The following is a 72,089-nucleotide window of genomic DNA, read 5'->3' on the forward strand; positions in this document are numbered from 1 at the left end:
CTTCAACATGTTTTTCAAGAATTTTGAATCTTTTTGCCAAAGTGACAAAATTATCTGGCTGATCTGGAATATCAAAAATGCTTCCTTTGACTTCTTTTTTGTTGCGGCCAATTCTATGAGCTTTATTCATTTCCCTGGTAAGAGCATCAGCAATATAGTTAGAATTTCCAGGAATCCATTCTACATCAAAATCATATTGCTGGAACCAGATTTGCCATGCTAATAGTCTTCCTCTTGCCATTTGTCTTGATAATTTTGCTGACAAGAAATATTTAAAATTCATTGAGTCAGTCCTAATCAAGAATTTTCTTGGCACAAGATACAATTCAAATTTTTGAATGCCATTAAAGATTGCAAGAGTTTCTTTTTCAGCAGCAAAATAATTTTTCTGATTGGAGAGAAATTCTCCTGATGCATAGGCGCATAGTTCTTCTTCTTTATCTTCCTCTTTCTTTTCAAAAAGAACCGCTGCCCAAAATTCATTAGAGGCATCTATTTGTAAGATTAGCAATCCGTCTCCTGGGGGCTGCAACTTTGGAAGGGATTTACATTCTTCTTTGAGATTTTTGACTGCTGCAGTTGCTTGACTAGACCATCCTGATTTCAAATGTTTTATGATATGAGCAGTTTTTTCGAATAGCTTGGGAATGTATTTATGGATGTAATTTAACACACCCAGAAATCTCTGAATCATTTTGGTGTCTTTAAGTTCATCAAGGAACTCAGCAAGCTTTGTCAGAACATGAGGTTGCATTTGTATATGTCCATCTATTACATGAATTCCAAGGAAATCAATATCATTTTGAAATAACACCATTTTCTTTTCTGAGAGGACAATACCGTGAGCTTGAACTTCTTGAAAGAATATTTCTAGATGAGCCAAATGTGTTTGTAAATCTGGACTGTGAATTAAAATATCATCAATGTAAGTTATGATAAAATCATACTTACCAAAGATAAAATCCATTCTCTTCTGGAAGAAAGCAGGAGCATTCTTTAATCCGAATGGAACAACTTTCCATTGATAAAATCCTGCAGGGCATGTGAATGTTGTCTTGTGCCTATCTACTTCTTCAATCTAAATCTGGTAATAACCAGATTTCATATCAAATTTACTGAAGATTTTACTCTTCTGAATCTTCTACATTATTACTTCTTGACGAGGTAATGGATAATGAAAACTTTGAGTGATTGCATTCAATGGTTTATAATTAATCACCATTCTTGCTTTACCTCGAACTATTTCGGAATGATTTCGAACCAAGAATGCAGAACATGAATAGTGAGAGACACTAGGTTCAATTAACCTCAACTTCAACAATTCTTCAATCTGTTTTTTAATCTCTTGTTCATCGGAGGGAGTGCAAGGAATTAACTTACCTTTTACTCCATTATCATGCATGGTTACAATTTTTTGCTTGGGGCTCTCTTTTTCCCAAAACTTCTGGGGGTCTTCTGAGCAGCTTTTGACTAATCGCTGATATATAGAAATTTGTTCTTGGGACCACTGGGGGTCTATGGTTGCTTTCTATTTTGTTTTGAGAGCTTCTTTATTCTCATAAATTTGCAATACTTCTTGCCAGTCTTTTGAATCAATTTTTGGCTTTCTTGTACTGGTCTTTTTCTGGCTTTCTCTTCGAACTTTTGAATCTGCAAATTTTAATCTCGGAACAGAGATTGCTTGCTTCTTAAAATTGAAGATAACTTTATCTTCACTAATTGTTACTGGTAATACTGAATTTATAAATGGCATGCCTAAAAATAAACTGGCTGATGGATCATAATGTTGGATAGCATATATCTTTACAATTTTCCCACCTACTTTTAAGGACACATTAACTACATAGTGGGTGAGATTAATTGTACCTCCGACCTTTTCAAAAATTAGGTTGTTTTGGAGAGGTTTCCATAATCCTTTGAATAACGACGGTCTGGCAAGATTGTTCGAGCCGCCAGTATCAATAAATGCATCAAGATCTATCCAACTATTTCTAACCTGCACAGAGACTGGTATATACAAGAGATTATGTGTTTTGACCATTTTCTTTAAAAAACTTTGTTCTGCTGCCGGGTCGAATTCAGGAACTGGCATTGAAGATGTCTGTCCAACATTTTTCCTATATAGGCAAAAAGAATTTAACTGAGGGAGAATAGGAATTATTTGCTTTCCTTTGTCTTTGTCTAACTGTAGAGACCAACATAAAGATTCAGTTTCACTTGCTTCAGAACTATCGGTCTTAGTCTCAAATTCTTCACTGTAGTGAAGTTCTTCTTCATTTTCAACTGAAGACTCATCAGTAGAACAATCATAGCAAATATTCATTTTTTGAACAAAACTGATTAATTCTTCTTCTTCTAAAAAAGAGGCATCAATCAACATATATACATCTGATGGTTCTTCTTCTGATTGCACAACAGACCAATCATCACAAAATTCTTCAATATCAACACAGGCTTTCAATTTACTTGATGTGGCCTTTGGACATGCACGAGCATAATGTCCTTCTTGTTTACATATGAAACAACAATTTGGTTCTTGGTTGTTTCCTCTTCTTGAGAAATCTGAAATTTTTAAAAGGTCGTTTTAGATTTCCAATTTTCTTGGTCTTGAATTTTCCATACCTTTTATGCTTTCTCTTTTTCTTAAATGGTGTCCAAGGAAAAGTGGCACGACAAACATTAGCACTGGGAGTTATATCATGTGCTTGTTTTTGCCAACAGAGATATTTAACCTTCTCTTGACACCGAAATAAAAGATCTACCCAATAAATTTGATCAATAGATTTGCTTTGAAGTTCAATATCTTTAGAGATCAAATCTCCTAGATTTCTTGGTAATTTTGATAGAAAAGAAATTTTCTGAACTGAATCATTTGAAAGATTTGCTTTGTAAACTTTGGCCATAAAATCTTGACCAAAGGATTCAAGATATTTTAAATCTTTCAGCTCCATTCTAGCAAGATCTGTAATGATTTGCTTTTTCTCATCAATTGGCTCGAGGACAAACTGTGTTTTCAGTAGTACTTCTACAGTAGATAGTCCTGCTGCAACGACGGCTTGTCATTCTGACTCAAGTGGTCCAATCCACCAGTCATAGACTATTCCGGCCATCCTCTTTACTGCTAGAAAAAATATGGATACATTATCAAGCTTTGTGGTTACTTGCATTTAGTATAAAGCTCCAATCCATATTCTAATTGATTTAGCTGGATTTGTTGATTTGTCCAAATCTAAAATATAGCCACTAGAATTAGAAGCAAACAAATCTTCTTCTAGCCTAGGATATTTTTGGACTTCTTTGACAAAATTTTCTTTTTGAATTGATGGCACAATGAAAGATGGGAACTTAGACGCTGCATTTCAAGAGTCATGGTTTCTGCTTTTTTTTTCCTTGGTTTCTCTGGATCAGACTCTATTTTCATTGGCCTGAAATATGTTTCAGAAGTGCTAGCTTCTGTTTCTTCATGATCCCAAAAATTTGGGGTCGACATATCTATAGTGAATTTTGAGCTCTGGGATGCTTTTGATCTTCTTCTTCTTTCTTTCTTCTGCATCCTAGCTTCTTTCTCAGTTCTTTCTTCTTCTTGTTCATCATGTAAGAGCTTGAGATTAGCTAGAATGAGTTCATTTTGTGCACCCAGATCATCTATGGCATTCTCAGCATAGGAACACCATGTAGTAATATAATTACCAATTTGATACAATTGATCCAGATCATTTGTATTTGAGGAACTATGTTCAACTAAGGGGGCACAATTAGCTCGGATTGGAGGTTGCTTTGAGGAAGAAGTAGTACAGAATTTAGTCTTTGGGGGCCATTTTCCTTCTTTGACAAAGCGACGACTGGCAAATTGTCATTCCTCAACTAGAGTAACTTGAGAACTAGAAATTCTAAAAAATTTATTTATAGCAAGAAAGGGCTTAACTTCAGGTATATACAATTCATTTGAAGATAGTACAGGCTGACTAGAATTGTTGGCTATTTGGGATGAGGATTCTGTAGAGTCAAAGACTGGTAATGCATATTTTATCGTATGAACAATAGGACACTGGATAAAAGGCTTTTCTTGAAGTATTCTAATTTTGCCATCTTGCAACGAGGCTCTTCTTGTTAGGCTTCCTGGTTTCTTTTCATCAGCTAAAGATTTGTATTGAAAATACCAGTCATTTGGTAGACCTATAAAATCATATGATACTCCTTCTACTTGTGCATTACTTAAACCGACACACAATCTCTGAGAACTCGTTGTTTTAATTTTGGATGTACTGTATTAGTCAATTGAAAGGATGTTTGAATCATTACAGATAGGAATTCACTACTATCAACCATCTGTAACCTTTGGACTCCTACCATAAGTTTCCAACAGTCTTTCAAATGAGGGTCTGTAAGACTAATAGAGTAATCTAGAAAGATTATTCCATATTGACAACCAATAGATAAGTTACTGATAATAGTACCTATTCTCGCATGATCATAGCTCTGGTGTCGAGTATCAAAGACTTTAGCAATGCACGGAGTATTTAAGCCATGTCTAAACAAAGGGGCCAAGCCTATCCTTATACCTCCAAAATGTAAATAGGAATATTTTTTGTCTTTTGCATATTGTCGAAATTTTTTGATTTCTTCATTGTTAAACAAAGACAGAGAAACAATCTGAAAAGAAGGACCAGAGACTTTGATTTTTACTTCCACTTCTTTTAAAAGCATATTTTTCTGAAAGATATTTGAGAGGGGTTTTTATCTACATCGGTTGCATGAAGAGTTGGAGGATTCCAACTTTCAGGATTTTATATTGTCTCTAATTCTTTTTCAGAATCGATCTCCCTTTCAAGAGATATAGAATCAACTTCAGTAACAACGCGTCATTCAAGAGTAGAAAAAGATCTAACCAAACCAGCCATTAGGAACGTTACAGGGCTCTGATACCATAAAGATAGAGTTTAAAAGAAGATCGAGAACCTCTTACTTTTCAGTAAAGTGGCTCCTTGAGACGGTATCTTCTAGCACTTGCTGCTCACGTCTACTACAACTTGGGCTCTCCTTGGTATGTCAATGTGTTTCTATTATACTCTTCCCCCTGTGAATCAAGTCCATATGTCATTAAATTGGAGTCGAGTCTCTGAACCAATGCATGGAGTTGGAAGGATACCCATCCATGAAATCTAGGAGGAAAGTGTTTTTTTTTCTAATGGATTGTATGAATACTCTAAAATTGTTTTAGTTTACTATGGAATCTCACTGTCTCGAATGGACATATACTTGAAGTTTATGTATTGGAATTAAACATGTATCTCTTGCATGGATTATTGTGTTTAGTTCCTTGTTTGTTCGATGAACTTACTGGTATTTAAGAGACAGGGTCTCTTGGCTATGGAATCACTCGAATTGACTCTGTGTTTTGGCTTAAGATGGCTTGGGTATCCCTAGGTTGATCATTGATGTTTTCGACATTTATTGGCAAACACATTTCAAACCCATGAGAAATTGTTTATTTTTTTTGCCTTATCGCTCATTAATGTATGGATTTTTGTTGTGGTATCCTTACAGGTTTAAGTTTACAATGTGTGTACTAGGACCTTAAGCTTGTCAATTGCTTCGAGCTCGAGGACTTGACTTTTTCTTTCAGGGTTTCATTTCTTTGTAGTGTTTGGTTGAAGCGCAACATGGTGTGTTCTTCCTCCGGCAGAGGATCCATGGCTCATTAGGGGATTTTTAGGTCTAAAATGGGCTTCCTAAGGAAATTATAAAATAATAATGGTAATAAAATAAGATTAGTTTACATCATCAAATTTTAGAGGGAAAAAGGAAAAAAACTATTTTTTCAACTCGTATTTTCAACTTATATCCTTATGAGTTTACTCAAATTTCAAGCGGCAACGCTCGTTGGATGCAAAATTTGATTCCTCATCCAAGGAGTACGCATGTTGCATACTTTCGATGTACCCTGCTACATGAAAAATGAGAAATACATGACAAATGTGATTGCAATAATATTTTTTCATGTATTTCTCATTTTTCGCGTAGCAAGGTCCATCGGAAATATGCAACATGGGTACTCCTTGAATGAGAAATTAAATTTTGCATCCAACGAGTACTCCCGCTCGAAAATTGTGTAAAACCTTAGGGAGATAAGTTTAAAATACGAGTTGAAAAGTAGTTTTATTATTTTATTTTTTTATATTTTTACTTTTTTACTCAAAAAAATGTGAATCATTCCCCATGGTTGACATCATCATCTTGAATCCTATTGGTTCTTATAAAGTTTATTTTGGTTGTACATTTTTCTTAGGAGGCCCATTTTAGACCTCAAAATTCCCTTAATGAGTGGTTGTCGCGGGCACAACAAAACTGTAGGGCAACGACATGGAAGTAGCCCACACCAGCCTCGCTAGGTCCGAGGTAGGAGACACAAATCCATTTCGAGACTCATTCGGAAATTAGCCAAGTCATACTGGACCAACACATCGGCTCAGGTTTGTTCGTTAATCTCGAGTTGGGAAGAAGAATTAAATCAACCAGCAGCTGATGCATAGCCTGATATGGAGGAATGGTGAGATTTGGTGTTAGATCCTAGGCATCCCAGAGGTTGGTCCTCTCAATACACACAAATTGTTTACTTGTATTGGTTGATGAAGAACATTGTGGCTAGAGATTTGATGAATCCTTCAGTTGCCCATCCAAAACTAATCCTAGTCTCTAGGAAATTCGTAAGGAATTTCAGCTTATTCAATTCCAGATTCAGCGATAAAATATCTGCCTCAACCGCAATTAGAAACATATTCCATGTCTCCTTCAGAAGAAACTACTTGGTTCAAGTACGAAAGACCCAGTGCCTATGGACTCTTCAAATTATAGCATGTTTTGCATAGTTTTTGGCTTTAATTACTGCTATGTATAGATGAAAACTTTGCAGACTTCGATATTATGTTTTGCTAACTTTAGGAGAGTTAAAGATACTCAAACATATATAGCTCTGACAGCCTTAAACTATTCTATTTTTTGATGGCTTATAATGCAGTTAGGTGACCAACAGATCTGGTCTCCCAATGGGAAGGTTGAGGCCACCTAACCATAAGAATATGGATGTAACCTGCTTTTTTGAAGAAAATGAATGAAAAGGTCCTGCCAAGCTTACAAAAAAAAATATTAATAATCTTGTCAATCTAAAGAGAAAGAGAATATTTCCTTAGGGCCACCTCTTTGATTATTTGGTTCTTGAACTCTTTGCCCTATGTGTAATTTTGCTCTGTTGATGTTCTATATAATTATTAACATATTAGATTCTAGTGAATTTATTGACATAGATTTGATACTCAATAGCGGTATGAACTTACAAAAGCACACACAACAAGAAGGGTTGTTTGTTCAAACCCCATCTAAGGAAAATATTGTGAAGCTTGAATTTCAGTGACACTTTTTACAAGTACAACAACTACAACATACTTCGTGGAATGCAATGGCTAGTGTTGGATGTGTCAAGGCACCAAATCGCAAAAGACAAAGGACCAAGGGAATTGGAAAAATCGTGGACAAAAGATCAAGGTTTCTAACGACACCAAGGAGAGAAGAAATTAGCACATTAGAATAACATGGAACCAAGGTGATATGTAAAGAAAGATACTCAAGTCTCAAAGAGGAAATGAATGATTCTAGATCTAATAGATGCATTGAGTGGCAAAGTTAAATGCATAAGAGAAGAGCAAGAAGGTGCATCATGATTAGGACTTATTTGAAGGTTGAACATAATGACCAACGAGAATGAAAACCCCAGATGCGGAGAATGGAAAACTAAGAGGCAAGTCTACCACCCAAGAAAACATGAACCTCACAAAGAGATAGATCTACTCGAGACATTTTTTATTGACACTACATTGGAGATGTTGAGCATAGAAGATCTATAGGGTATTATGTTTTAACCTCTTCGATGAAGTAGCGAGTTGGATGAGAAAGAGGTGGGTTGTAATTGCACTATCAACTATAAACATTGAGTATATGTCAACCAAGTGGGGAAGTAAAAAAAAGTTGCATGGTTGCAAAGATCGCGTTCAAACATTGATTTGGTTCAAAAAGCAAGGAAAATAGGTTGTGACAACTCAAATGCAATTTTTTTAACAATTAACCCTACTTATCATTCCAAAACAAGGCATATTGATATACAATGTCATTTTGTTGGAGACAATGATTGAACACAATAAAGTGTCATTGAAGAAAATTAACACCTTGAACAATGTTACAAATTCATTAACAAAGTGTATTCATATTGAGAAATTGGCTTGGTGAAGAGAATCGATGGACATTGCTGCCCTTAATATCTGAATATTTGAATGCCTTGTGGACAACCTCATTTCTACAAAGAATACAAGCGATGCAAAAAGGTTGACCCGTTGTAAACTATTTATTTTTTTGTTAGTCATTGGTGTTTTTCTAAGGTGGTTACGAGGAATGATTGTTACCATCGCACCCAAGTTCAACTTCACCCAAGTTCAACTTCTGCGAATGACATGATAAACTCTAATGAAATGGCTTCAAGCTTTGTCGAATGTGAGGAGTCCCTCAAGGGCAGACCTTCAACCAATCTGACATTATGTTTTAGATTATGTTAATAGTCTTTTTTTGGCGCAACTTTATTGAATTCTTCCCCAAAATACAATTAACTTATATATCTGCATCAAGTTTCTCGCCTAATAAAAGTCCTGCATTTTCTACCACATCCACATATATGGACCAATGAAAGCTTAATAACTATAAATTCATCATGGTTGGAAAATGTGATATCTATTATATATTTTAATATTGTATCACACAATTTGTTATTCAAGGCTTACAATGCTGCATAATCCAAAAGATATTATCATCTATGATGATAGCTACATATGAGGAAGTTGTCGGTTAAGTCTACATTATTAGGGAGTTATGAGGAAGTTATCAAACAAGTCTACATTATTAGGGAGTTTTTGGACAGGTCTACACGTCAATCTACATTATTAGAGAGTTTTTGGACAAATCTAAACATCACAATCCACCTGAGTATAAAATTCAAACAAATATGCTTAATCCCTGCACTCAAATTTAACTTTCGCAAATAATAACATGATGAACTTTAATGTAATGGTTTCAAGTTTTTTCACAAATAACAAAACAAAACAAAAACTACTACCTTATGTTAAAAATCAAAGTTGTAATATAATCTAAATTAATAGAATAAAATTATGAATGATAAAGTTAATACAATAAAATTGTATTAAATTCATTTCTCAAATAGCCAAATTAAAATTTCCAAAATAAATCTAGTGTATTTCATAAATAAATTTGGTATAATGAGATTGATTTTCCCGATTAATTAAATCTTGTGAAATGTGTTATTGTTAACAATATGTTGTATAATAAGATTGTTGGTTGGTTTTTCCGAGAGGATGAAAACGGATGAAGAAGACATGGCGTCCACTACATATGTTGTTGATTGCATCAATGTTCGCCGCTGCCCTGTGTCTTTGCCTTTCTCCCATGGTGCCAAGATCGGCTCGGCCCTGTGTGCAGTTTTGGCCAGACCACACCGGGCTTATAAGACCGCAACGCTGCCATCCAATGCAAAAAATGAATTGAATGAACAGGGGTTCGAGAGGGCCTATGCGGGCGCTAGGGTTTCGACTATAGAAGAAACAGAAGAGGGCGCGGCGACTCAGATCAGGCCCAAAAACAAAGAACGCATTGAAGTTCCCAAATCTGACATCCCATTTGCAGCCGGTTGCTCTGTGCCTCTGCGTTTCTTCCATGATGCCAAGCTTGGCTCGGCCCCGCGAATAGGACTGGCCAGATCACTTTGGGATTCCATAACTGCAACGCAGCCTCCCATTGCCAATCATGGAATGAACGAACCGGGGCACGAGAGGATATTTGCGGGGGTTTATAGCAGGAGAGGACGCGGTGGCTGACAACACCGGCATGGATATGGCGGAGCTGAACAGGCCCAGGGACAAAGGACAAGAGGGATGGCTGGATAAAGTGGCGAATGGGGTGTCCATGGGTTCTCCCCGACCTCCTTTCTAGTATCTGCCCAACAAAGCAACCGATGCACCTCAGCCAGAACCAGATCTCGCCCATTCTTGGCATCTTCAGTCCCAAAAGGAAAGCACCGGGAATACAAAGCTATGCAACAAATCTGAGGGGAGCGAGCAAATTTTCACTCAGTCAGAAACAAAATCTGAATCACTCGTACTTTCAAGTTTTCATTAAAACCCCATCTGGGAGGACACATCTGGCTTGGGTACAGGTTACCAAAACTGTACAGAACCTGAAGTACAGTATATTCCAGCATACTGGTTACCCTACTGGATCACAGGTTTTGATCCTTGGAGGCAGGGTACTACAAGACCACAAACCTCTTATGGTCTACAAAATTTTACCTGAGTCTACTATTACTCTCAATCTGAGACTGAGGGGAGGTGCGGAACACCACTGCAAAACAAATCCTCTAGGCAGTGGCATAGGATGCAGCACAGCAAAAACCCCAGAAACGCACCAACAAAAAAAAAGTGAAGATTTATCCTTCAAGAACATTCTGGAAGGAAAGAAAACAACAACAACATCAGCAAAGCAAGCCGGTACAGAACCTGCTCCATACATTGTGGATCAACTGAGTTACACCCCAGAATTAAACACAGATACTCCAGAAACAGATGAGTACTGTTCTTTAATTGAAAAACAAGCGATAATATGCAGATTCAACTGTTTTTGGCCCAAATCTTTGGACCTTTTTCATTGAATTTTCAGAACCTAGACTAATACATGCGACATTTTTCTCTGTGCCAAAGGTTTCTTCATTGTTAAATTTCGTACATCAAATGAAAGAGACATCATCATGAGGGAAGGACCATGGTTCATGGGATTCACAGGTCTCTTCATTACTCCATGGTTTCTGGATTTTGATCCTAATACAATGATTGTATCTCGGATGCCGGTTTGGGTTCACCTTCACAATCTTCCATTACATTTTTGAAGCCATCAAGTTCTGGCTGGTATAGACAACACCATTGGGCGTTTCATTAAGATGGACACAGAAAAAACAGACGAAAAAATATACACATTTGCACGCATTTGTGTGGAAGTAGACCTCAGTAAAGGATTGACGGACCAAATTCAACTCAAGTATAAACAGGGGTGTTGGACTCACATACTAGATTACGAAAATACTGCATTCAGATGCAAAATTTGCCGGCAAACAGGACATCTACAAAATACGTGCCCAGAAGCTAAAAAAGATATGCGTAGGAAGAAGAAGGTAGGCAAATAGCCCAAGGGATAGCAAGGTAGGCAAATAGCCCAAGGGATAGCAATTCCCTCCACCAGACCCTGAGGCGCCTGATGAGGAGGAAGAAGAGGAAAAGGAACACACCATTCCCAAAGAAAACAATCCGACATTCAAAGAACTAGAAATAGAGGAAACAGTATTACAAGATCTGATGGACACCTTACCGGAGAAGATCCCAGATACAATGGATACCAATGGTACCAAAAGACACCATACCTCAGATCACTCAGATTCAGATAAGGATAACCCCCACCCCGTGGAGGACTCATACAATGGATACCAATGGTACCAAAAGACACCATACCTCAGATCACTCAGATTCAGATAAGGATAACCCCCACCCCGTGGAGGACTCTTCTCTAGCACTTGTTCGTCCTCGCCCGACTCAAGGGGAGTGGTTAAAAGTAGAGAAGAAAAAGGGGGAAAAAGTTTAATTTCTCCCCATTTGTACATTATCTTCTTTCTATTTTTTTGTGTCTTTTGTCCAGCAGTCTTGCTTTTTGGATATGCGCTTCAGCGTCTACAAAATGTAATTTTGTTATCTTTTTAATAGAATTACGAATTTTCCTAGGAAAAAAAATAAAATTATTTGTTTATTTTTTTATTTTTTTTGTATTCAGGCTTTCTATGATCCATAATGAATTAAGAATAGCTTTCTAGTAGAAATCACATAAGAGGAGAAATTTTTGGGTGACCCTTCTTTCCGAACCAACAAATGTGATTTATCATCAAGACTAGATGAAGAGGCAGACCATGGCAAAGGCTTAAATAGAAAGCAATGCAGAGACCATAATCTCAAGTAAAGGGTATATTTGAACAATAATATTTAAATTATGATATTAATTTATTAATATATTAAAAACAAATATTATTAAATAATGTTTAGTTTTTGAAAAATAATATTAATTTATTAATTTATTAAAAACAAATATTAACAAGTGAGGAATAGTTTTTGAGAAATAATGTTTAAATTAATTTATTAAAAAATTCTCACTCAAAATAATTGGAAATACTAAAAAAAACAAAAACGAAAAAACCAAAGAATAAAAAAATCAAAATCAAACTCCAAACAAGAAAAGAAATCAAAAATTATAAAAAGAAGTCAAGCAAGATCATTTAATAAATAAAAATAATTAATAAAAATAAAATAAACTAAAGCAAAAAAGTAACGGAAAAAAAATAAAATAAACAAGAATATACACCAGTAAAAAGAAATATATCCATATATAAATAAATAAATAAAAATTATATATATATATATATATATATTCAAAGAAAATTAATAAATCAATAAATAAATAAAAAATAATGAAGCTCATTAGACAAATAACAAAAATACTGAAAAGAATTAAAAACGAATAATGTGATAAAATACTTAAGAAAACACAAAGGATTAAGAATATAAACTCTCACGAAAAATAAACCAACAACAAATACTATAAAAAAGTCACCAATACCTACACAAATAAATAAACCAATAACAAATACTATAAAAAAAAAGTCACCAATACCTACACAAATAAATAAACAAACAAAATAAATCCTAAAAAGAAACCTAAAAAACTAAGATAAATAAACAAACAAAATAAATCCCAAAAAGAAACCTAAAAAACTAGGAGGCCATGACAGAGACCCAATTTCTACTAATAATCCAACTATAGTTTCTTTTCAAATTATTAGGTCTTTTTTCGATTTCTAGGGTCTCCCTCAATTTACGATGATGGAAATGACTAACTCTAGCAACAACTTGGGCCTCCTCAATACAGATATGATTCTTAAGATTTATCTCATGCTCTGCCAAAGCAAAGGAGTGCGTCCTGCCATGTTTGATATCAGCAACATGCTCACGAATCCTTTGAATAATAGAGTTCCCAATTAAAAATTTCGAGAATAAATGTAGTGTATTTCCACAAAATAAATCGTCTAGAACATATTAATAGTGTTTTTCTGCACAACTTCAAATCTAACTTATATACGAAGAACTTCACCCAATCTTACTCGAGTTTCTCACCTCCTGAAAGTCCCACATTATCTACCACATCCACATATGGACCAACGAAAGCCTAATAACTGTAAATTCATCATGGTTGGAAAATGAGATATCTATTATATCTTTTAATATTGTACAACAAAATTTGTTCTTCAAAAGAATTACAAAACTGCATATTCCAAAGGATATCATCATCAATGATGATAACAACATATGAGGAAGTTGTTGGACAAGTCTACATCATTAGGGAGTTTCTGGACACGTCTAAACATCACAATCCGCCTGGAGTATAAAAGTTAAACAAAGATGCTTAATCACCTGCAGTTTTTTATTTGATATTGATGGTTCGAGCAACATATTTCGTTCTTTTTAATTTTACATTGATGGTGGGAGCACTGGACCAAGACAATGGCATTTAACATTAGAAATCATGTGCGTATTAATCTTATAGAATTGAGCATTAGATGACAACGTATTTTTATAGTTTCTTACTAATTTGTATTAAAAATAATAGTTGAAATTTCCAGCCATGCTAACTCGGCCCATCTTCAGGAAGAAAAAGTTAAAATAGTATGGCTGTCTTTGTGAACACATTTTGTGATAAATGTAGACCAGTATTCAAGTGAGATTTGATCCAGCATAGGAGGAACTTCTAACAACGCACTCACCGACAGTTCTCGCACTGAACTCATCACCTCCTGTCAACCAATAAGATCGATCTACAAGCAGCCTTAAGATAAACATTACCAAAGCACCTCAAGAGCTGACATCTCTATGCCCTTGGATGTCAAGAGTTGAATTTATTCAATGCTAACTTGGCTAGCTAAAACGTTCTAGTTCATCATATTAAATAACCCTTAAAATAACATAAAATACACAACACAGATAGAATAGCCACATTTATACATGAAGGGCAGCTGCATTTACGCATTTCAATCGCCTTGGAAAAACATCTCCAATAATATTTAGACAGGAACCAAATTGCACTCTTAGAAACTCACTGCTCAGGTAAGAAGAAGCTATAGAGAGGATAGGATGCCCCTGGCAGGCTCAACAAGGATAAGTTACCTGAAGATGCAACAACTGGACTTATTCATGCACCTCCTTATAGATGAAACTTGAAAGGTCATCCATATACAATGAATGCTTTGCCGACTCAAAAAAATGAAAGAATATTGAGAAACAATAGCATCTTCTGACTCAAAAGAACACTCGCTGTATTACTGAGAAAAAGACACATCCATTCACATTCCAACAATTGGATGCACGACTCTGTTGCAAGGGACATTTTTTAAAGGCAAACACTAGAGTACAAAAAGCCCTTCTTCCAGTGCGGACCTTAACAATTTGATTTACAAATATAGACAACAATGCGCACACTTATCCCGCAATCACTTGTTCGACCACTGGAATTCAATTTCTAGATTACGTGATTGGCCGGCCTTACTCTTGTTTGGTAGAAGAGTGTACTCGCCAGCAATTGCTCCCAACATGACAACACGGTCAATCTGAATGGTGACCTTACCAAATGAGCTCTGCCATAATTGCAAAAATGTAATCCATTTTATGAGATATCCAACGCTGCATATTATAAATCTACTACGGGCATAATCGAATTATTTCACATTATCAGTGAAGAAGAAATTCTACCACATACGATAAAGACGACAAAAAAACAAACTATACACAGAACAGATAGAAATAATACAGATTCATGACGCTAGAAACAGAAATGGTAGAAATACTATAGATTCTTGTTCTTTTGCTTTCAATAATTATACAGAAAGTTCCCCTTACCTTCCCAAAGCTACTCTTGTTCTTGCAAGATATGTGAAGCTTTTGACCTTTTGGTGGACTGTCAAAAGCCCAAGCAAAAGCTTCATCCCATTCTGGAGAGGGACCAGTTGACACAACCTACAATAGATCCATACACGTGTTAAGCCTCTAATAAATTGATATATACATTTTTTTACTGAAATTCTCTCTTGCAAATATAGTCATCTTTTAGAACCCTATAACAATAGATCAGTGATTCAATGCATATGTTTCTTTCCAATAGTAACTGTTAATGGAAAATTCATAAATCAAAACTTAAACTTCCAACATATCCGCATGTCTTTTATGCAACCTGCACTCCAACAAGTGAATACAGAAGATGAGATCAATTTTTTCCCAATATTTCATTGGGAAGAAAAAAGAATGCAGAAGAGCTCGCAAACATCGTTCACGCCAACTTCTTAGGATTCCATCTGGCTCTTTGTATAGAACATAACATGGGGGTCAGAAAAAGAACAATTAAATGATGGGACTCGGAAAAACAAAATGAAATTGCAATAACAGGTTATGTAAGAAGGGAATATTTCCCACTACAGACAAGCAAGAAACAATGTCCATTTACATAGCTCGCACAGAAAGGAAAGCCTTGTCTTTCATCTTAATGAGAACATTTGGCCCAACTAGCTTAGGCTTTCAATTGACTCCAGCATCATGGAAGATTGTGAGAGGCACTTCTCCCTAATCTCTCATACAAGTTTTATTCTGAGACAAGGAATGTCTAGTTTGCAGTTGAGGCTGTTACCAATAATAGGAGACGGAGACTAAGAAACAAGGTAACCAAATATCACCATAAGCATGAAAAGAAAGCAAGAAGAATCTATCTGGGCTCAATTAAGCAGAGGAATGCAAGTTGGCAGAAAAAACCCAAATAAAACATTGAATCAATAAACCACTCAGAACATGGTCAGAAATCTTTCCGATAACCAATTGGGCCATTGTACAGAGGTGTAGAAATGATCCACGATGCCCACCAAAGCAATGAGTGCTTTTGAGGATATCCAATAGCAAGAAGAGGCTGTGACTCCAAAAACCTTGGGAAATGGTAGTGTCACATGGACATGTAGCAACAGGACACTTGACAGACCAGCAAGCTTTTTTCTTCTATACAAAAGGATAGCTTTATGAATGGACTGTCAAAAATCAAACCATGGTAAGCAGATTCTGGACTCTGGAATCTAACCTAAAACCCTAGATAGCTAAAGCTGAAAGCACAAATCAAAATTACAGCTAGAGAGTACTCTAACCTACAAACACATACTGCTGATAATAAGAACCACAAACTCGTTAATCTGAACTCGAAACAGTGTCGCTGAATTTTGTATTAAATCTGAAAGCAGTATACTAAATGCTATAGCTCAAAACTTAAACCATTGGTGCAGAGAAGAGAAGGTACAATGAATCTGGACACATGCACAACAGCACCTCAACTGACAGTATCAAATCCGAACCCTAGTGCACCTAACTTGTATGGATAGATGAGCGAGTGCCTCTACTGGATATGGACTGAGCCATGCAAGTATGTATTCCCCTAGAGATGAGTGTTCTTAACTAAGACTCGAAATCTACATGCATGACTGCATCTACAAAGTAGGGAACTACACCCTTTAATTGTGCATGCAGATACTAAATAAAGCAAAAACTCAGAATTAGAATTTAACTGCTAAAGAAGGAAAAAACATCTAAACTGGAACTGAACCAATGATGGTGCATGCATGTTTTTGGCATGAATGTGCCCCCTATCTCTCTCTCTCTCTCTTCCATAAATGCCCAATGCACCTTCATTACTGTGGTACAGAACAACTGAAGGAGGGCCGTATGCTACCGCTGTATGCAACTGATGTCTACTCTGCTGGAATAAAAAAGGTGTCATAGCTGGAACATAGTCCAAGCTATACACAAGTAAAACGAACACTCTCTCTTGTTGTTTTAATGACATCCCCTTATAGAGCTGACATCTGATGAAAACCCAATCTCCTTCTTCGTATTCTCTTTCTGTGCGGTGCTGGTCAACTTGTTGCTTCATTCTATTGCGTATCATTGTTAAATTTTCTTTTAACAAGTTAATAATTCTTTGGTTTTTCTCTAAGTGATTCTTTACTGCTTGAACCTTAGAATCATGTAACACAAAATCTTTCCACTTGGGTGGTTCATAGCCATATAGGGCTTGGAAGAGAGTCATTTTAGTCGAAATATGATAGGTGGTATTATACCACCATTCTGCTAAGTGTCGCCACTGAGACCATTTGTTTTGTTTGTTGGTGACGAAACAGCGGAGATATGTTTCCAGAGTTTTATTTACAACTTCAATTTGCCCATCTATCTGGGGTGATATGCCAAACTCATGTTGAGAGATATTCTTGCTTGGGGAGAGAAATCTTTCCAAAAATTGCCTTTAAATTTTGTGTCTCTATCACTGACAATAACCTTGGGAAAATCATGTATTTTGTAAATATTTTTACAAAACACTTCCGCAATTTGCTTGGTTGTGTTAGTTTTTTTGATTGCCATGAAGTGGGCATATTTGGTGAGTCTATCTACTACGACAAATATCTTGTCCTTACCATCAGACATAGGTAGTCCTTCAATGAAATCCATCGAGATTTCCTCCCATTTTTTATTTGGAATATGTAATGGGTGTAGTAAACCAGGAGTTGGAATATTTTCACTCTTATTTCTCTGACAAACATCACATTCAGCGACATACTTTTGGATTTCCTTACTCATACCTTTCCAGTAGAACAATTGTCGAATGTTGTAGTAGGTTTTGAAGAATCCAACATGCCCAGCTGCAGGAGAACTATGAGATTCTTTTAGACATTTCATTCTAAATTTGGATGATGGAGTTAGATAAATTCTACTTTTGTACCATACTATGTCATTTTTCCATTCAAAGTTGGCATATTGACTAATATTTTCAATCATAGAACCACAGTCCAAATCCTTGGCATACTCAGCTCGTATTTCGTCTAACCAATCAAGAACAACTACCAAGGCGGCGCATGTTGTGTTGTCATCATCTTTTTGTGAGAGTGCATCAGCGACAACATTTTCTTTTGCCTTTTTGTGCAGTATTTCCAGGTCGAATGCCGAAAGTTTCTCCATCCATTTTTGTTGTTTTGTTGATAATGTTTTTTGTTGAAGTAGGAATTGAAGACTATTGTGATCGGTTCGAATTGAGAACTTACTTCCAAGCAAGTACTATCGCCATTTAGTTAATGCATGTATGATGGCAAGCATCTCTTTTTGGTAAGTCAACTTCAAGCTTTCTCATTTGTTAAGCTTCCTTCTTTCGAAGGTTATAGGATGGTTGTCTTGCATTAATACTGCTCCAATTCCAAATCCTGAAGCATCACATTCGACTATGAATGGTTTGGAGAAATCTAGAGTTGCCAGTACCGGTGTGGTTGACATTACTTTTTTTAGATTCTCAAAGCATTCGTCTGCCTAGTTATTCCATTGGAAGGCATTCTTTTTTAACAAGTTTGTCAGTGGTGCAGTCAAATGTGCATAGTTCTTTATGAACCTTCTATAATATCTAGTTAAACCTAGAAATCCTCTCAGTTTTGATATGTTCTTGGGTTTTGGCCATTCTTTAATCGCTTTAATTTTGCTGGGGTCCACTTTGACTCCTCTTAATATAATGTGTTCCCGGTATTCAACTTCCTTTTGCCCAAAGGTACATTTTGATAACTTTGCATAAAATTGATTCTTCTCCAATACGAAAAGTACTTCCTCTAGATGCTTGAGGTGCTCCTTCCACGTTTTGATGTAGACAAGGATATCGTCGAAGAAAACCAATACAAATTTTCACAAGTATGGGTGGAAAAGTTCGTTCATGGTTGCTTGGAAGGTGGTTGATGCATTTGTTAAACCAAATGGCATTTCCTTAAATTCACAGTGCCCTTCATGAGTTCTGAAGGCAGTCTTCTTGACGTCTTCTAATCTACTCGAATTTTATAGTAGCCTAATCTCAAATCTATTTGAGAAATATTCTGCGCCATGGAGTTCGTCTAGCATCTCATCAATAAATGGAAAGGAAAATTTGTGTTTAATAGTAATTTTGTTTAATCCTCTGTAATCTATACACAACCAGAAGGATCCATCCTTCTTCCTAATTAATACTACTGATGCAGCATATGGACTTTTGCTTTCCGTAATGACTCCACACTTTAACAGAGCTTGTATCAACCTTTTTGTTTATGTTTTATGATGATGGAGGTAGCGATATGGTTTTACATTTATCGGTGTTGAATCTGGTTTGACTTCAATGATATGTTCAATTTTCCTTTCAAGAGGTAATTTCATCGGCAATTCTTGAAATACCTCGTCATATTTCTGGATTAGGGATGTAAGTTTAGGTTGTTGGTGAATCCCTTCCATCGATAATAACTCTAATTGTTGGCATTGTGCGACAAATACCAAAGCTACCTTGCGAATAAGCTTCTTCATTTGTTGAGCAAAAATGATTTGGGTAGGTCAGGCTTGGATTCCGAACAGAATATACTTTCTCCCATCCATTTTGAACTTAATGAATTGTTTTTAGTAATTTGCAGAATACGTCCTTAGAGATTGCAACCATTTTACTCCTAAGACGGCATCTACACCTCCTAAGGGGACTATATAAAAACTGGACTACATTTCGTATTTGTTTAGTTGCAATTTAACTTTATGGCACTTTCCTACTCCATCTATTTGTTTCCCATCTGCCACCATAACTTTTAAATCTGCTACGAGATAGGCAAAAACATTTAGCCTTTTCGCGACATTGACATCTATAAAATTGTGTGTACTTCCTGAATCTATTAACACAATAACATTATGCTTCTTAATATGTCCTTTAAGCTTTAATGTTTGTGGTTGAGCTATCCCTGTGATAGTTGCCAAATAAATTCTTGGCATATTTTCCTCTTCTGGATCTGGATTAGGATTCTCATTTCCTTCGTTGGTTTCCCCATCGAAGTTACCATCTGAAGATTCCTCTTCTTGCTTTGCTACGCAGTTGTAAAGTTTTTGCATAGTGCATTTGTGTCCTGGAGAATATTTATGATTTATCTCCACATGTCCAACAATTGCCATCTTTTTTTCTTTCGAAATTTGACTATTGTTTTCCTCCTTTTCGCATCGGTGGTGAAACATACTTACCAGTGTTTTCTGGCGAAGACTTACTTGACTTTCCTTTTGAGTAGTTGCTTGATTTTTCATTACTGACATATGGTGTTTTATGTAATTTATACTTTCGTTCAATAATTATTGTTGCATGTCTAGCTTCTTCAATGGATTTAGGTTTATATACTTTTAATTCTTCTCGAACATACTCTTTAAGCCCACATCAATACATTTTTAGCAGTTCTTCATCGGAGAACCCTCATTGTCTAACTAATACTTCCCACTCGTGGGTGTATTCGCTTATAGATCCTTTTTGTTTGAGGTGAATGAATTTTTCGTAAGCACCGTCTTCTTCTTCGTCATGAAACCTTATAAGCATGACTTCCACATAAATTTTCCAATTGAATGAACGAGCCTCACATCTGTTGGACCACCACGAGAACCAATCATATGCTTCAGCTTCCAGGTTGTTGGATTCAATCATGACCTTCTCTTGTTTTCCTATCGGTGGGTTTGCCCTGAAAATGGCATCCATTTTATTTACCCATACAATGGCGCCTTTATGGTCCTTACCATCATACTTAGGTAATTCCCTTTTAATTTTTTGGTAATCTCTTTCAAGAAACTTTGCATAGTACTGACTTCCTCAAAACTATATATGCGGCATTTGTGGGATTTCGTGCATCAACAGAAATTCATGACTAATAAAAGTTTCGCCTTTTGGAGTCCTGGGACTTTGTGGCAATTCTTGAGCAATTAAGGGATTAAAAGATGGATTGGCTCCTCCCATTAACTGGCTCATCATGTTCTCTATTTTTTTTTGTGATTTGGTCTTGAGTACTAATTATCCTATCTTGGCCTTTTCCAAATTCATATTGCTTCTTTTCGACATTATCAAGGCGCTAGCGCATTCTATGGAGTTCCTCCTTAAATTTTCTTGAATTCGCATCGCCATTACTACTCCCCATTTGGTTCTTCCTTTTCTTAGTAAACCCAATTAACAATATATATATATATCTATATATATATATATATATATATATATATATATATATTATTGATTAGCTATATAATTAATTGTTATATTTTAATTAATTATATAATTAATCTATATGAAAACTTATATATAACCTTGCTTTTAATATAAGGTATGTTATATATGATTCAATAAGAAAAAAACAAATTGACACTAAAGTCAACTGAAGGGTTCAATCGGTAGCTCGACACGACTTTGGAAGGGGAACAGGGGATACCGGCTCACGGTCGAGTAGGATTGGTCGGGCAGCGGAAGTGGATGTCATGGGACGCGGAGACAGAGGAGCGGCTAGACAGGCCCAGTAAGTGGGTAGATGCAGTCGCAATGGAACATCGATTGGGACAGAGTTTGGCAACTACGCGAGGATGAATCGAGACAGAGGCTCGTGAGAAGCGGTGGGGTGGTGACTAGCATGTGACGGGGTGCTGGAACACGCGCAACAAGGGGGAAGAACAGTCAACATAACAAGTCAACGAGTGCGACAATGGCCCGATGCAGAGGAGAAAGTGGCAGGCAGGGTGTCAGCAAGGGAACAGCGTACATGGAACAACGAACGGGGAAACAGTGACGGTGGACAAAGGGTCGACAGGGACACGATGGTAGAGTCAGGACTGTGAAGGAAGTGTGGGATGGATGGGTGAAACCAGCACAGGCGAGTGGATTCGATGCTCTTATAACACTGAACAAAGAAGCCTTGTTCACTGGAATTTACTAATTGCAGACACATTTATGTCCATAAACAATATATATTTTATTATTCAATACTCAGATGATGGTTTACATGTCCTTGGGTGGTTCACCTTTATAGGAATTGACTGGCCACAAAGATTAAAGAACATGTCTTTTGACATAAGTGCCCTTTCATAATTAATGGGCAAATTAATTTAATTAATTTATTAATTATTAATATTTATTTTTTATTTTTTATTTAGTTAGTATATATATATATATATATATATATATATATTTTATTCATAACAACTTCCATCCAACCTCCTTTGCAAATGAAATGTTCCCTTGTTGGGGCTGAGTTTTTTAGCATGAAAAAGCAAAAAACGTGGGATCAAATCATCAACCCTAGGGATTTCCAATTAGGATCACATGTGATGCAACAGTTCAAATGACTGTCTAAGAATTGTGGATGGCAAATGACAATGATTCATCATCCCACCAATAAGGATTCATAAAAAACAACTCATATGACAGAAAACAATGCATGTCAGAGCCACGTTTGATCCAAGTCTTTGGCCATTGACATTTCATCAACTTTGTTGTTGTTGCAATTCAAGTGTTTTGCTACCCAAGCTTTTGGAGGTTCTCCATTAAAAGAAAAACCCAAAAAAAAAAATATTCTTCATTAAAAGAAAAGACTATTAAAAAATAATCTTATAAAAAAGATATTTATAGGGAAATATTAAATCAAATATATATATATATAAAAGCTTATAAAAATAAATCAAAATCAAAATTTAAGAGTTAAAAATAAATAAATAAATAAGGAAAATAAATAATAATAATAAATAAAAGAAGGTCAATATATATATAAGTCATATGATCAACCTGTTGTCTTCAGTCTGGTCGCCACTCTAGTCGCAGCCATCACCTATCTTCCATCGTGCATAGGATCCGCCTTTGTCAGTCTTTGTCTTACCTCAGACCACCACCAGGCCCCCTCTATACAGAAGTCGTCTATGCTGCCAATCCTTGTTATGTTCCATCCAACGTGTCACGGCTCAATTCACAGCTCAATCCTTGTTCCATTCCAGTCACCACTAGCCACAAGCTCACCCCGCAGCCAATCATAGCATTGATTCTACCCTTGCTTGAGTTTTCATCCGACCCGCAACAACCCTGAGCTCTCCCTGTCTATATAAATCTTATAGTTATTATGTAATCGTTGTCCCAGTCTGCTATCACTGTTTCCACCTACAATTCTGTTGTCAAACACTGTGATAATTAAAACAGTTCATCAAGCTCGGATTTCCAATTTGAGGATTGGTGTTATCTAGTGAACAAAGGGAATAAGGAGAATTCACACGCAAATTTTGTATTAGTGTGCCCCAGTCACAAAATAATAACCAACTTGGACTACTACTATATCTGTTTAACTAATCTAGGTGGATGTTGGTGGCCACCCACCTATCCCACTTGGACCCCCACAACTGTCTCTTTCAGTTTTTCAGTTTCCGTAATTGTAGCACAATTTACTATTTTTAGCAATTTTTCGGGTCCTGAACTTCAGCAACCGTCGTTTTGAGGCCCTAAACGACGTTTTTTTTGGGAAATCTAGGAGCAACATGGTTCCATGGACCGATGTTGCTCTTCCCAAAGTTTTAGTGCTCGAATAGATCTTTCCAATGAGCTATTGTATGCGTCAAACAAATATCGTATGCCAAAGTTATGACCCCGGGAAGTTGATGTATCAATTTATCGAAACGGAGCCCACGGTTTGGCATTTCATCTTCTAGGGTTAGGTTTTTGGATGTTAAGGGTTTTCCATTGTTTCTCAACAATAAATAGTCCTTCGAGCCTCATTGTAACACAGTTTAGAGGCATGTAGGCGCCACATCTCTTCTCAGAGATAAGTTACCATCGCCCTAGCTAGTTTACTTCCATTTCTGTTTGTAAGCATATTTCAGTATTTTACATTAATGAAATGAAGTATTATTTCCGTTGCATATCCGTGTTTATGGTTATCTCTGTAATTTGTTGCATTCATGTTTAAATCCGGATCTGTGGTATCAGAGCAGTCTGCTTTTTCTCTGTTTTTCTTTGCATGTCCTCAACGAGGTCGAGATATAAGGCGTTAGGGCTTGAACTAGTCAAACCTTTGTAAGACCAACCTCGCAAATCTCGATGGCCTCCCATGGCGGAGGAGAAGAAAGACGAGGGGGCAGGAGATCCTATCAAAATCTTGCTCGAAGAAGCCCTCGAACGACAAAGAAACACGATGATGGACAACTTTGCGCAAATCCTTCAGCGGCTACCCAGAGGCGACGCATCGGTTTCCAACAGCTACTCTGGAAACGCCGCGCCCTTTAAGGTACAAGTTAATTTTGAAATCCCCATCTTCGAGGGTCAAATAGACACAACAGATGTCATAGGTAAATGGTTACATCTGCTAGAGGGTTCTTTTTCTGTTCATGGATTTTCCAATCGAGAAAAGATTATTTTATTTTTCGCTCTTCTCAAAGCAGCCCCCCACGTCAAGGACTGGTGGGAAACCTACTATGAGCAGAAGGATGAAAGTACAGGGTCACTATTTTCAGCCGCATCCACTTGGAATTCATTCCGAGATGTCGTCAAGGAGCAATACTACCCTGTCAAAAGCTATGAGGACAAATACATAAAGTGGACCACGCTGCGGCAAGGAAGGGACCAAGATGTGCCAGAGTTCACAAACATTTTTCATACCCTTCGCACACAGTTGGGTATCAAGGATTTTGAGCTGCATTTGGTACTCAAGTACCACGGCTGCCTACACAGATACATCCAGGAAGAGATGGAGTTCCTGAACATCTCCTCGCTCGGCGCAGCGTACCGATACGCTGTCAAAAGTGAGCAAAAGTTCAAACAGAAGAAGCGAGACTTTGGATATGCAAATCCGAAGACCAAAGGACAAAGCCAAGGCGGGGTGACCCAAGACAACCTGTCGAAGCCGCAAGAAAAGAACACCACGACGAAGTCAAAGAAGAACACAGGAAAGTGGTGGTGAGTTCCACAAGGGCCCCACTCACAACACAAGTGAGTGTCGAACCAAGCAGTCACTGGTGACCAAGTTGAAGGCTTTCGAATCAGATGCACGTTCTGACCCTGAGTCAGAACTCAACAAGGGGAATGGCAAAGGGAAGCAGATCATTGACGTGGAGCCCAACGCCACTGTTGCCACTGCCAAGATCCAGAAGAATGAGCCAAAGGATCCAAAAGAGGGGGAGCATCTTTTCCACTCACAGATGTGGGTGAAGGGTTCGCCGCTGCAATTCATTGTTGATAGTGGCGGCCAAAAGAACCTCATTTCAACAGAGATCGTGAAGCAGTTGGACCTACTGACTACAACACACCCGCAGTCGTACAGTATTGGGTGCCTTCACCAAGGACGAAATCTCCGAGTTCGCCGGCAGTGTCACCTTCCTTACAGCATCAAACCCTTCACAGACGAGGTATTGTGTGATGTTACACCTCTGGATGTTTGTGATGTATTATTAGGCCAGCCATACTTGTGGAGGCGACACGCTGTGTATGAGTCAAGGCCTCGCGCTGTCATTATTTCTTTGAATAATTCATTATACAGGATACCAGAGGTAGCCCCACCTACTGCCACCTCTTTGACACTGCCAAGAAAGGCAGCAAGCTCATCTCCCAGACTAGAAAGTTCATTTTCTGTCTGCTTCACTCCCAAAGTAAGAGGAAGATCGTCGCCACATCCATGACCCCCCGCGAAGGGTTCCTCCACGCAGCAGCAGCAGATGAATACGGTCATGAAAGCAGACAAGAACATCTTCTCCTCACCCACAGGGATACCCTTGCACTATCAAGTCAAGCATTCATTCGATCTGACTCCCAAAGCACCTCTACCCAACGAGCCAATATATCACCGCTCCATTCTAAAAAATGACAAGTACAAGAAGCAACGTGGTCCTTACACCAGTACCAAGGAAGTCGTCAGGTACACTTCTATCACGACTATTGTTTCTCTTTGGTTCAATTATGGGTTGGAGATTACATCAAATGAACGTAAAGACCCATTCCTCAATGGTGTGATTAAGGAGGAAGTGTACATAGAGCAACCTCAGGGATTTGTGATACATGAGAAGGAATCCCATGTTTGCAACTTGAAGAATGCTTTGTACAGACTCACGCAGGAACCCACGGCATGGCATTCCAAGATTAATGGATACATTATGAGTTTGGGCTTCACCAAGTGATGCAAATCCTGACCTTTACTTCATGGTTTTTAATGTTGATCCTTTGACCTATTCCTTACTTGGGTAGAGATCATTTGTTGGGTGTAAGAGGGAATGGGCTTCAGAATTCAAGATGAAGGATTTTGGCTTGACGCATTATTTCTTGGGATTAAAGCTGTTGCAAAGACCAGGTGAGATCTTCCTTGGGAAAGAGAAGTACACAATTTAGATATTGAGGAAATTCGGTATGATGGACTGCAAATCCATGGTTACACCTATGGTGACAAAGTTGAAGACGCTGAGTGACTCTGCTTCAGATTCAGACTTAGTGGATCCCACTATGTATAGGAAGTTTATTGGATCCTTGCAGTACCTGGTTAACACCGAGGCAGATATTTCCTTTGTAGTGAGCACCCTAAGCTAGTTTATGGTGGAGCCAAGGCATGGACATTGGGTTGCAGTTAAACATGTATTGAGGTACCTGCATGGTACAATTGGATATGGTCTTAAATATGTCTAAGTGGTGAAGTGAGGTTATAGGGATATGCCAATTCTGATTGGGTTGGGATCCATGGTAATCTCCTCTTCCTAAGGTTGGGTAACAGTTGATAATGCAACAGCTGGTATTGGGAATAGGTGAAATCTCTCTATATATTAGGAGGTATCGACATCCATATATGATTGACCACTTTTGAGAAACGAGGAGGGGTAGGAAGAAATCTATCCAGGTCTTTGAGTGATCCCCCATTACTGATTGGCTGAAAATTGGCTATGGACAGATGTAAAGACAGCTCAATAGCAATTGGGTTGGTCATATTACATTTTTACCAAATTGCCATGCTAATATATTATGGAACACATTGCTTGCCATTTGAAGACATTCCCAAAGCAATCCCAATGACTAGACAGTCTACAAAGTACTATAAGATACTATATAATGATTACAGATGATTCCCAGGGCATCTATATTTTGTCTTCAGGTCCTTCCCAGGGCATCTAGATTCAACGCTAAATTGCAACAGATCTGAGAAGTTGAAACAAAATCTACATGCCACTGTTATACAGGGGTGCTTTTTAGCTGATAAAAATGAGGGCAGAGCAATCAGAGTTCGACTTTCAGTAGGAAAATACCCTATCAAATGCACAATATAGGTGCTCTGGAAATGACTTTTTTATTATTATGTTAAGCTGTTGGACAATTATACTCATTTAGCCTTGATATACAAGTCAACTGTGTTTAGAATTTACTGTTATGGCTCTAAAAACCCTTCGAAAAGATTCAGACACAGGTTGTGTGATTCCTTAGCCCTGCATGGATGCATACTATTTTGTTATTGTAAAACATACAAGTGTTTACAAATTTAAAAAGGACAATTCTGATCACTGTCCATATAAGAAAATGATATATTACATTGAAATGATAAGAACATAATGCAAAGAAAATTGAAAATAAAAATACATACAAGCAGCTCATTCCAAGAAAAGGATCTCTAATTCATAACTATGAGTATGATGTCTATAGTTGTTGTAATTTATTGCCACAAAATAAAGCCTCCATAGAATTTTACCTTTTAAAAAACAACAAAAATATAAGCCTAAAGTTGATTGGCAGGGGATCACCTTAGTTTGCCTTGGTGGACCATTCCCAAGTGTAAGTTTGCAGTACACACTTGGATTACCCACTGACTGCTTCAGGTTGATGCCCCGCTTGATAGTTACCAATAGAGTTCCTGGTAAGCACTGCAGGAGGAGTTCTGCCTTTTCTTGAAAACGAGGTGGTCCTGATTGAATCAAATACTGAAGAATTGGAATAGACTCTGCTGCAGAAACAGCTTGGGCTTTGCCAACTTCAGCTGGACATGTTGACCAAGCTTGCCTAAGAAGAAAAAGTGAATCCAAGGCTGCTTCCTGAGTTGCTTCTGGCCCAGACTTCAAGGCGGCAACTAAATGACCAATGCAAGCTGTAGCTGGTTCTGTTGCTCTGAGCCTTGGAAAATTGCCAAAGAGAGCATTTAATGCTTTCAAGTAATCTTCACTTACAGTACCCGTGGCCAATAAGTCATTTTCAATGGCAACTGCACATTCAGCAAACATAGTAACTTAGTATTAGAATACAAGACGGTCATAAGGCGACAAGAACCAATCACCAAACAAGGATATATTCAACTTCAACATCCAAGGCCATGCATGCTTATAATCAAATCACTTCCCCAGATTTGGCGATAAACTGAACTAGGATGCAGATTCCTACATAAATGTACAATTAGAATCACAATTGATTAAGCATGATACAGAGCATGCATCATGTATATCTACGAACATTCCCTCATTCCATGTGTGGAAAATGAGGTATTTCCAGCAGTAGTGATTTAAATTGTGTGTTGCAGAACATTGTGAAAGATTTCTCAGTCTGATGACAAATTATTCTGTCTAGTCTTGAACAATAGACATTAAGGTTCATTGATGGACTGTAAAATAGTCCTTTTGTCAATAGTTGTTGAGGAGGTGACAGCTGCATTCCTTATAACATAAGTAAGGTGATTTCTTCTATCCATATGCAGAATATTGTATGTGTTTCATTTTGTCTATTTGTGAGCCTAGTTGGCCATTGTCCACAAAACTATAGTAGTTCAACCTAGACATTAAGAGTAACAGTATTGGTCTTGAGAATGTATCACTATATTGGCGTGTATTAGGGCAGTCTAGGTATGTTTTGTAATGAATCATGATACAGTTCTGTAGGAAAGTTCTTTTTGATGGCTCTAAACAACAGCTATAAGGAATGTTTGAGATGGCAATGAAGTTAAATATATGTTAGGAAGTAGACAAAACGCTTTAAAGGATTTCAAGAACATCATATTTTGACTGGTCTCTGCACTCACTTGCAGGTCATATGCTCAAACCATAGACAAGTATCTACAATCACATCAAGCAAAATAACAAAATAAGAGAAACAGGTACTAACCAACCAAAGCTCGGACAGTGTCACTAGAGGCATATTCCTGAACGGTAGTACTGGAGAACAGAAGCTTTATAAAAATAGCTGCCTGGATTGCTGTATCAGGATCACTAGAGCTGATAAGGTCAAGGACAACCTGAATTCCACCAGCTTCTGCAACTGCCCGCTTATTTGAGCGGCTGTACATAACTAGATTTTGCAGAGCACAAATGGAAACTACCTTCATCTCTTCTGTTGGTTGGTCCTCAAGCAGATTCACAAGTGCACGGCAAGCAGAGATTGCATCTGTTGTCCTTGCCAGAGTCTCATTTTGAAACAGATCCCCTAGGGCAAGAGCAGCCAGCAGTCTTGCTTGCTGAGTCTGAGTCTGAGGATCAAGCAAATACTGAGATAATGGAGAAATTGCCGACTTTGCAACTTTCAAGTCTCTGATCTTGACATTATTCAGCAAGGCTTCCAGCAGTCTTGCTGCAGCCTCCTCACACTGATGACACCTAAGAAGTTCCAGGAGTGCCTCAATAGCACCACTTTCTGCCATGGCTTCAGCACTAGATGCATCATCAGTCTCCAGAACAAGAAGGGCATTTAATGCACCTACAACAGTAGTTTCTGAACCAGAGCGGAGCATTTTTACTAGGACTGCAACAGGTACCTCCAAATAATACTGGGAACTGAATTGTAAAATACTTGATAGTACAGAAGCTGCAGATTCCCAGAGTACATGGGGAAGTGGAGGGTCAGCCTGTAGAATCACCTTTGAAAGCTCAAGGACTCCACCTACTTCAGCAATTGCATTTGGCCAGCTTAATGAAACACTTACAAGAGCTTTGATTGCCTTCTGTTGCAAACTGGGCATACCAGATCCAAGAACCTGAACCAGAGGACCAATTGCCTGTTGAGTGATCATGTCCCTCTGCAGGTATTCCTCCAGAAGTAAATGAGAAAGCAGTTCTGCTGCAAGTTGCTGCACTGCCTGGGATGGTGAATCTAATAGAGGAATCAGCGGCTCCACTGCCTGAGAAGGTGTAAGCTTGTAGGTAGCACGCCGTTGAGGACTCTCTAAGATATTGACCAGCACCTGCATTGCACTATGCTGCCCTGCAGGACTAAAGTCAGGTCGTGTTAAAACTGAGAAAAGAGGATCAACTACTTTTGCAGCTGATGTTCCTTTTGCAATGCTGTTGTTATTTGTCAGTATCCGAAGTAATTCTGCCATCACAGCACACACAGAGTCTGGTGCTTCTGGCAGAATTTCTAGTATGTTTTCAACCACCCCAGCCTTAATCATATCAAGCTTGCAAAGTGGTCGATCTTTACCTAACTTTGTCAGGGCATTAATAACAGTCTCATGAAGAGGATAATTCCCACCAAACAGAAGTCCAACAAGTGGAACAACAGCACCATGTGCAGCAATAAGCTCTGCTAGTTGTTCATCATCCAATAGGTTATCAAGAGCACGGACTACAGCAAGGTGGGCTGGACTAAACTCTGTAATAAGAAGAGAAACCAGAGGTTCAACACATCTGGCTGCAGCTAGTGTAGATCTAATTCTTGAATTTCCAAAGAGAACACAACACAACTCTGCAGCATCCTCTTTCAGCCCCATGGAGCATTTTGACGAGAGTATTCGGCATAACACATCCACTGCATTTGTTTCAACATCAACAACAGCAAGCGCTCTTGAAGGATTTTCAAACAACAACCTGATCAATGCACCAATTGCAGCACGTTGTTCATTTTCTGACCCAGAGCTAAGAATTTCAACAAGAGGCTGGACAGCATGCCTGGCCGCTTCCCCAACCTTAATGTGATCTGCTGCAAAAAGACCTTCCAAAGCTCTTGCTGCACTGTACCTTGATCCCCTAGTACCCAAGCGCAACACTGCAACCAACTGATTAACAGCTCCAACAGCCGATTCATGTCGTCGTATCTCAGGACTACTAAAAAGAATCCTTAATAACTCTGCTAGTGCTTCTTCTATAGCATCTTGAGGACCAAGAGAGAGATACTTTGTTAAGGCTTCTATAGCCCCAGCTTCTGCCATTACAAGCTTGTTTGAATTATTATCTGCTGCAAGTTGAGTTAAAAGCCCCAGTGCCAAGTAAGGAGCACCTGGACGATCTGGAATGGGTTTCAACAGTTCAACCAAGGCAGGTATTGCTTTGCGAGAAGTTGCACCAACCTTGATATCATCAACTCTGAACAATCGCTCCAGAGCTACTTGGTCTGGATTGTGAACCAGCGAGAATTCCTCAGACAGCTCTACAAGTTTTGAGATGTCTGCTTCAGCACAACCAAGTAAAGGTATAAGTCCACCAGCAGCACCTGAATTAGCTACGGCAAGCAAAGTACCTCTGCTGCCATTACAGACCAGACTAGCTAGAGCTTGTGCAGCAAAGTATTTGTTTGCAGTTTCCTCGGATTTCAGTAAAGTTGCAAGTGCAGGGATGGCTCGCATTGTTGCAGGTGAACGAATTATATCCCTATCTTGAAACAGAATTGCCAGTAAGAGAGCACATACCCATATACTGCCATTTTCTTCAGTGTCAGTCTGCTCAACAAACAGTTTCCCTTGTCACCAAATCTGAACAATAAAATGCTATATTTGCAAGAGCATATAGGAAGAGAAACGTCACTAAAAGCTTGAGATAGAGCAAATTAACAGATCAGAAGTGAAATGTTACTATAAAATTTAAATAGAATAACCAAATACCTAGAGAGATGGAGGAGCAAAACAAAGTGCAAGCAGAATCTAGTTTACATAAGATACTCAAGGTAAAGGATAGAACTTCATTTTTGCCGAAAAAGAATCAAAGGGGGGAAACAAAAATCTGAGCAAATAGAGAAAGGCAGAGAAGCATCTAACAAAAAGTTTCAATAAATTGCACCATGTTTATTCACTAGAGAGACCGCATAGACTCTTTATTTTCCATGTTTTCCATCCTATTGCTCAAAAGGCAATTTTATAAACAATCACTACATATGGTATATTTTATCCAACTTTTGTACATAGTGGCCCATTTCTTTTCTCATAGTTCTCAATGTTCGTTTAGTTATTCCACCTTCTATTTAGTCTGAAACAGATGCAATACGAGATAATGCAATTACCTGCACAACTTGAGATGAAAATTGTGAGATTCTCTCTGTGAGCATTTCAATTGCACCAGCCTCCATTATAGCAAACTTACTTTTGCTATCATTAGATGCCATCACAGAAAGCAACCATATAGCTACAGAGCTCCCTGAAGTAGTAGCTGTAAAACTTTCAATATTTGAATCACTTTCCGGACGTTCTTTAGTTGTCTTGAATGTATTTCTATCTCTCTCCAGTTTACTTTCTTGACTGTTGTTATCCAAACCCGTGTCTAGTGTCCCAGATCCAAGCATTTCAACTAGAGACTGTATAATCTCAAAGCTCAGGTTAGCTTCATTGAGAGCTTCCATTGATTTCTCTTTGTGCACCTTTGCAGCACAAATTAGAAGGGCAGTTCCTCCTGCTTTGACTTCTATGTTAGTAGAGTTTATGATTCGTCCTGCAATTGCAGCAATGCATCCAGATGTGCCACTGATCATGTCTCCCAATCCATCAGACTGATCTAGGCAAAGCCTTGAAAGGATTTCTATAGCTTTTTCCTGCAAAGGAGGTGATCCAGCAGCTAAGCATGAAACAAGAGGTTCTACACTGTAGGGAGCTTCAGCAAGAACTGCCCATGGTGGTCGACTATATGTGACCCCTCCTTTAACCCTAGCTAATGAAGCAAGGGCATGTAATGCTTCTGATGTAGCATCATCTTCTAAATTGGCAGCCACAAGAAGTGCAACTAAGGCAAGCACAGTTCCAGCACGATGGATATTTTCACACATCGCATCATCAACATGTCGAGATTGAAGAAGACGTGCAATTGCTGCAGCAGCATGTGTCTTCCCATCATGAGTTCCCTCCCGCAAGACCCTAGTTATAGGTAAAACAATATCCTCAACTTGCACTTCTTCTGCAATTTCAGCATCTAACAGAAGATTAGCTAGAGCTGTTATGCCCTGTTCTGCCACTTCAATCACTGAAGATTTTGCAAGGTTAACTAATGGTGTAAGTGCATCTCTAGCTAACTTTGCAACTTCCAGGCTCTGTTTTATTGAACGAAAAATAGCAGCAAGACAACGCGCTGCCTCAATCAAAATCTGTTCTGATTGTGTGTTGAGAAGCCTTAAGACTGGTCCAATGCTTTCAATTGCAATATTGCTTTCACGTAAATCGGTCCTGCAGTTAAATAATGCAGCAAGAACTGAAGCAGATTTAGCTCGCGTATTGTCATTAGTAGAACAGAGGATTTTAATCATTGTTTCAACTGCATCATTTGCAGCACTGCCTTCCAGTAAAATTTCACTTAAGGGTGCAACTGAAAGTAGAGATCTCAAGGCCTCCAGAACATAAACCTTTGATTCTGGTAAGTCGCCAGTCAGCAAAGCAGTGAGTTGGCTAATAGTGCTGCTATCAGATTTATGGGTGAGATGTTTCAGTGTATTTGCAGCAATTTCTTTTCCACTTGGACTACCATTTTTCAGCAACCAAATCAGTGCAGGCACAGCATCTGCACTTTCAACACATGCACGAATATCTTCACTGTGATTACAAAGATTCCCAATAACAGTTGCAGAGTCCTCTTTTGCTTTTGAAGATCCAATCTCCAGAATCTGGACTAGAGGAGGTATGCCACCTGCAGCAGTAATTGCCCATTTGCTTTCATCATTTTCATTTGACAACATACAAAGCAATGCCACAGCACATTCCTGCTGCTGTTCTGAAGAAAGGCCAAGAAGCGAAATCAAGAGCTGAACTCCTTCCCTGCCTTGAAGGGCATGCCACAGATTACTTGTGCTGTTGCAGAGAATTTGAAGAGACCTTATGAGCTCCTCTTGAACATCATCTGCAGCCATTGTAATTAAACCCACAAGCAAACGCTTTGCTTCTGCATTTTGGAGCTTGCTACTTAAGTAGCTATTACCATACAAGCTAGCAAGGGCTTCTATTGCACGCTCGTGAACTAGAAAAGATGTTTGACCCTTGAATTGCTTAAGCAATACTTGTTCAATAAATACTGGGTTTGCTGCTTTTGTGCTTTCTGCACTACCATCATAGATCATAAGGGCTGAAGCTAATGCCCCTATTGTGTCAGCAATCAGGGAATCTGATGTGCAAGACTGAAGACTTTCACCAAGACTTGAAATTACTGAAGATAGTCCACCTGATATGTTGGCCAGAGCACACATTGCATTTTCTTGCAATGCTTGTGCGAATTCTCCTTGCATGAACTCTTTTGAAGGAGCAATTGTTGCATTTATCAAACTTGAAATACCATTAGCATTTACAATATCACGTCTTGCATCCTTCAACTGAGCAGAGAGAGCTTTTAGAGCACCAGCAGCCTCTGCCCGAACTGAGACTTCATTTCCAGGTTGCAAAAGTTTAAGAAGCTGTTTAGTAGCTCCAGCATGCAAAACCTGGGGACAAACGGACTCTTCTGCCAACATCATACTGGCAAGAAGAAAACATGCATTTGCTTGAGCAATAGAATGGCCATTTGTTAGTAATTTTACTAGGATATCCACACCTCCTGCTCCTATTGTTGCTGGCCAAAACCCCTCTGTATTGCTACAAAGATTCTTCAATGCTCCTGTAAGAAGGCCATCCACAGATTTCCCAATCTTAAGGCCTGGTCGGAGCTGCTCCCAGACCATGGGAACAACCCCTTCAGTTGAAAAAATTTTTGAACCAACATTATCCTTCGCAGCACCTTGGGAGACTGCATGTATTGCTTTTGCTGCAGCGAGTTGAGCTTCTGTTGAACCAGACTTGAGAAGACCAAGCAAAGGTGGGATGCACCCTCCAAGCAACACTTTGACCCTTAATTCCTCTTCTTTACAGAGAGATCCTAAAACTGTAGCTGCATGAATTTTCACTCCAAGAGATCCCGATCTGAGGAGAGAGACTAATATAGGCACTGCTTGAGAATGGGCACCAACAGCACTGAAAGCATTTTCACGTGTATTAATCAGATCCAATAATTGCTTCAAGGAACTTTCCTTTTCTTGCACTGTTGATGTAGTCTTTCGCAATTGTTCAATGCATTGGGCAACACTAGCCAGTGTCCCATCTGCATCTTCCATGTTATTCCGATCCCTGCCAGAAAATGGGAAGGTTGAACAACTCAGTCCTTTACAAATTCAAAATCCAAAATCCTAGATTTATGTGAGCATTTATTTTCTCTTGTGAGCATTTAGTTGTAAGAGAATTGAAACAATTTATAGTAATTGCTAACATCAGTATGGTTTCAGGTAGTAACAGCCTGCAGGTCCTTTATTCTCAGGTAATAAAAAGGTGCTAGTTATACTGCATCAGGTTCCTAACAGAGAATGGCTACACAATAAATGGTTTTGTCAATGTTTAAGTCACAACCAGGCTGTTGCAGATGGTTCCAAATATAATATCTTTTGTTGATATACACGTTCATTCCATCATCAAACTTTATGCTGTGCACAAACAGCATTTGATTTGATGATAAAATACTAAACCAGACAGAAAATTAAATATAATATATAACAGAAGTCCAAGGTATGAAAGGAAGGGAAGAGAAAGAACAAGATGACTCAATAAGTGTTGAAAAGAGTAACTAGGTTTGGTCTTCATAATGACGTGTAATTATGATTTTATGTAATTGATGTAAAGAAGAAAATAAAATTATTTTTGTAATGCTTGTCTCATGGGTTTCATGAGCAAGGAATTTTATTTTAGTTAAGGCTCCCATTGTGAGACTTTAGGGTTAATCATCAAGTCATAAAGTTCATTGAGTACGGACTGCAGGTCTGTGGTAAAGGGACCGAACTTTTCAGATAGACAAGCAGTGCAGTACATGAAGATAGTATGACTTGCACAAGGAAGAGAAGCAGATAAGAAGGAACTTGTGACTTGGTCTTGGAGAGTTTGTTATGTCAAGGGTCTAGGTCATGGTCTTGGTATTCATCAATTGAAGTATCTATAAGAAGAAGAATTCATTTGGGTTTTCCTCTCAAGTTGGAGAGGTTTTGGCCCTGGCCGATCGCCTATATTTTGTGTCTCTTGTCTCTTTATTGTTTATGCTTTGGTAGTTGTTTGATGAAGAACACTTTAATAATCTAACTAAAGAGAAGATCCTAATCTATTGAAGTAAAAAGCATTCACAAGCAGTGATCATTCAAGAGAAATCACCTAATCCTAATGCCCTAGATTTCTCAACATGGTATCAAAGCTCTAAGGTAACAAAATCAAGGAAGTGCATCTTATCAAGGGACACTCAAGTATCAAATCTCGAGAAAGACATTGAAGCAAATCTAAGAAGATCATCTTAGAGTCAATATCTACAAAGTAGTATCAAAAATCTCAGATCGAAGAAGAAGTCTACACCAGCGAGTCTTGGGATCCTCAAGTCATCATCAAAAGACCTTTAAGGCCCTACTCAAGTTGATGAGATCTACAAATCAAAGTCACTTGAAGATTATTCATCCAAGAAAAGCAAGATCAAGGACGTCAGCATCATCATCAAAAGGCAAATCTCCCTCTCATTGAAGTACGGATTTCATCCTTGAAGAAGATCATCCAAGAAGTCATCATTGATCTTCATCAACAAGGACAACACCATCAACGAATCAAAATTGATCTCCTTCTTTGTGGAGTCAAGGATCACTCTTGAAGAGATCTATCTTCATCAAGGAGAAGTCCTCTATCGTCTATTTTATTATCAAATTCAAGGAGGCAGCAAGTGGAAGAAGCATCTTCACAAGTAAGTATATTTATGTTTGAATCTGTCAAAGTGCCTTTTTGCAAGGAAAGCAACAAATTGGTTGGGGCTTCAAACTATCTTGCATGGAAGAAGAGGACAGCTCTGAATCTCATTGAAAATGAGGTTATGGATCATGTCAAAGGATCTATCACCAAACTAGCAAAAGAAAATGCTCATGCACTTGCAAAGTTTATGAAAGGGGAAGTGACGGCTGAAAGGATTCTCATAGAATCCATCAAGGATCCCCTCATTCCATAAGTATCTAAACTCGACACCTCAAAAGAAATATATAACAAATTGGTAGAGTTGTTTTATATAAGCACTACAGGAAAAGTTATCTCTCTAAGGCAAGAACTCTACAAGCTAAGGATATAAAAGAAAAAGGGATAGTCTCATACTATATGAGGATATCCGAAATAAGGGATCAACTTCAAGATCTGGGAGAAATAATGTTTTACAAGGAGATGACCACCGTAGTACTAAATGCACTACCAGAGGAGTGGGGCAACTTTACGTCAAGCATTTATGGGAAGAAAGAAGCTACTCCATTCCAGGATCTATGGTCTCTATGCAAAATTGAAGAAATCGGACTGAAGGAAAAAACTGATGTGGGATCAAATGAGCAAAATCAAGCATATGTTGCTATGACAAAGAAAAGAGGAAAGTCTAGGAAATTTGGTCCTCAAAAAAAGAAAGGGAACATGCCTAAGATTCAATGCTATGGATGTCAAGAATATGGGCATTACAAAAGAGATTGTCCTAAGCTCAAGAAGGGCAATAACAAAGGAGGTAGAGAAGAATCCCATATCACCGAAGAAGTGGAGGAAGCTGAAAAGAGGTCCAAGAAAGAGGAAGTAAGAGATCTCTACTATGATTGAGATAGTCTTCCTCGCCTAATTCTTTTCAAGTTTTTGTTCTTAAAGTTTTCTGTTGTAAGATATGGTTAATCATGATTCACTAAAGAAAATGATAGGATGCATCATGGCATCATAGAAGCATTAAAAGCAAGAGCTCATGACATCATCATAGAGAAGCATGAAAGATGGTGAAATAGAAGTCTATATAAGGATATAGCTCTTGGTAACCTCATGAGAAGCATAAGTGGTACTTATGGGAAAAAGGAGAAAAGTCATCTAGTACAAAAGCTCATCATACATCAGACAAAAGGAAACATCTGCTAAACGAGGATACTCGAGATCCTCCATTGGAATCTTCATCAAAAGGTTCACCAATCAAAAGGAAGTAAGTGTTTCCATCAAGAATTCCAACTTGTGGGAATTCATGGGATGCATCACAATAGAGGTAAAGCAGATCAAGGAATTGAAGTTCCTTCAATCAAGGAAGTTGCTAAAGGAAGTCTAGATGACCTAAAGGAAAATGAGGTATGTATGCTTGTCTTCGGTATTTGTAAAGTCATGTCATATGGTTGTAGGTATCATGGATAAATTCTCTATCTTGAGAGCATGATCTCCTCCTTTGAAAGGATGCAAGAAGGCATGAGTCACACATTGTGTAGATGAAATCAACATAACATGTCCTCGTACGAAATATGAGGTGGTTGACAATAATTGGAGGAACTTTGATTGAAAGTTCCTGGGGAGGAAATGTGTGAAGAAAGAAAGGAAGAGATCATGAAATATGTAACTATGGAAAAGGCAATCAACATCTGAGGATTGAGAAATTTGACTGGGATATCTCCATAAAAGATATGAAGACTTTGATGAAGTCTGAAAAAGAAAAAGACCCTTGACAGTATATATCTTTTGGAGATGTTTCAATGTGTATGCAGGATGCTTATGCAAAAGAGATGTCATGATGAAAGATCATCACAAAGGTAATTTTGATTTGATGTTCGTTCCTTATTATTGAATGATATCTAGATGGGCTTATGCAGGGTTGCTAAGGGAAGAGCTATGGATATCTTCCCCCACTGATGTCCATGTAGTATGATGAAAGATCTCTAAGAAAACATGGCATGAAGAAGACAACGTGGCATGAAGGAAGGCAATATGGAAATTGATGGATCACTATCTGATGAAAGAAATAATGACATCACTGACCCATGGATGATAGTGATGGATGTTTTGTGCCGTACGAAGAAGTCCCAAAACATGAAGACTCATGAATAAAGAAAAGAAGTTCATGACATCATGCGGAGGGGTTCTTCAAGCAACTGGTTGTCCCATCGTCTCCACCTAAACAGTTGTTGTAGGTCCTAATTAAGAGGGAGCCTGGAAACAAGTTTCTAACTTAGTAGAAACTTGGAAGCAAATGCCTAAGCCAAGAGGGAGCTTAGGTACATTTCTTCCGTAGGAATGAGTACATTCCTTCATTGGAATAGAAATATCCTCCCTAATTAAGAGGGAGAGATAGGTACATCATTCTTGTCTTCACTTGGGAAAAGACAGAATGGAGGATTGGCTAAACATCTATCATCCGATACTTTTTTATAATGAGTTACGGCATCCAAGATAAGAGTAGTCGCAGAGGACCGATATTCTATGAGGACTGAGAATCCAAGATAAGAATAGTCTTGGTGGTACACACTCTGAAAACCCAAGTAGGGTAAGTTCCGAGAGAGACAATGATATGAGGGTGTCTATACATCATTGGTCTCGCCAACATTGTGCTCTAATCTTGTCAAGAGATAGAGTTGTTAGCCAAGGCCTTGCTATGTGACAATGCTAGTTGATATGATGTTATACAGATCGGTTACCAATCCAACTCTTCTTATGAGAATTCTTTAGACTGAAAATGTCCGAGTACCTTATATGGATTATGAATACCTCCCTAGTTAAGAGGGAGTGTTGAAAAGTGTAACTAGGTTCGGTCTTCATAATGACATGTGTAATTATGATTTTATGTAATTGATGTAAAGAAGAAAATAAAATTATTTTTGTAATGGTTGTCTCATGGGGAGCAAGAAATTTTATTTTTAGTTAAAGCTCCCATTGTGAGCCTTTACGGTTAGTCATCAAGTCATATAGTTCATTGAGTCAATGTCAAAGTTTGAAGACCCTTGTTGGGCATCTTACATATGTAAATGAGACATTAATAAACCCTCCAATACCAAGCTCAAGCACCTCCTTTAAGTCTACCTAAAGATGTTTCTACTTTCTAGTAGGACATGTCGACCTAGGCACCTATTCAAGTCGGCTTATTTTGGATGGGCAGACTACTATAAATCGGGCAGCTCGACCTCATTTGAGACACAGAAATTCGGTCAAGATTTGAAGTGAGAAAGAAGTGTGAAAAGCTCAAGAAGAAACCCTCATCTCCAACCGAAGAAGAGGAACTAGAAATCGTGGTAAGTTTGGATCTGTTTTAGCCTTTAGGGTTATTTTCTGTCACATGTGCGAAAAGGAGAGGCATCATCTGCTGCAGGAGAAGCCGAGAATATTGCAAGTCATCCAAGGTAACCGAATTAGGAAAAATACAAGTCTAGAAGTAAGCCGAGTTGAAATAGAAGAAGCCTCCAAGTATAGCGAAGGAAGGAAGGTATCTCCAAGCTTGTTCTCTCTCCTCCCAAGTGCGAAATTGCGAAAGTACAAACTGCAAGTCTGTTGTAAAGGGACCGAAAATTTCAGATAGACAAGAAGTGCAGTACATGAAGATAGTTTGACTTGCACAAAGAAGAGAAGCAGATAAAAGGGAACTGGTGACTTGGTCTTCGAGAGGTTGTTATGTCAAGGGTCTAGGTCATGGTCTTGGTATTCGTCAACTGAAGCTTCTACGAAGAATTCTTTTGGGTTTTCCTCTCAAGTTGGAGAGGTTTTGGCCCTGGATGATAACCTATATTCTGTGTCTCTTGTCTTTTTATTGTTTATGCTTTGTTAGTTGTTTGATGAAAAAGAACACTATAATAATCTAACTAAAGAGAATATCCTAATCTATTGAAGTAAAAAGCATTAAAAAGCAGTTATCATTCAAGAGAAATCACCTAATCCTAATGCCCTAGATTTCTCAACAATAAGTTGTTCTTTCACAAATGGATTGACACAAAATTTAGTGTTTGCCCAGATGACATTTCTAAGGTCTGAACAAAAGGGAGGTAACATGAACTAGGTATCAAATAAACACTGATAATTGTAAGCAATAGAGATGTTGGAGACTGCCAAAAGCTGGAGAATAAGAAGGATTTGCAAAACATTCTTTCTAATCAAGAAGAAAGCAAATAAAAAGTGTTTGACACAACTATATCTTGTCTTTCTGCATTTCAAAAGAATGCAAAGCTACACAGTTTGTAGAATGCATAAGACTCCCATAAATATGAACTAGACTATTAGTAATGTAAAGAGAGATAGAAATTGCACTTGAAACTATTATATTTATATTAATGTCCACTAGAAACCAAACTAGGTCAAAGGGACTACAAAGAGTGAGTGCAACTGAAATCTAGATCATGAAATTAATTAACATCTTGTTTAAAAAAAACCGCCCCCCAGCAAAAAGAAAGAGACTCAACATAATAAAACCACAACCTGGAAGAAATCACAAGCATTTGCATGATAAAAGGATAAAAGCATATACCAAAATGCAAAACAAAACAAAAGAAACAGTATAGAACAGTTATAGATAGTTGACAAGACTTGAAAAGCATAAGTGAAAAATTCTCCTCGAAAATTGAGACAAACAAAAGGTGCTTTAACCATAGTAATCAAATAAGGTGAGCTAGGGAAAAATACACCGAACTTCTGGAACTATGTTTCTTCATCTAATTTGCTCACTTCATTTATTCCAGTAGAAACGGGATAGTCCTGGGCCCTGTAAGTAATGGCATTGAGATATTGGCAAGTGACTCATAGATATTTTAACCTATTTCAAATTTATTAACAAAACCAATAAATACACTAAAATATGACTTCTAATTTCTTAACCAACGTAGGTTCATTGTTTTCTCATTGCAACTGTTCAATGATCTAGAAGCTACCAAAATCTCAAGTTGGCACTTTGCTCCAACCCTCATTTATACGATCAGTAATCGTGAATATGATTCATTTGTATGATGGTGCTAGCATACTCATATTAATTACAAGTCTGAAGTTTTGTAGATTTTAACCTATTATGGATCATTGAATAGTTAACTTATAGCTTCAAAGTTGTCTTTCTTTTTTGGGTCAAACGAACCTCTTTTCCAAGTTGATGATATTGTCACATTTGAGTTTCTAGCACAATGCCACTATGCTTTTAAGTTTTAACCATTACCAATCACATCAAAAGGATCGCTTTGCTTTTAAAACTTCTCCAGCGGGCTAAAAATTCTTTGAATTTGAAATATTTCCATAGGACTGACAACATTTGATGCTAACTGTTTCTGCAGATAATTAGCCAACCATGACAATGGAATCTGGATCAATTAGCATTATTCGCATCCCATCTTTCTTGAAATCACAAGTGACCTGAATGGGGCTTCAAGTAGCGTTCTTAGCTCCAGCTAATGTGTCACATCCTGTGAAATTTATGCTGCAATTTATAACATGATGTCTTGGGACATCCAAAACTTGCACAATTTTTAGACTAGAATTTCAACCATATATGCTCTCCATGTGTTGTTATTTCCAGTTATATATATCTTGATGATTTGACATAAGTAAAAGGGCAATTTCTTGAACAATTTGACATCATCATTGAAAGAATCTAAGGGCTGTTTTTCTGATGCTATAACTTTCATAAAAGTGAATCTTCAGATCTGGTTTATGTGTGATAAGTTACCCTAGAGGGCTGCAAATTATCTAGACAGTTCGGCATTTTTTCTCCTTGGATTGCCTAGGAAGCAACTGTTAGGAATTGAAATATTGTTCTCTTTCCGCTGCAATTTTATTCTATATTTTACATCCCTCATGCTGAAAATTCACAGGGGAAACCTTGAAGGTTAGAGGTGAAATTCTGTTTTGCATTAATAGCTGTTTGTCTAAAAATTTCAATACATAGTACATAATAACTTACTAGACATTAGTTGATGGATCATCAGTGACCCTAAACCTCACCAACAGATGAAATGACTTCAGGGCTATGGCCAACGAGACAGTAAATTAGCAGAAGCTTAGAATCCTATAGCAAGGCCTAGAAATCATCCAAGTGCAAATTAAAGCAAAGTTTTCAAGACTTGGTCAAACAATCAGAATTGTGTCAGTTACAACAGGATGAACCTAGACAATGAGATGAAGGCATCCCATTATCGTAATATGTATATAATATAAAATGACTTTAAAAACATGTTGAAAATAGATATGAAACTCAAAATGCCTAGAAAGTACTGAATTAAAGTCTTTACCTTGATCCTGTCTTCCCAATTGAGCGAGGGGTAGGAGGCTCTGAATCCTGAGACTTCGAGCTAGGCAATGTCTGTTGCCTTTCCTGTAATGAAAATGGGCAATACATTATTAAAGACTGAAAAGAAACTCTTGCACTTCATTATACCCAAATCTATGTCACTGCTGCTGATTCAGAACTATGGCAAGAAGCAGAGCAAAAGCATATCAAACCATTCCTTAAGCAGAAGCCTTGCACAACCCAAAATATGTTGAATATAAGAACATCATGCTAAATGTAGGCAGACAACATATCCCCCCATTTAACATGGATAAGACCCACAAAGAAATGATTCTTCAAGATGAAAAATTGAAGCTTCTATGTACAGGCGCTATGATGGAATTCAGAATTGTATAGGAAACAAATAGCGCCACTGAATACAATGTTAGGCTGTGAGTCCCTAGACAATCACATAGTCTGAGACCATTTGTCATGAGTTGTAATCCTTATCTTGATGTCATGTTGTCATGATCCACTGCTGAGTTCAGTGAGATTTAGATCTAGATCTAGAAGATCTAGAATGGTCATTGATGATTTATAAAATTCATATCTTGGCATGAATACAATGTGCAATATACAACAGCGTTAAGCCTTTTCCACCACTTTATTTTTCTATTCTCATATTAATTCTTAACATACAATTCCTCTTCCACTCTCTTTCATATGTGTGCACTTATGTTATTAGTAAGCTAAATGAATCCAACAATAAAAGCAAATATACAGATTTTAAAGAAGGCACCATTAGCAGATTTGAGCCTCAATTTGACCCTTTCCTTTTCAACATTTGACTGTTTCAGGTGAACTGGCTAGTCTGGAGCAAGAATTGAGGGACTCCATACCGAAAACTAATATAGTATGTCGCTTTAGAATATAGTTTAATTTGCAATGTCAATTGGGTTTATCTTGGGTGGTTGGGAGGAATGATTATGATACTCCCCACCCAAATTCCTATAGTGCTTATAGAAAACAACTCTACCAATACATTGGCAACCACCGAGGAGAGGGATGAACCCATAGCAATTCCTTTGATTTTTTCATAACAAACACCTTTATAGGAAAAAGGTGGAGGAAACGCAAATTTTGATAAGGTTAAGAGTTTTAGAGTCAACCAGGTTAGAAATGATATCAATGGCTTCATGAGTGGGGATTTTGGTAAAGAGGGAAACAACATCAAAACTAACAAGGATATCATGTTCATCAAGCTGAAGGTGTTTGGTCTTATTAATGAAATCAATGGAATCTTTAATAAATGATGAGGTTTGACCAGTGAAGGGTCGAAGTTTCTGAGCAAGGTAACGAGATTGGGCATGGGTGGCTACATTTGTGCAACATATTATTGAAACCAACCCCAAACTTTATGTTCTCCACCAGATCTCCAAGCCCCAAATCCCTACCTTGTACTTTGTTCCTCAAATGTCATTGCTTAGACTCACCCCTTAGGCCAAACACGAGTTTGGTTCTGAAATGTTTCTCGACTTCTCCAAACACTGACCATCTTCCCAGAGTGTCTTCCCCCATTCAGATTCTCCATTGTTGCACCAAGCCATCTCATGCTGCCCAAAAAGATAATGAATCAATCATTAGAGAGGATATCTACAGATTGTACATTCAAGTCACTTGGACTTCCCCCCCAACAAGCTAGGGACCAAAGATGTCCTTCTACCTTGAGCATTTCCCATAGTTATAGGATGGCATCATTATCCACCCCCCATACACACGCAGGTATTCAATGCACTCACTTAGGATCCCCTTGGGCCAACTTCGGTTTGGTTCTCATCATCTCCAAGTGGAGATTGACCACCATACACCAAGATCTGATAGGATTTTCCAAGTGTGTCACCTTTAGGAAATAGAGATAGATCAACACCTCATTTTTAGTTGCCCCCTATACTACAAGATTAGAGGTTGCTACCACTGGCTCTATAGTGATTTGGGAGGACTCCTCTCTACCTTCTTTCGATATGCTAACTAGAGATGCCTAGACCTTTTCATCATGGAAATATTTAGACATAGATCCTACATAGCTCGCCTCACTTGGGGACGATTTCAACAATCATATCATACTTTCAAGTTGATCCAGTTGATCAGAGCAATAAGCAACAAGTTGACTTCCAAAGTATTTCAAATAGTAGAACAAAATGACCTCAAGTCTCCCCTCGGCCCCCCCTCCCCCATTGGGAGGCCAACTGCTATCCTCAAGACTGTTGCGGACAATAATAAATAAGAAATAAAATAAGCATAATAAATAATAATAATAATAATAAGAAAACAAAAATAAAATAGCATAGAAGTACAATACATAATAATATAATAATGATGATGATGATGAAAGGTCATGTTAGTAAAAGACATGACCTTTTAAAGGCACCCATTTTGAAATAGTTATACAAGGACCCCACATAGTAAAATAATCATCAATATTCATTCATTCATTACATATATATATATATAATTGAGTTAAAGATCATGGGCTTTTATGCTCCATTTGTGCAACCTGTCCTTGAAACCAACCCTAAACTTTATGTTCTCCACGAGATCTCCAAGCCTCAAAAATCCCTACCTTGCACTTTGTTCCTCAGAGGCCCTTGCTTTGGCCCACCCCCTAGGCCGAACACAAGGTTGGTTATCAAATGTTTCTCAACTTCTCCAAACCCTGACCATCTCCCCAAAGTGTCTTCTACCTTTCAAATTCTCCATTGTTGCACCAAGCCATCTCATGTCACCCAAACAGGTATTGATTCAATCCATCAAAGAGGATATTTATAGATTGTACATTCAAGTCACTTGGACTTCCCCTCTAATGGGCCTAGGCCCAAAGATGTCCTTCTACCATGAGCATTTCCTAGAGTTACATGAAGGCATCATCGTCCAACCCCCCATACACACGCAAACATTGGATGCAATCACTCAAGATCAAGGTATCTTTTAAGAATTCAAAATTATGCCTATGCTAAGAAACCTGATTTGTCCCCCTGCCCTCTCATGTCCTGAATCAAGCGAATCAGACACAAATAGGTCGGATTCATATCCTTCCGATCAGGACACGATCGTGTCTCGATTCTGGGACACAAATCCCGAAAAAGGGACTCCCACGCAGCGTTAAAAGGCTGATTTGGCCATTATATTTTCACATTTACCTTTTGGATTGGTTGTGGGTTTGTTGCGAGTGTGTGAGAGCAAAGAGCAAAGGGTGTGGGAGCATTTTCAAAGAAATTCAAGCAACAGGTAAGTACATTTTCTCTCTATTTTTTTTGCATTTTTATTATAGCAATTTGCATGTGCATTTCTTTTACAAATTTGTGCATTTTTTTTACAGCGTCCATGGCTCAATCAAGGGTAGCAGGGAAGGGGCAAAGGAAGGGGAAGAAAGACCCCATTGGAGATGCCCCTCCTATTCCAATTTCATCAAGGTCTGCAAATGTTCCCTCTATTACAAAAGGGGCTGCAACAGCAGCTTCAAATGTTGAGGGAAGACAACAGCCTCAAGATAGCAAATATCCCTTGTGAAAATATGTCACAAGAGAGCAAGGGTCAGGCAACAAGATGAAGGGAGGAGGCAATGTTGCTTGGAAATGCAGCTATTGCAACAATCATTTCTTGAGCATATATTTCCGTGTGAAAGCTCATTTGTTGGCTTTACCAAGTCGTGGAATTGCAGCTTGTACAAAGGTGTCTTTAGCAAAGAGGAAAGAAATGGAAAGAGAGGCCAATGTTGGTATGGCAAATGTGGCTGCAAAATCTAAAAAAACAAGAATGATGACCCCCTTCCATTCTTGAGGAAAAATAGCAACAAATTCCCATTTGAGAGTTTTGCAGGGGGACAAGCAGCAAAAAGAAAGGCAATTTCACTTGGTCCAATGGACAAGATTTTTCAGAAAGAGAAACAGGAAGAGATTGATCTCACCATTGCCCTTCTTTCTATCAAAACTTCATATCCTTTAATGTTGCACACTCACCTCTATTTATTGAGATGTGTCGAGCTCTAACTCAAGGGGCTCCATCAAGGTATGTGCCTCCTGGGTCAGAGAAGCTTAGAACCACATTGTTGACGAAGGAAAAAAGAGGTGGACAAAATGCTTGAGCCTATTAAATCAACATGGCCAACATCTAGGGTTAGCATTGTTTCTGATGGATGGACAAATCTAGCATGGCACCCACTCATCAACCTCATGGTGTCTTCCTTGAATGGTCCAGTTTTTTTGAAATCAGTGGATGCACTTGGACAATACAAGAATGCACAATATATGGGTGAGTTGTTTATTAAAGTTATTGAAGATGTAGGTGTTGATTCTTGTGTGCAAATCATTATAGATAATGCACCTGTTTGCAAGGCTATTGGCATGATTGTGGAAGCTAAATATCCACAGACATCTTGCATTGTCCATTCATTGAACTTAGCACTTAAATATATTGCTTCTGATGTGCTTTGGATTGGAACCATTACTGAGGATGGACTCTGAGATAAGGGACCCCACCTAAAATACCAAAAATTTAAAATTAAAATATATGGAAATTGAAACATAAATCATTGAAATCTCATACATAACAATGTCCCAATAACATCCATCATTACATGTAGCATAATAAATCATAGATGATACCTGTAGTGATGTAACATAAGTTACATAACATGATAATCATGATTCTACAATCATCGATCACAATTGTATTTCTCACTATATTTAGAAAAGATATAGATCTAAGAAGACAGATGATCTAAGAATAGGGCAAATGACAAATAAGCATTGTTGCTTCAGGCAATGTCCCACTAGTGTCTGAATCGATCTACTGCAAGAAGGAATAAGGACCAACCATGGTAATATCACTATTTGAATCAAAATCAATTGCATTCTCCATACTCAATGGCACACCAACCAAATCATGATGTGCATTATAAAATTCATCCTCATCTAAACGTTCAATAGGTTTACATTCATTTTTTTTGTTGTATCTGTTTCCCTCAAAATGACAGACTTTGGTCCAAAGAGAGCATGGGAGCATCTCGGTTTCTAAGGGGAAAGTTCACTACTTTGACCCCCCAACAGGGAACATGGGGAGGCATCCCCTTGGAGTACCATGTCCTATGTCCCTACCCTGGAGCATCTCGGTTTTTGAGGATAAAGTTTGCTACTGTGACATCCCAAAAGGGGGCATGGAGAGACATCCCCTTTGGAGTACCATGTCCTAGGACCCTACCCTCAAGAATGCATCCCCTTGTAACAATGAATTAAGTTTTCGATAACAATCACAATTGAATTCAAGAAGACTTCTGAGACGCATCAATTGTAAAGCTCTAATGCTATATCAATGAAACTAAGCACATTCCATGTGATTCTATCCTCCTTAAACTCAGAAGGATTGTAATATTCAGCCAAATTTAATCATGGAATACTAATCCTCTATGTATTGGCCAATGTCTCCACTCGGCAAACTCTCTTTATAGTACTCTATCTTTATAGTCCTATTTCTTTTGGTCGCTTGTTGACCATTAATAAAATTATCTTATCTATCATTTCAGCAAACTTAGTGGTTTTATTTAGAAGAAAAGGTAACAGGGTGTTATAAATAACTAAATATACATAATATGAGGGTACACATTTGACTTTATGTGCAGGCTTGGCTTGAAAAGTTTAGGAAGAATGACTTCACAACATTTCAAGCTTTATCAGCAGATGTTTGTAAAGTTTCAAACAATGTAAAACAAGGCAACTGCAGGAAATGGATCATTTCAATTTTCTAGACAGTTGAATGCAAGAAGAAAGAAGTATGATTTCTACCCAATATCTGTTCACTCTGTCTGTATTCTATTGATCTTTCTTTGTGAAAAATCGAGAACACATTTGTTTCCTGCTATGATTCTCTGTTGTGAGTGTTCAAACTTTTGACTCTTGGAATTTATGCACTGTTAACACATATTCACGCTTTAAGATCAGGTAACCTCTATCTGGCCCTGAATTTTTGACAAAGGGTAACAAAAAAAACCTCTTAGTTTTTCATTTTTCTACCTTTGAGCATGGTCGATTTTCTCATCCTATTTGAATTTTTGGTAGTATCTCACTTATTCCTTTGCATTTATTAAAAACTGTATAAAAGCACCTGAGAATATTCAGCATCTACCTATACAAAAATCACTACTTATTAGCCTCTCATGCATCTAAAGAATCTCAGCGAGCATCCGTAATTCCAAATATCATGTGTTTATAGCAGATGAATGTCAAAATCTCCTTTTTATACCCTGATTCTTACAAGATATGTACCCTCTTCTTTTCTGAATTCTCCTTTTTTATTTCCTTTTGAATGGTATTGAATAATTATTTAATCTACTGATAAATACCCTAATTCTTACAGGATATGTACCCTCTTCTTTTCTGAATTCTGCTTTTTCATTTCCTTTTGAATGGCAATGAATAATTATATAAGCTAGTGATAAATTCCTCAACATCTTTTCCTCAAATTTGAATAAATCCAAAGGCTATTTAAAAGTTCCTCAAGCATCCCTTCCTGAGAATGTGTTATAGAGGTATACATATATCTAGGATATCCCCTGCCAAATCTCGTCATATTAATCAAGATAATTATAATACAATTTGATATCCAATATAATGCTTAAAGATGTTTGCTTCAATTTAACTTCGACTCCTGAAAACAGTACTATGAATTTCTTTTCAGTTTCATGAAGCAAAACTCATTCCACTAATGCTCATCCTGTTGTTATCTAGTCATTTCTGGCAAAACACCAATTCAGTTGTTTTAGCGTCCACTACCCGTCATCAGTAATTGAAACTTTTCTCACTGACTTAGCTAAAACCTAGTTAAATTTTCACCTCAAAACATTGTTAAGTTTTCTGTTTACAGTAACCAGGACCCAATGTTATCATACTTTCACTATAGCTTTATATTTTATCAATGAAGGCAAGAAACCTAACATTTAATAACACACTGACAGCTCTCCCTTGTAAAAATTATTTGATGTCACCATACTGCAACCAAATTAAACCATCTGCTTTAATCTCTTTATATTGCAATTACACGTTTTAGCAGCCACTAAACATTATTGACCTGCATTGCAGTATTATTCATGTACATAAATATCAATCACCTGAAGAGATAAGTCTTCATAGAATTGCCCATATTTATCCATGACAGAGTGAAAAGTCACTACCCATCCCTCGTGTTAACAAGAAAGCAAGCTGATTACCTTCTGTTTTCAAAGCCACTTCAGACAGTTATATTAAATGGTGGAATTGGGAAGTTCACTGCCATACTCATGATCGTCGGTTATTTTATAACATATAACTAGATGTTATGAGATAATGCAGTTGAAAAGAGAGCAAAGAGGAGTTAGGAACAAATACCATGCCATTTGTTGTGGCTCCATTGCCATTGCCACTGCCAGACCTCCAAGCCACTGCAGCCGCCAGCTTTGCCGTCTCTTCTTACACCTTAATAAATAAATGCACACAAATTGTTCCTGAAACACTTCGTCTATGAAACAGCCGTGACCTTCTCCGACTTTGATTGCTACCTAAAGCTTTATCTAAATACCGCCACACAGATCCAACATGATACCCTCGAAGTTCCGCCTAATCTCTCCTGCACACTGTTATTTCTCCCTGCAGGATCAAATCCAGAAGAAAATCAAGCTAAAAAGAATAATAAAAAAGGCAATCCAAACACTTTTAATATGTGGATCTGGATCTTAGCGTTTCACAGTTGCTAGTGCACATTGATCTGCAATTGTTCCTTCGAATTATTCCTCTAAAATAAAAATAAAAATAAGGTAAAGACTCAAATTTTCAGCTTTTATCAAGAAATCTCGATACGCGTAACTTTTTAACCAAAGACAGTTTTCTCCCCAAAAATTATCAGCGAACAGGAAAATGAAAAATACACCAAAATGCAAAGCCAAAAACGAGGAAAAAGCCTAAAAAACAGGGTCACACTTTCCACGCAAGGTTTCCTAATTCAAGTAAGCCAGAGACAGCTACAAAACACGGATCTTAACAGCAAAAAAATGACAGCAAGGTCTCTACTGTTTTCCCATTGAAAATCCGGTAACAGCACGTCAAAACTCTACTCTTACTTCCGACGAACTGATCGCCTTAAATTTTTCAAATAATTAAAAAAATTTTACATAGAATGACCAAAAATGTTAACCGGGAAATGTAAAGTGCTAAGTCAATCGTTTTAGAAGAATTAAAGACTTCAACATTTGGAAATTGACACTCCTAAACGGATAAAAGTTTCAGCAAGAAATAGCAAAGATGTGATGAAACCTTCAGCAAGCAATAGAAAAAAGTGTGAGATTTCGAGCTACTGACACTAAAAATTCGTAATTTGAACAGTAATTTAACTGTTCCTCTTATTTTCATGGACCTTCACAAAAAACAGAGCCGTTCACATTCCACGCTCCCTAATTCATCAAATCTCAAAGAAAGAAAATCGGATCGAAGCCATCACAGTCTTCAACATCTGAATCTGTGGAATGCAACTCCATGACGTAAAAGAAATCTGCGAAGGAAAAAATGGAGAAATTCTTCACCTCTGCGGCTACAAAATGTACGAGAACGTAGCTCCGAATCCCGTAAAACAGGCCCCGTTCTTCTCTGCGGACGTCCTCGCATGCAATTTCAAGGCCTTAGCGGTCGATTTGCGAAAACGCCGCGGATTTAAACTGAAAACATGGTCCGAAACCACGAGAAAATGAATGAGGTTAGGACACTGGAAGAAAAAGCTTCTGGCTATGTATTCAACGTGTCACCGAGAACTACCGGTTCCCACTGTCTAGACAGGTAGCCCCTAATTATAGCTTCTCTGATTAAATGCAATCGAAACTCTTATAATTTTTATAATAATTAAAATTAATTTAATACATTAGTTCTTTTTGTTTCGGTCATTGAGACCTTTTGTATTATAGGTGGTTCATTAGAAATTGTCTATAAAATCACGCTTGTCCCCTCACCAATCTTACGAGAATGTGATGCCAATCTTACGAGAATGTGATGCGACACCTATCCACAGTTGTCTAATCATTTCTTCTCTCCCACATGGCCCAACTCAACAAAATTCTAATTATAAATCCCTCCCCGATCAAGTTAAACATCGTTGAACGAGATTCCATGCCCATATTCGCAATCCACGTTCACCTATATTTATTATCAGTGTAATCTATAATTAGCGGAGTCTAATTGTTTTTACGTAATCCAATTTTATAATTAGCGGGTCTAATTGTTTTTACTAGATAAATAATTTTATAAATTTAAAGTAAATCATTATTTACGTTATAAAAGGTAATAATTTTAATAAAAATAAATAATAATAATAAAAGGTTTCTATTAAAAGTTTAGATTTTCAAATATTATTTACATTATAAAAAAACTATATTTTCAATAATAAAAATAAAAATATTTTCTTCCTATTAATATGTTATATATTTTTTAAATTTTTACCATTAATTTGTTTCGGAGTAGTTTTTCTATGTGATTTTTTCGAAAATTTTCTTATTTATTTTTTCATATATTTGTCTAAGAGATTCATTGAAATCACAAATTTGATAAGTGAACTCTTCATAATCGAAGTGCCCATTAAGTGTTTGAGGGTGTTAAAGGGTGTTAAATCCATATATACAGTCAAAACCAATTTAAACAACATAAATTAAGATTTGGCCACAAATTTTTTCATCCAAACCAAAAATTCGCCTGAAACTCCAAAAAGTCACACTTAAATACTACTTTTGTTTCCCAATTTTAAACTAACTAACTCATATTTTTATTTCCGTTTCTAAATAAATATCAATTCCAAAAAAAATAATTACATCTTTAATTAATAATTTTATCGTCATTAAAATAATTATTAATAAAAAAAAATTAAACTAACTAACTCCTATTTTTGTTTTCCCTTTCCAAATAAATATCCATTCCAAAAAAATCATTATATTTTTAATTAGTAATTTTATCGTCATTAAAATAATTAATAATAATAATAATAAATTGTTGTTCAAATTATTAAATTATTTTTCCCATCAAATTAACTTAAATCTAACCACACTCAATAGTCCACCATTGTTGATAACCTTTTTAACTTAATCTAACCAAATCTAATGGTTAACAATTTTGAATAACCTTTCCATGGCTTTGAAGGTTGTCAAGTATTTTACCATTTATAGATTGTGAGATTATAAAATAACACAAATACAGTTAAACTTAAAACATGGTCAACAATTTTGAATAACCTTTCCATGGCTTTGAAGGTTTTCAAGTACATAGATTGTGAGATTATAAAAGAAGATAAAGAAAATTAAACTTAAAACATTGTTTATAATAAAATGATGTATTTTTCTAAATTAGTAAGTTTTGAAATTTTGTCATCAATTTTCAAGACAAATTGAGGGAAAAAGTTTTTAGTTGTGTAGAGAGTTATTTTCCAGCTCAATATAGTAGAGATGTTGTAATATTTAACATTTTGACTTAATCACTATTAAAAAATATTAAAATTAAAAAATAAAAATAAAAAACATAAAATTCATGGTTTTTTTTCCATGGTATTTTTAATTCATAATTTTTCCCATGGTATTATTCTTTAATGTGACACGTTTAAAGGCTAATAATTAAACCAATCTAGATCTATGTTAACTCTAAATCTACCAATGGTTGAGAAGAATCAAATCTATCTCTTGAGATGCAAACTTCTTTTAAAGTGAAAAAAATATGATACCTCTATACACTTAGTAGATCAAATATTAAAATGGATATAGGCTGGTTTTATTCAATCTAAATATGTCTTAACTTTGAATCAATCAAACATTAAAAAAGATCAAACTTCTTAAGTTCCAAACATTTTTTTAATTTAAAAATTTATAAAAAAAAAAATACATACTCAAAAATATGATTCTTATAATTTTAGAGAAAAAAATAAATCTAAATTAATTATAATTAAAATATATTAATTTTTTAAATATGAAATTTTGACGTAAATAAGTGTAATATTCACCCATTCATAATACATTAAAGTGTATTATCTACTTTTACACCATAAAAATTATAAATATATACTCATTCATAATACCTCCTCCATAAGTTAACTATAAAATACACTCTCAATATAATTACCATAATTACATCTCTTAACATTGGAAACCAAAACATTATTTTTTGAACAAATACAAGGGGCTTACAACATTGTTAGTGCATGGAAAGAAACAAAACTCTATTGTTTTAAAGAGAAGGTATACCAACTTAAACTTTTCTCAAGAAAATTATATAAAGATTAAAACTTAATTATTTATCACTTTATAAAAAGCCAAAATTATCTGAAAATCCTTTGCTAATTATATACAGTTTATATGTTAATTATATACTCTTTATTTTCTTTGAATATACACATAAATAATAAAATAAACTAAAACTCCAATTTAATAAATTACACTAATTTATATTAAAAGAGTTTTAATAAATTACACTAATTTATATTAAAAAGTAAGATAATATTTATTATTAAAATTTATTAAAATAACTGCAATACCAGAATTACTTTGTCACTTTCATCTATGTTGGCGAAGTTTCAAAATCAATATTAACCAGTAAAAACATAAACAATAATATTAATTTTTAAAAGGAAATGGATTAAAACTAAAATTGACTATGGATAAAGGATAAAATGTCTTATATTTAATAAATTGGTTGAAAACAAAAATTAAGATACATCATTATAATCATTCTTTGCGCTTAATAAATGTATATATCTTGTAATGTTGAACAACTCTAGGCTACAAATAAATTAACAAATTTAAGCTTAATATTGAGTTTTACCATTGTTGCTTTAATAAGAAAACATAGAAAACTGAAACTCGTGTTTTCCTTCCTTTGTAGAAAACCCATGTCCCCCTGGTTGTGGAGCAATGACCTCCGACATTTACTTTACAGACGGACGTAGCATTTAAAACTACAGCGCAGGGTTGCGAGTCGCTTTCGATTTGATGTGTGGGCCCATCAAAATTTTTGCATATAACGACTTTATTTTTATTTTTTTTAAATATAAGGGCATAGGGAATAATTAGGTCTCTGGATCCTATCAAGCCAATTTTCAATGATTTGAATAATAAGTACCCACAAAATTGAAGCAAATATAATATGAAGGCAAATTGTAAACTTATATTGTCTGAAAACATTATCAAGACAACAATTATTTTATTAGTATCTGTGTACATCATTTAGCAATGGAGTAGGTTTACAAATCTTCCCAAATGTGTCTTAAAAGTAATTGAGTTGTATTTGATTAATAAGATATGATGCATAAAAGCGATTGTGGGTTCATGGTGAATTTTATCCTTTTATTATGGTATAATTTCTACATATATATATAAAATAAAAAGGGTGTAACCTATTGCACAACGACCCCCCACCGACACTCAAAGAAAGCATGGGTTTTCATGGGAGTAAGATAAAGGAAATAAGTTGGTATGCCACGTGGCTTATTAGTTTATGGTACAATCACTACATCATCCTTGAATTCTAGCCCCTCATGAGTTTTTTATCACTTCGTTGGAATTGCTTGTAAGATCATGTGCACTGGATACTTTATGCCAAAACTCCAAGGCAAAAGTTTGTAAAGGGTAAGTGTGTAGTTTTTTATTTTTTATTTTAAGCTTGTACCATGGTTATAAGTATGAATTGATATTCTTTTTGGAAGAATAAATGGGATGTGCACATGGGCATCTTATGCCTTTGTCTTAAAAAATTGTTTTCCTCCCTTCTTTCTTTATTTTATAAGTTCTTAAAAATTTGAAATAGTTGAGAATGAGATAGAAGAAACTAAAATAATTATCACACTTTTCGCAGGATGAATAAAGGAAATTTTATGTGGGGAAACTTAATGATAAGGTGAAGATTATGCATTGTTCTTTTCTTTGTGGAAATAAGTTCTTAAAAATTTGAAATAGTTGAGAATGAAATAAAAGAAACTAAAATAATTATCACACTTTTCATATGATGAATAAAGGAAATTTTATGTGGGAAAATTTAATGATAAGGTGAAGATTATGCGTTGTTCTTTTCTTTGTGGATATGAAAACAAATACAATAAAGATGAATTTATTAAGGAGTTGATATAGACATTATGGTTTATATAGTTGTTACATGTTTTTTTAACTTTATTTTATTGTCCTCTCATTATAGCATGTGTAATATCTCTCGTTTTACTCATGATTTTTGTAATGTTAAATGTGTGCAATATCAACGTGGAGAACCATAATTGGTTGATACACTGGTTAAATATTTGTTATTATTATTTACAATTAATTAAACTAATTGAAGGAATGGCGGACTTACGACTCCTTAGTCTAAGGGAAGTTGCTTACCTATTTGCATGTTTTGAAAAGCCATGCCTAGCCGAATTTAATGTCAGAAGCCACTTGCAATTAGGAAAAGCCATTGCTTGATATATTTTTGTGATGCAATTGGGAAGAATGACATTTTGCTTACAATCATTTATGAAGATTAGATTCAAGCGGTAGTAGAGGGTGATGCCCATTCGCCCTTCTCCCCTCGTAGATCATGGAGACAACCAGAACGACCCTTCATAAAACAAAGAATGAGCCAAGCTAAGCCCTCTAAAATTGCATCGAAGAGCCAAGCCTATGCTCACCGAGATACACGAAGGAACATAGAGGAAGTTATCTATATATAGGTATACCAAAAGATAAATGTAAATGGTTGGACTTCATCTGAATAGCAATTCATTGTTCAACTCATGGTGGTTGGTCCTGAGATGGGTCTTGGTTCTCTTAGGCTTTCATATTTTCCTTTTGTTGGCTCGCACTCTATGTTTTTTATATATATTCTTAGGATTGATCATTGAGTGTGTGTGGAGATTAGATTTCTCTCTTTCTATTTTTGGTGCGTGGACACTTTCATTCTCCTAAATGATAGAAGGCATTCAAGATTGATTTTGGATGGTGTAGAGCTACGGAGCATGACAAAGAAGATTAGGAAACATTGAATCTAATTGTTGAGCCTGTACTCTATGACCTTGGGTGTTAATCCTTGGGCATTTGTATTTTGAGGCCACTGGATTGTGTTGTATAAGCTTGAGTGGTCAGTGGGAGGCTCACTGGATGACCAAATCATTGTGTTGTTGTTGTATAGTTGTTAACCACCTAGACAGGGCAATCTGAGTCATTGCGGTGTGTTGGATCCCAAGTATGAACTTGGGTTAATTATAAAATGAAATGTAAAATATAAATGTAAATGTGAAAGGAAAATGTAAAATCACAGTGCAATGTACATGTGAAACAAATAAAACATAAATGTAATACAAGTGAAATTCCTGTGTAATGAAAAGTGAACGGAGGGAAAGTTAGTTAGAGATAATTTTAGGAAAATATTAAAATATCCCCTCTAGGGATAGGGGTTTTTTTAGGAGAACATATGGAAGGTTTGGGGAGAGTCTTTTTGGTGTAGTGTGTTGCATAGGGTTTTTGGTGTGCGTAAGGACTATGTTTGAGAGGGCGCAGCCTCCCAGTCACCATGGTAAGGAGGGTGATAAATTTATGATTGTTCTATTACTATCTCAGTTACTTTATCCCAATTTATCTTTTCATTAATAATGCATCCAATTATTAGCAATATAATCAATCATAAATGTAACTGAAGAAAGAACAATATATGCAGTGACAAAGAAGACAATAGCACAACCGTAAGAGGCAGCAGATTGGTCCAAGACCAGGGAAAAACCCCACAAGGGAGAAACCCTCTGAAATCTTCTTCTTTAGTAGATCGTCATAAAAAGATTTCAGCAGAGAGTACAATGAGCCCAATACATATAATTGCAACGAATAATAACAAATCAGATCTACATATCTGTGTAACAGCATATAGAAATCCATATCTACCAGATCACTGAAGTCAACTAAAGCCAAGATGTCAAACCCTAGATCTGAACTCAAGTCGCCCTCATCAACATTGTCTGCGTGCAACCGAAACTCCCGGGTCGCTCTCTCGGATATTGTATGCAAGCAACTATGGTTGCAGAGTCGCTTTTAGGAAGCCTTTATGTGTGCGACTATGGCATAATACAACTAAAACCTAGAGTTTCTCCCTTACTGTTGTTGTGTGAGCATCCCTAATGTCCTGGTCGCTCCCAGGACTACTCTGTGCGAGTGACCGGGGACCTGAACCTTCTGATCTGCCTCTAAACCCAGAGTCACTCTCAATAAACTAGCTCTGAATGAACAGAGAGCCAGATTCACTCCCTTACTTACTCTGTGCCTGCGACCAGGGATGAAAATGTCTTGTTCTGTGCCAACAACCGAGATCCAGAAAACCCAAACTCAAAGCGAACCTTTTGCCTGTGATTTTGGACCTTGTGCCAAGAAAAAATAGAAGAATAGAAAGATGATATGTTGAAATGAACTTGAGGTCGCTTCCTTTTATAGGCTTTCCAGAGGGTTAATTTGGGGTTAATATTGACCCAAGCAGTTACCCCTGTGGTTAGAGCTGACCCATTCCATAATGTATGTATGAAAAAAATAATTCAAAACTTAACTTTCGCTTAACCAAATTAGGTGATCTTTAGGTCGATTTTGGTCCTCTCGAAAAGAGGAATTTGATACAAGCATCATCTTGGTAAAATGAGTTATCCAATGTGGAATTTGACCCTAGTTGAAAAAATTAACACTCCCACTCAATTAGGAAGAATTCCACCTGTCAATATCTGTGAGTTGGTCAACCTGTCAAGTTGTTGTAATGCTTTGATTGTCTTTGCTCAACTCTATCTGTTGAAACTTTATTTGATCTAGAATAAGAATTGGGAATCAGTAGCTTCCACTCTTATCTAGCTATATGATAACTCATCATACAGGGAAGTAAACCCTAAACCCTATAATCTCATCGCTTTACCCTCGACCTGGCATTTCATCGGGGAGATTTACCATCAACTCGGAATCCTATTGCCTATCAATCTTCCCAGCAATGATTCTTATTAGTCATAATGTAGAACACTTGCATCATAATCGCCTTGGTTTGTACACCCCAAGCACACCCTCAACTCGTTGGCCAAAGAAGTAGTAATATTCCCAACAAGCCCTGCTTGTGGGTATGATGCCAACTGGGGTATACTATGCAAAGACCAAACAAGGGAGTAAAACCGTCAACACTATGGGTAACAAATAGGCGAGTGCCCTATTGTCCAAAGTTCCCTCAATCCCGAGAGCCATTTTCCCTCAATTCCTCACCTTGGGAGCTCAAACAGGGGGGAAGAGTTGGCTTACTGTTCTCGATCGGCGCTACCCCTTATCTGGAGGGGCCACATCTATCAGTCCAAGCTGATCTCTGAAGACCAATAACTTTCCTTTTGGTGATGCCTTGGTGAGAATATCAGCAATCCGTTCATCTGTCAATATGTGATGGAGCTTGATAGCTCCTCTATGAACCATGTCTCCGATGAAGTGATATTGAATTTTAATATGCTTGGACTTGTCATGAAACATGGGATTTTCTTCCAAACGGATCCCACTCTTGTTGTCAGAGTATATCACTGTAGTATCTAGGACCTGCTCTAGTAGCTCTCCAAAGTGCTTTCTCAACAAGACTGCGTCGCAGCTAGCCATGCTAGCAGCAATGTATTATGCTTTGGTTGTGCTCAATGCTAGAGACTTTTTTTTCCTGCTCATCTAGGATGTGATGGCAGATCTAAGGTTAAAGCAACATCCAGATGTACTCTTTATGTCGATAACGTTTCTGGCCCAATCAGCATTAGTGTATCCATGGAGTTGAACATTTCCGACAAAATCTCTGAGGCCAAGTGTGATCAAGCCCTGCAAATATCTTAATATGTGTCTGACAATTATCCAATGTACGTGGAGGGGCTCGGTCATGAATTGACTCAATGTGTTTACTGCATAGTATACATCTGGATGGTTGTTCAAAATGAACAGCAGAGCCCCAATCAGTGGTCTATACTAGGATGTATTTTCTAAGGTCGGTCCTAAAACATCTCCACATAGCTTCTTGAAGTTCATTTCCATCGGTGTAACCATGGATTTTCATTCATGCATTCCAAAACTTTCCAGCAACTTTACAAAATATTTTCCTTATGAAAGGAAAATCTCACTAGGCCTTTGCCACACCTTAAGGCATAAAAAGTAGTGCATGAGACCAAGGTCTTTCATCTCAAATTCAGAGGCCAGCTTCCTCTTACACTCGATCGTTAGAGGCTCACTACTTATCAAGAATAGATCGTCAGCATATAAAACAAAAATCAATGGCATTCCTTGAACTATCTTGAAGTAGAGGTTGGGATCAACATTGCTTCTTATGAATCCCAACTTCACTAAGTAATTGTCAATGCATGCATACCAAGCGGGAGCTTGCTTCAAACCATACAATGCCTTCTTCAACCTATAAACATGAGGTTATTCGATCTTCGACTTCGAATCCATGTGGTTGTTCAACATATACCTCTTCCTGTAACATGCCATGAAGGAATGTGGTCTTTACATCCATTTGATGAAGAGACCATCCCCAACTCACAGCAAGGAAAACTATAATACGAATGGTTGTATGTCGAGATACGGGAGCAAATATGTCATCATAATCTTCTCCCTCTTTCTGAGAGAAGCCTCGAGCTATGAACCTTGCTTTATATTTCTCAACGTTGCTATCAATTCCATGTTTGATTTTGAATAGCCATTTTGAAGTCACAACAGATTTCCCTTCGGCCTAGGTACAACATCCCATACATCATTTTTCATAATTGATTCATATTCTTCACCCATAGCATCCTTCCAAACTTTTCCTTTTATAACTTCTTTAAATGTGGATGGTTCGGCTTGAATCATAGTACTCATGGCAACAACATATATCTGATACCTGCATGGTTGTTTCCTTTCTCTAAATGATCTATGAATGGGGACATTTCTTTCAGTATCCTGTAAAGTATCATGGAGCCAAAGTGGTCTCTTTTTAGAGGGAGGATCACTTGGAGGAGGATCTAACGGATCCATAGGCTATATGGGATCATCAACCATATCAAACTCAGGCACGGACAAACCATCCAGAATATCCCAGTCATCATTCTCTTCCTTGGGAGGAGGAGGTGGAGGAAGATCTCTTGCTTTTCCAAGAGCTGCATCTTCATCAAATGTTACGTCCCTACTAATTTTGACCTTCCTCTGACCAGGAATATAAATTCTATATGCTTTAGAATTTTCACAATAACCCACAAACGTACCTTTTCTACCAGTAGCTTCCAATTTGTTCCTTTTGTCCTTCGACACATGAAAATATATGGGGCATCCAAATACATGAAGATGGTTCATACCAGGCTTAATGCCTGTGAATATTTCTTCAGGAGTCTTGTTTTCTAATGCTTGATGAGGCACCCATTTTGAACATATACAACAGCAGATGTTGCTTCGGCCCAAATGAACTTTGGCACCTTTTGATCATGGAGCATAGCACGAGCAACTTCTAATATAGACCTGTTCTTCCTTTCAACTAGACCATTATGTTTAGGAGTATATGGCACAATCGTTTCCTTCTTGATTCTGTCTTTCTTGCAAAATGTTATGAATTATTTCGACATGTATTTGCCTCCATTGTTTGACCCGAAGACTTTGATTCTCTTTCCTGATTGATTTTCGATCAAGGCTTTGAATTCCTTGGATGTTTTGAAGGCTTCATCCTTGTGCTTAAGATAGTATACCCATGTATTTCTTGAGAAGTCATTAGTAAAGGTGATGTAGTAGAGATTACCACCAACAAAATGTATAGGCATCAGACCACATATATCAGAATGAATGAGATGAAGGATGTCATTTGTCTTGTTCTTACTAGAGGGAAATGGTCCCCTCATTTTCTTTCCACTTGCACAACCTGGACAAACTCCATCATGATGAGCTTGAACATCGGGAATACCAAAGACCAATTTATTCAATTTTGGAAGTGCATCATAGTGAAGATGAGCCAGTCTATGGTGCCATAATTCACTCAAATGATTGGTATTATGAACCAATGTTAGAAGAGGTCTTCCAGTGACTCTATAGAGTCCTTCAAATCTCGTTCCTAATGTGAATGCATCTTTCATAGGTGAATCAACAGGCCAAGTTAAAACTTTTCCTTTGATGAAGGAAACCCTCATCCCTTTATCTTCCAATACGGATACAGATACCATATTCTTCATTAATCCTAGTACATACATAACATCATGCAATAGAACTGATTTCCCCGAATTCAACTAAAATTTGATGGACCTGAAGCCTTTCACGGGATGAGTGGAGTTGTCTCCAAGAATGATCTTTAGCTTCGTCTCCCTCTCTACCGGATTAGAGAGGACTTCAAGGTAACCAGAGAAATGTTGAGTGGCCCCACTATCAACCAACCAACTATCCCATGAATCCGGTGGAGAAGAACTAGTAAGAGCAGAAATAAGAATGTATTCAAATTTATTTACAACATTACTTTCGTACCTTGGAGCCTTCGATGATTTTCTTCACGGTCACTTGAGGAGTCTCTTCTTATTCTTTCATATATTCTATCATTGTTCTTCTTTTGATAGTCATTTCTTCTTTTATTATTGTATTTGCCTCTGGTGTTGTAGCATGGTCTTTTGCTGCTTTCGAGATAGTGACGAGCATAATGACCTGTCTTGTGACAATTGAAGCATTCAACATGAGATAACGATTTTTCATTCCTTCCTTTTGAATTCTAAGAAGGAGGCTTCCTTGATGGACCTCCTTTTTCCTTCTTCCTTTTGTCATAAGAGATATATGCAGTGGGCTCTCCCTCTTCATGTTTTTGAATCCTTCCTCTTGCAATCATTCTTGACTCTTCTTGAGTGAGCTTCCCAACAATTTCATCAAATGTCGGAAGGACAATGTTGTTTCTAATTGTAGTAATGAAGATTTCCCAAATAGGAGGGAGACCTCTAAGAGTCACAACTACTAGCTCCATGTCAGACACATTTTCTCCAACTCTTTGCAATTGACCTCTAAGGCGAGAGATCCTCATAATGTAGAATTGAACAGTTTCCCCTTTGTTCATCTTAGTTTCCTTGAGTTGATCTTTCAAGGTGATGATCTCATTCAAGTTGTTCACTTCATACATGTCGGTTATCTTGTCATACATATATTTGGACTTTCTTAAATTCCCTACATATGAAAGTAAATAATCTTGTAAACCATCAACTATAATTTTCTTTGCTTTGGACTCACCTTTCTTGTACCTGTTCTTGAGGGAAGCAGAAGCATTTTATGGAGGCTAGGGAATTCTTCTTTAGATGTATTCCAGCACATAATTGTTGTCATCTATGATCTCCAATCTGACTTTCCATGTAGAAAAATTTGATGCATCACCCAACTTTCCATGCACCTTAAAGGTAGAAGATGACATCTTGGCCATGACCAGACAATCTGCTATCTGAAAGAGAGGGCTTCATTGCTTGTCTTATTTTGGGCTTGTCATTCACCTCAGCTCTGATACCATGTTAAATTTTCTGATTGTCCTATGATGTATCAGTTACTTTAGCCAAATTTATCTTTTCATTAACAATGCATCTAATTATTAGCAGTATAATCAATCATAAATGTAACTGAAGAAAGAACAATATATGTAGTGACAAAGAAGACAACAACACAACCATAAGAGACAACAGATTGGTCAGGCTACGGAAAACCCCACAAGGGGGGACCCTTTCAAATCTTCTTCTTTAGTGGATCGTCATAAAAATATTTCAACAGAGAGCACAATGAGCCCAATACATATAATTGCAGCGGATAATAACAAATCAGATCTATAGTTATGTGTAATAGTAGATAGAAATCCATATCTACCATATCACTAAAGTAAATTGAAGCCAAGATGTCAAACCCTAGATATGAACTTAGGTCGCCCTCATCAACATTGCCTGCGTGCGACTGAAACTCCCAGGTCGCTCTCTCAGATATTGTATGTAAGCAACTATGGCTACAGAGTCGCTCTCAAGAAGCCTTTATGCATGCGATTGTGGCATAATATAGCTAAAACCCAAAGTCGCTCCCTTATTGTTGTTGTGCGAGCATCCCTGATGTCTTGTCGATCACAGGACTACTCTGTGTGAGCGACCAGGGAGCCAGAGTCCCTCCCTTTCTTACTATGTGCCTGTAACTAGGGATGAAAATGTCCTGTTCTGGGCTAGTGATTGAGATTTAGTAAAACCCAAACTCAAAGAGAACCTTTCGCCTGTGGTTTCAGACCCTATGTGAACTCCTTCTGACATACTTGTGCGAGCCAAGACAAAATAGAAAAATAGAAATATGATATGTTGAAATGAACTTGAGGTTGCTTCCTTTTATAGGCTTCCTCGAGGATTAATTTAGGGCTAAGATTGACCCAAGAAGTTACACATGTGGTTAGAGTCGACCCATTCCATAACGTATGTATGAATATAACAATTCAAAACTTAACTTCCGCTTAAACAAATTAGGTGATCCTTTGGTCAATTATGGTCCTCTCGAAATGGGGAATTTAATGCAAGCATCATCTTGGTAATCTGATTTGTCCAATGGGGAATTTGACCCTAGTTGCAAAAATTAACCGAGGGTTGCGTGATTATGTACATTTTGTTCCTCTCAATGAAATGAATCTGGATTCATGTCTCATGTTCTTATTTGCAATAATTTTTTGTGGGTATTGCAGGAATTGGTGGGTTAGTTTGTTGTACAACTTTGTGTTGTAGAAACATGTTTTTATGTACAACAATTTATGAAATGTAATGTGTTGGTTTTACTTTGTTGTTCATAGATGTTGTACGCTCAATTTTTTGCAATTGTGTGTCATTTATTTTGTTTAGCATAAATGCTTTTTTGTTGAGGTTAAGAAGAAAAGTTTTATGTGTTTTATTAGCAACAATGTTTTTTTTTAAGTACATCAACGTTATGTGCTTATTTCCAGTTTAGTGTGTATTTGCAACAACAACCCTTGGTCATTTGCAGTTGTTTGTGTTGTACTCTGCAATAGTTGTGTTTTTGTAGTGTTTGGTTTTATTTATGGCGGTGGCATAGTGTCTGTGTTTCTGCTATTGTCGGTGTCGCAGTTGTCTGTGTTTCAGTCGTTGTCAATGTTTGTGCCATTGTCTATGTTTGCATCGTTGTCTATGTTGCAGTTGTCTCTGTTCAACCACTATTCGTGTAGCAGTTGTTTATGTTCATGTAGTTTTGTCAATGTCTGTGTGTCAAAATTCATTTTTCTTTTCATTTTTTTCTATCGTTGGCGCTCATAACGAGAGCACTCCAACAAATGCGCCAACCAGGAATGTTCGGTCCCCCTCTTAAGTGGGGTGGCAGTAACAATGGAGAGAAGCCTAGGAGGAAGACATTGTGGTTGGAAGGGGGGTTGTGGGTCTGGTTAGCCTGCAACTTCAAGAAGAATGCAAAATCATTGGTTCTTGACTCAAAAAAATTTTGGGTTTTGTTAGTTCAGTGGCTACTTCTAGATTTTTCTGGGGCTCTCCTTATCTATGGCAGTGTTATGGCATTTTCACTATGAGAGAGAGGTCGCTAAGGCTATTGTGGTGGTAGTAGAAGGTTGTGATACCCAGTTTCTAGTGGGAAAGAAAATGAAAAAAAAAAGTTTTCCTGGTTCAGGAATTATGCAACGAATTATGTCACGGGAGCTACAGTCCAGGCCAGAGTACGCATAGCCCATATTTTTTATATTTTTGGTACAAACCACTTTATTTCATGTTATTGTTGTTGTTTATTTTGTTTTCTTGTTACCGAATACCCATGTGGAATAGAAAATAAATCTAGGTATACTATATGGGCAATGTTTATTAAGACCCTCACTAGTGTCATTAGTTGGTCCTGATCAAACCAACTAACAGATTGTAGTTTTACGATGTCCTAGAGTAGTAGAAAACGCAGAAAGAGAGACAGAGTTTTTGATCCATATTTATGCATAAATGAATGAAATACATATTTAAATAGAAGCTACATCAAAAGCTAAACTTCAATTCATTAATAGAAAATATTGGGAAATTGTTTACATGTAGAATGGAAATAAACTATCTCGGGTGACAGTAGCTTACCTCTGAGAGAAGAGATGTGACAACCACATGCCTTATGTACTTTGTTACAATGAGGCTCACAGGCCTTTTTTATTATTCAAAATCAATGGAAAACCATAAACATCCAAAAACCTAACCCTAAGAGATGAAGCACTGAAATTTTGTGAGCCCCATTGGGATTAATTGGAACACTAACTTCTTGGGGTCATAATTTGGCCATATGATCTTTGTTTGCATGCATGATACCTCGTTAGAAATATCTATATAAGTAAAAAAAAATCTCACAAAAGACCTTGCCCATGGGCTATGGATTGGCGCGTTTTCTAAAAAGACGTCATTTAGGGCCTCAAAACAGCTTCGAAAGTTCAGGGCTCGAAAAACTGCCAAAAATAAAAAGTTTTTATAGAATTAAGGAAACTGAAAGGAAACAATGTTAAGGGTCCAAGTGGAATAGGCGGGTGGCCATCAATATCCACCTAGATTAATCCTCCCCCCTTAGGAAGCAATGGTCCCCATTGCGTTGATCGCCTCCACGAGATGGGGAAACTTCTGCTAAACTTGGTGCCTGATGATCCACTTGCCTTGGTGCAAGAGTTGGCCAACTTTGACAACCCAATACCGTTAGATCCTATGTTGGAGTGTGTTCTTGATTTGTGTGTCCATGATCCAATCAGTTGTAGCCTATTCCATGTAGTCAGGGTTGAGCTATGTCGGTGTTAGCTATTTGGCAATGTCTGATGTGTCCATAAATGGTGGAAAGTATGGCTGAAAGTGCTCCTCATTGAACATTGGGTGCAGGCTAAGGAATGGGGGAATGTTGAGCTCGAAAGCATTGTCTCCCACAACCTTGGTGATGGCGTAAGGCCATTATTGGAGTGGTTGGAGCTTTTGATGGGATTCAACAAGGTGTTCTTTCTACAAATGCAAGAAAAATTTATTGCCCACTTGAAACTTATGTGGCACCTAATGTTGATCATGTCGTTGTTTGTACTTGCAATTGGATTTATCTAATATGGCATGAACCTGTGGGAAAATGTGTTGGATGTGTTCAATAAACCTAATTTGTTTATCAACCTGAGACTATAAATGTGCAAATTATGCCTATGTAGTTGTATGAGGCATGGCAACATCAATCGAACATAATAGTTGAAATCCCATACCCACATGAAAGCAACTACGACCTGTTGAGCTATGGAGAGCTATGTTATAACTATGTTATACATAGGGAAGGCTCTCGTCCCATGTTCATGAATTCTTGGAGTTGTACATGCATAGTACGTGCACGATCATCTTGTTTATGACCTTTATCTAGCCATCAATATGGAGATGGAATGCAGTCGACTTGGTGAGCTTGGTGTCCAATAATGACCAGAATGTGCTCAAGAACCTAATATCCTAATTTGATATAATGGTCTGCGGAATTCCGAAATGTACCCACACTCGTTCAAAGAAGAGTTTACCAATGCCCTCTGTTGTGATACTCTTCTTGCAGGTTGCCAATATAGCCATCTTAGAAAATATGTCCACGACCACAAATAAACAGTCATTACCATGCTTGGTATAAGGGAGGCCAGACAGATAGTCCATGGATTCCCAGGGCTGGCTGGGAGTAGGGAGAGGAGTGTACAGGCCTTGCTTCTTGATGGTTGGCTTGGCAATGGCATAGACAATGTAGTATCTGATATATTTTCCAACATCCTATCTGAGTTTTGGCTAATAAAAATACTTCTATAATACGACCATAGTTTTCTCCATATCGAAGTGTCATGTGACCCAACTGTAGTGCACTTCCCAGAGCGTCTTGACACACTCACTTGAAGGAACACAAAGGTGGCCCGTGTGGCATAATAATGCATTTTGGATATGGAAGTTTGGAACTTTCTTGCCATCCACTAGCATCTAGTATGTGGTGGTGAAATTTGAATATTTTTTGTATAGTTGTGGCCTTTTAGAGGTCTCGTGGCCACAAGAGTTGAGAATAATGGTCAATGCTGCAACAGGGAGCCGACTGAGGCAATTTGCAACATGATTGGTGTTTCTCTTCTTGTATTTAATGTTTTAATGGAATTGTTGTAGATATGTGGTCTACTTTTGATGGCGATCATTCTGCAACTTCACTTAGGTTTGTATAAACTAAAGAGGTCAATGATCTATGTGGATGATCGTCTCCTTCCCCAAAATGTAATGTTTCCATTGTTGACAAGCCTACACGATGGAATGCATCTATTTGTTGTAGGTGGGGTATTTTTGAATTGTATCGAGAAGTATCTCATTATGATAGGCCATTGAGTGCCCTTGCTGAGTGAGAATTGCACCAATAGCATAGTTTGAGGTGTTTGTCTCAATTTCAAATGGTTGTTTCAAGTCTGAAAATATGAGTATCGGTGTAGATCAAGGTGGCGCTTCAGCTCAACGAATGCCTTATGTTGGGACACGAACCATAATTTTTTTTCTTTCACTTCACCCTGTTATCACCCCAAGAAACTCACGTAGGTTGCATATCGGTGATGCTCGGGAACATTACAAATTCGACCAAATATAGTTGGATAAATGGTGGATGAATGGAACAAATGCTGCATATTCAAGCCAGATAACCACTTCTACTATGATTGACCCAGACATGGGTGAACACCCCCAGACTACAAGGCTTTTAACCACCTATTACTCACAGTTTGAGGATAAGGTGATAATGGAGAAGATTGACCACACCAGCAGATGCACAGGACCCTGTGATGGCTGGCTGCAACCAGTTAAGAGGTCTGTAAATCTAGTTTCTAATGCACAGATAGGATGACAGCTCTCTATGCATTAAACAACAGAAACCTGCACACATGTTCTATGATACATGCTAAATCCTAACACAGAGGTGGGATGACAGCCCCTCTGATGCTAAACATTCACAGCAATAGAACAAATGCAAACAGGCACAGCCTGGAACAAGAAAGAGAAGTGGAAAGTGAGCAACAAACAACAAAAGAAGCTTGTATTAGCTAGAAATGAAGACCAGACGCTGCAGGTTACAAAGTAGTTACAGTCTCCAGAAGTTGAACCTGACAACAGGGTTCTCTTCATCTAACACTCATCAATCGATTACATCTATTTTTTCAGTATATATGGTGTCTCATTACACAATCTCTCTGTTAGCTATGCGTGGAGGAGTCCATAAATGGCCACCAACCACATTTACATTCAGGAATGGGCCGCTAATACAAATCTGGCTGTGCTGTAAATGGATTTGACCTTTCTGTTGATTTGCAGTCCTCCTTGGAGAAGGTGGCGTGAAATACCAAAGGAACCATAGCCATTGAATGCTCTACATTGATAAACGGTGTCCTGCTTCCTCCTCGGCCATACTTTTGATTAATGGCAGCTGCTGAATCATTAAAACGACTCAATCATGACTATTTGGCTTTAAAACAATGAAACATTGCTACATTGTTCATTCCCGCCCATCACTACTTTAATTTTGACTTTTAAAAGGTTCAGGCCTGGTTAATTCAACTATCAGGTCTGCCTTTCCGGTCGCAATGCATATTTAAACAGGCCAATCCTTTGTTTCTTTATATTTGAAAATACACATAAAACTGCTGCAAAATCATGAAAAATGGCTTTGGCGGACTTGAACAATATACATATTGCACTTCGGGTCCGGGCTTCATCGTTATCGGCGGTCGCCAGGCCTCCTTTGTATTTTCTTTATACAAAGAAAATATGCAAAAAACAATGAAAATGCGACGGGCGCGGACCCGAAAATATATCAAAAATCATTTATAATCGCCATCGGGTCCGACCCATCGGGTCGCAAGCATGCCTTAAATAAAATCCCCGCCCCTTTGGTTTTGCCGATAGCGAAAAGCCGATGTGATGTGAGCCGTTGATCTGTGCACGCGATTAACGGCCCATATCGAATCGCTATATTGCCATCGCAATGCCACTGCCGATACCGCTGACCCGCCGATGCGTCGATTGCCGATATAGCCGCGGACCCGAAATAATATAAAATGGAGTGTTGTATGGCCATCGGGTCCGGCCCATCGCAATTGCACCTGCCTCCCCTGACTTGCGATATGCCGACGCGATCTGGACCGCTGATCGGCCAGATCCAACGTGAGATTAATTCGGTCCTTTATGCTTGCAACTTTGATTTTTACATGGTGTTTGGGGTATTTTCGCCTCTCGACAGTGTATTTCTGCCCTCCCAAGGGCTTTCCTTTGTAGCCATTTCGATCGGTGGAGGCCTTAAGAGGATCTTGAAGGCTTTTGGGGCTCTTTGTATCCATTTTTGGGCATCCTTCTGTGCGCAAACAACCCAATCAGGACTACATTTGATCCTCAAATGTTGGATAATGTAGCAGAGCTAACACTGGCTCCTTCTGGGGATGAGATCCTCCCTGTGAGGTCTCAAGAACCTGTAGATCAATGCCTTCATACAAAAACAGCTATATAAAAAAAAACACTTGCCTAGTGTCCATTGGGCATGGAGTCAACTAAGCATACAACATAAAACTGTAAAAGAACTTAATTACAAACATAAAAAGCCTGAAAACTTAAACTTCAAAATTTGCCCATTTGCAGGGCAACCAAACTGTTTCTCCTGCTCTCAGCCCGGTTCATCATAGATCAACAGGATTGGATTGATTTGATCCTCTACCTTAAAGAGTTTAGGACATTTGAACTTGACAGGTAGGTAGGGATCAAATTTCACTCCCTTTCTGTGTATTTTCCTCCTCGGATGTTCTTCATGGGAGCCTTTGTATACCAGTTGAATATTCGTTTTTGGTGTATACTTGTCTGTGTTATTTGTGGTTTGCACAACTAATATGAATGGTGAACCACATTGTTCTTGTGCAGGGTACACAAAGACATCATCTGCTCCAGCATCTTTCATAGAACAATCCTCATCCAAGGAGGAGTCCCATGACTGCGCATTTTCTTCCTCTGTTAACTGATAAGCTGCCTCTTCAGTCTGTGTGGGGACCCACTGAGCAGGTATTAAAACATCAAAACTGAGGTGATCAGTCTCAGCCTTGAGCACTGAATTATGTTCTGCCTCAGTGTTCAAGGGGCAGCAGTGAGGGATTTCCTTTTGAGCAGACAAGGAAACAAAAGATGAGGGGGGGAATTCTTCTCCCTTCTTAATTACTGGGCTGGGGACCACAACAGGCTGGAAAATTTGCAGATATTCATAGCCATGTGAAGATGAAGTAGCTTCAGGCTCAGATTCATGGAGGAAGGGACCTGCTGCCATCTGTTGATGCTGATTAGCTTGTTGTTCTGCAGCTACAACAAACTCACGAGCAGTTCCTCTAGCTATTGCTTCTTCATATGCAGCTCTGGTTAGGAAAGGAGCACCTCCCAAAACATGGACCTCCTCCTCTTCTTCAAACAGATCTTCCTTGATGACTATATCCTAACAAAGGGTCTTCACCCTTTGATCCTCGTTTGCATCTCTGTTTCTCTGCAAATTTGCAATTGCTCCTGTGCTCCTTTATATAGATTTGGAGTTGGAAGAGAAATGGAACAAGGAGCTCCTACTTCCTTAGAATAATTCTCAACCTTTAATTTGGAAACTTCAGAGGTCAAAATCTCGATCATCCTAGCTAATTTATCAATCTCAGGCTCTGAGGATGATGAGGATTCACCTCCCTGACTTCTGCACTCGGCATCATCTTCGAGTCTCTCTGCAGCTAGAATGTTCGATTCAACTTCAAAAGCTGCATCTTGCATATCAGCTAGAGAAGCACATCTCCTTTCTCTTAACAACAGGCAGAACTGAGAATCGAAGGC

At 37.6% G+C, this 72,089-nt stretch overlaps 1 protein-coding gene across 1 annotated transcript; it reads right to left on the reverse strand.

Annotated features, from left to right (window-relative positions):
* Positions 1 to 14,182: 14,182 nt before the first annotated feature.
* Positions 14,183 to 52,017, reverse strand: LOC149163934 (protein CELLULOSE SYNTHASE INTERACTIVE 1-like). Its single transcript, XM_089431910.1, has 8 exons — positions 51,808 to 52,017; positions 50,621 to 50,878; positions 43,228 to 43,310; positions 32,248 to 35,317; positions 29,146 to 31,690; positions 27,801 to 28,255; positions 15,096 to 15,212; positions 14,183 to 14,833 (listed from the first exon to the last, which is right to left on the reverse strand). Exons 2-8 carry the CDS (start codon positions 50,621 to 50,623, stop codon positions 14,690 to 14,692), a joined length of 6,417 nt encoding a protein of 2,138 aa, XP_089288036.1. The 5' UTR covers positions 50,624 to 50,878; positions 51,808 to 52,017; the 3' UTR covers positions 14,183 to 14,689.
* Between the last annotated feature and the right edge of the window lie 20,072 nt (positions 52,018 to 72,089).

Source organism: Pinus tabuliformis, chromosome 5_1, assembly GCF_031772625.1.
Source record: "Pinus tabuliformis cultivar Carrire ecotype Pingquan chromosome 5_1, CPIR1, whole genome shotgun sequence".
Classification (NCBI taxonomy): Eukaryota; Viridiplantae; Streptophyta; class Pinopsida; order Pinales; family Pinaceae; genus Pinus; species Pinus tabuliformis.

Coding starts and splice junctions, on each gene's coding strand:
- LOC149163934 (XM_089431910.1), bottom strand. Junction 35,318..43,227: donor ATTGGGAAGACAGGATCAAG/GTAAAGACTTTA, acceptor ATTTTCTGGCAG/GGATCGGAATAACATGGAAG. Junction 28,256..29,145: donor CACTGTCCGAGCTTTGGTTG/GTTAGTACCTGT, acceptor CTGAATGTGCAG/TTGCCATTGAAAATGACTTA.